The 72,089-nt window shown below is 44.2% G+C and overlaps 1 protein-coding gene across 7 annotated transcripts; it reads left to right on the forward strand.

Annotated features, from left to right (window-relative positions):
- Positions 1–2,747: 2,747 nt before the first annotated feature.
- On the forward strand, positions 2,748–42,062 carry ZNF706 (zinc finger protein 706). Of its 7 annotated transcripts, none has more exons than XR_014790025.1 (8): positions 3,107–3,253; positions 6,551–6,638; positions 6,764–6,798; positions 10,879–11,015; positions 13,391–13,495; positions 16,720–16,811; positions 18,729–19,414; positions 40,714–42,062. XR_014790025.1 is itself a non-coding variant. In XM_084849004.1 (6 exons), exons 2-5 carry the CDS (start codon positions 6,607–6,609, stop codon positions 13,484–13,486), a joined length of 300 nt encoding a protein of 99 aa, XP_084705130.1. In that variant the 5' UTR covers positions 3,107–3,253; positions 6,551–6,606; the 3' UTR covers positions 13,487–13,495; positions 13,909–16,003. The 7 variants fall into 7 exon arrangements, 5 of the variants coding, with proteins under 5 accessions (XP_084705135.1, XP_084705132.1, XP_084705130.1 ...); XR_014790024.1 differs by lacking the exon at positions 40,714–42,062 and adding an exon at positions 26,546–26,736; XM_084849004.1 differs by lacking the exons at positions 16,720–16,811; positions 18,729–19,414; positions 40,714–42,062 and adding an exon at positions 13,909–16,003.
- The last annotated feature ends 30,027 nt before the right edge of the window (positions 42,063–72,089 follow it).

Below are 72,089 nucleotides of genomic sequence, written 5' to 3' on the forward strand. Positions count from 1 at the left end.
ACCGCCTATCCAATGTAGGGCCGGAGAAGTGCAGAGGGAACAATTCGGCTAGACAGCCAATTGCGGCTGTCTAGCAGCAGGAGGGCTGAGCTGAGGAGGAGGCTGCTACATGACACATTGGATGTGTCGTACAGGCATTTCCGCCCTCCCTGCCCCGGAAAACCCCCAGCCACGCCCCTTTTTAGCAGCTCCGCACTCCTCTTGCGAGCGCAGAGGACAGAGCTGTTCCGCGCTGTCTCTGAGGCAGCGCAGAAGTGGGGGAAGGTTGGTTCTCGGGCTCTGAGGTTGGTTCCCAGGAAACCAGATATCCTATCGCCGTCTAGCCACTGTCTAGCAGCCATAGGATTGCTCCCTAAAATAAAAACAGCAGCAAACCCAACAGACCAGCTTACATACCAAAGGCCTGCTTGAATAAAAAAAGTCTTTGCCTGCTGGGAGCAAAGATGTTTTTTTTCCTCCCAGCAATGGGAAGTACAATAGAGGCCAGCCTAATTTCCACAGCACAGAATTCTACACCGTGGGAGTAGCTACCAAGAAGGCCCTCCCTTGCGTCCCCACCAAACATGCCTCCGATAGCAGTAGTCCCAAGAGAAAGGCCTGTATCCTGGTCCCAAGCCATGGAGGGCTTTATAGGTCATAACCAGCTTCTGAATTGTTCCCGGAAACAGACCAGTAGCTAGTGAAGCTGTTGTAACAGGCAGTCACATGCCTTGTAAATGATCACAGTCAACAGTCTGGCCACAGCATTCTGGACAGCTGAAGCTTCCGATTGGTTTTCAAAGGCAGCCCCACATAAAGCGTGTTACAGTAGTCCAAACAGAATGTAAACAAGGCATGTGTGACTGTGGCCAGATGAGATATCTCTAGAATCTAATTCAAAACTGAGATTCCTCAAAATGCTCAAGATGACACACAACTACGTTAACATGCCATACTCAGGCAGTTTCAAACCACTCAGGCAAAGATACTGAGGCAAAGACCAGTTCTCTCTGAGGGGATAAACCTGAATCTGGGCTGTATCACTTCAGACTGCAGGTGGGGGCTCACATGATTGAAAAACTAGCATGTCAGCAAGATGGCCTTCTACCTGATATGCCAGTATTCTAAGTGTAGGGTTGTTGTTTCTTTTAATCAAGCATTCAGTCATGGGAACCCCCGTCTGAAGTGATACAGCCCAGGCACAAGTTTAACAACTCAGTGAGACTTCAGCCTAAAAGATACTCCCTGAGAGTCTTTTAAATGAGAACAAAGAAAAAGACATACAAATTTATTCTGGCATACGCTTTCATGGACAATGTCCATGAAAGCTTTTGCCAGAATAAATTTGTTAATCTTAAGGAGCCACAAGACTCTTTGTTGCTTTTGCTGCAACACAGCTATTTCACTCATACTCACCCATCCAACTTCACAGGTAGATGAGACACAGAGCAGGGCCTCAGGCACTGATCTTAAGGGTCAGGTAGGTTCTTATGGGAGTAGACAGTTTAGAGGGCTCTAAAAGTAAGCTGCAGCGGTTTGACAGTGCAGAAGTCCCACTGAATTCAATTGGGACTTACTCCCAGCCAGGTAAGTGTCTATAGGTCCATCTGGCACCAACATTGTCATCCTTTCAGCACCAGGTTAAGACTTTCCTCTACTCCAAGGCATTTGACAGCACATGATACAGTTTTTAACCTGTCCCGGGATGTGTATTGTTGAGAATTTGAAATTGTTTTGTACGTAGATGGTTTTTATATTATGCTTTATATGGTATTTTAAGGTTTATAATCTTTTGTAAACCTCCCAGAAAGCTTTGGCTATTGGGTGGTATAGAAATCTAACAACAACAAAGGATTTCAGCCTAAATTGAGCTTGGAAGCGGCTGGCAGACAGTGCGGATGGAATAGAACTGGAGTAATATGCTCAAACCTTCTGATACTAGATAACAACCTCTATGGTTTGGCACTCTTGAGATTCTTATTCCACTCCCAAATTATTATTTTTAATGTACCCCAAAGGAGTCACTCAATATTTTATAAAATATAAAAACATAAAAACAATAACTAATATGTGAATGGCAGAGTGGAGGACAGGAAGGCCTGGCATGCTATGGTCCATGGGGTCACAGAGTTGGACACGACTTAGCGACTGAACGATGGATACACATAAATAAGTACATTCACTTGTGTATTTTACTGCATGTCTATGCTTGGAAGACACAGCCAACTCCAACTTCTCAGCCGGTATACACAATAAAATACACTTGACATTTGTCTTTTTCAAGCAGGGAAGCAGCCATGAAGAGAAAGTGAGATTGTGTATGTGCAGGAAAGATGGAGGCTTTAGGGCTGAAATTTGCCAGAGATTTCATCGTTTGATCTCTGGGTGGCTTAGTTTTCTTTGATTCTCATGTTACAGTCTTGTATGTACCACAGCAGTTTGCTTCAGAACCAGAGTCCGGCTGACCCCATACGCATCAGGGAAAGCTAAATTAGAACCCAATTTTTCTCCTCAGTAAACCAAGAGAAGGATCTTCAAACAGCCGCAGGTAGCCCTGTTTCTGTGGGTGCGAGGGATATTTGTATATCCAGACGAATAACACCCTTTACTGAGACTTATTGAGGAGAGGCGACACAAAGGCTGCCTTAGGACCAAGTACATCGGGGCTGTTCCGTCGTTCCAATGAAGGTCGTATGCGACTGTTATTGCGTGGGATTTGTTTCCCGTCCCCTGCTGGAGAGACACGGATCGCTTCCCCTCAGTCTTGCGCAACCAAAGGAACAGGGCGGGAAAACGGCAGCTGCTGACACGGCCCGGAAAGCGGGAAGGGAAGACATGGTGCAGCGGGGAGTTCGGCAGGCCCCCGGACCCGCCTCCGCCTCCGCCGCCGCCTCCATTTCCTCCCCCTTCCTGCTACGGTCAGCAAGGCCTTCTCTCCGCCACAGCCAGCCGCTCGCTCCCGCCCGCGTTATGTAATGGGCAGGCGCCGCCATTGGCCCGGCGCGGGTGCAGCCGGATAAGGCGTTGGCGGGAGCGGCCTGCCCTGGCTCGGTTCGGGGGGGGGGGGCAGAGGCGGCGCGGCGCGTGCGCGGCGGCGAAGGCGAAGGCGGCGCTGCTGCGGGCGGACGGACAAGGCAGGAAGACGGACAGGAAGCCATACGGGCTCCTCCATCCTCCTGGGCAGGCGGCGGCAGCAGCTGCCGCTGCTGGGCCGCGCGGAGCCTTCTTCGCTAGCCGCGGGCTGACGCTTCGCAGGCGAGATCCCACCGCCCGGGTAAACGAGGGGGTTTGTTGGTGCCGCCGCGAGGCCGCCGGGCCTGAGGGGCTCCGCGGTGGCGTGGGGGAGGCCGACAGCCTGCTTGGTGCGGGTTGAATCGCTTCCACCCCCGCCTTCCCTTATCCGGAGGGAAGTTTGCCTGTCAGGGGCTCGGTGTCGGGAAAAAGGGGAGAGCTTTTTTTTTTGTCGGGGCGGGATAGGCGGGCGCTTCTCCTCCCTCAGATTCCTGTGACGGGGTGTTTGGGATGCCAAGGCTCATTATGCTGGTCTCTTACGGCCCTCCCCTGTGGGGGCATTTGCCTCTTCCTCCGGCCTTCCTCCTGGGGGTGTGTTATGTGTGAGTAAGAGGTACTTCTGGCCCCCACCGAAAGCTATTGGGGATTATCATTTGGCTGCGGGGGGGAGTTTACCTGGGACTGGCTGTTGTGGGTGCTGGCTGGCGTTTCTAAAAGCCCCCCTTTTAAAATGACATTTAAAAAGACTTCACAAGTGTGCCAGAAAGATACTTTTCTGTGTAGTGTTGTGAGGTCTAAAATGTTCTTTTTAAGGATTTGACTCTTTTGTAGTGTCCCACATCTTTAGATTGCCATCTGGGTGAAGCTAATGCTGAAGATGATGTAGTTGCTTTACTGGGAGCACCTATTCACCTTGAATGGGTGTTGGGGGACGGTATAATGTTGGTCTTCACTGAGGTTCTGGGTCTTGAGGCCTTTCTCCCTTTTGAAAGAAGAGATTTCAGCCTGCTGTATTATAGAGTGGGATGGGTCGACCAGAAAGCCAGGCACATGAGGTCTTCTTCCTCCAGTTCGGATTCAAGCACTTGAGTGTGCAAAAAAAGATCACAGCTGTATTCCATGGGCCACACTTGACCCCTTACTTTTTCATGCCAACACCATTCCTGGCCCGCTTTACCTTTTGTTGTCCCATTCTTTTCCTTGCAGTCACATGGTGGGACTGAACCTGCAGTTCTCATCATCATCAGAAGCAGTTTAAAATGGGGTTGGAATGCTTGTATATATTTACCCTGACCACAGCAAGGATTAAATATAAGGGTGTATCATTGAGTTCAAAAGAAGTTGAATGGTAATTAATCTTTGTTCAGCTACATGGGTAAAAGGCAGCTGCTGGTGTCAGACCTGAGATATGAAACCTTGTTACCATTTGTTTCTCGGTCACATACACTGGCTGTTTGCAAACGTAGATATTTTCTCCTAAAAACAAGTTCTTGCACAAGGGCTGTGCTTGACAGTTTAATTAGTGTTTTACTTTTTCCCAAAAAATGGAGGGGGGGGCATTTTTAGTTTTGAATGCTTGTTTACCTTGTAGTTCTATCCTCTTCAGAAAACTGTAGCTGTTGATTTCTGCTGATGTTAAGGAGTGCCAAACAGTACACTGCCTCAAGGGTTTCTTTAAACTGCATGCCACCTGCCTTTTAATACGAGCATATGACCATTGCCCAAGAATGCATTTAATAGTCTGAGTTTTACTGCATATGCGGAACCCCACTACGTTAGGACTAGATGCATATGTTGGGTTCTGAGAATTTGTATCTGGTTGGAAACCAGAAAGAGTCTGATACCGTGTGCTGGCTATGTGTACTCCAGAGGAATTGTTGTGTGGTGTTAAGGACTATGAAATTATTTTGGGGCTTAGCAGATTGTCAACCATATCCAATCTCATGGATGCTAGGATATTTGCCATTAGAATGAACATTCTGCCCAGCCTGTTGGTTTTTTTAATTCTCAGCTGTTCCAACCAAGGTAACCATAAGCTTATTGTAGGTTGGCCTTGACAAAACAGTTTTATGAGTCTTACTTGGACACGAAAACATATTGGTATATCAGCAGCCAATGTGCAAAGCCCAATCGATCCCTACTTTATTAATTTACCCAGTGTAATAACTATGGAGAAAGATTTTTCCTTGGAACAAGTATATTTAAAGATCTCATTAAAAGAGATACTTTGATATTGTTATAGAAAACAAATGAAAAGAAAATACATGACCTTATTATTAAAACTATTATTAAAATTATGGGTATGTAAATATCTAAGGCAGAAGATTCAGAACTAAGTCATTTGTTAAAAGTAAGTACTATGGATAATAACATTAGGGAACTTTGCGGTGTGGTCTAGTTTAGTAAGGCATTATACTTTAATCTGGGAGCACTGATTTCATATGTTCACTCACTGACCTGGTTTGCATGATCAAATCAGCCCACTATTTTGAATATGGAAGGCATGGTGGGAGTGCACTGTGGCTTGTCATGTCATGCAAACCCAGATGGCGTGGGTTATGCAGTGGTTAAACAATGCTCGCATAACCCTAGAACAGTCTATAGTGCCTTAGTGTGACATGCAAACAGGCTCTCTGTGTAGCTCTGGATGAAGTAATTCTTACAGCCTCGGTTCCCGCCTGATAAGCTGAGAATAAGGATGCAATCTCATGCATGTTTAGCCAGAAAAAGTTCTACAATTCCCAGCATTCCATGTTGGTTGGGAAATGCTGGCAGTTGTAGGACTTTTTTCTGACTAAACAAGCATTGGATTGCACTCTAAGTGAACTTTCTCATAGAGTTGTTGTATGATTAAAACACACATACTGTAACAGTTATTTACATAGCAAGTATGTCCGACATGTCTGTGACTCTCTGCCTTTTTGTCTTTGCTGGCGTGTGAATGAAATGCACTCTGAAAACTGAGTGAGAGGGGAATTGTTATTATTATCATCATCATCAATTTATTAACATATCCCACCTTATTTGCTAAAAAGCCATCAAGATGGTGCACAGCAGTTTAAAACAATAAAACCTTGAAACAAGAATAAAACAGTAAAACATTAGGACATTAAAATAATTACACAATTTAAAAGGCTAGATGCAAAAGAATAACTGTGTTTCGGGAAACACGCCATTTCACCTGGAGAGAGCCCCCCGAATGCCCCTTTCTCTTGGAAACAATCATAAAGAGGTATAGCCTGTCAGTACATAGATAGAATCAGTATTTCTATACATTTCTCTGTGTTATTTCATTCCATTTTTTGCCAGCAAAAAACAAGTAAAACTTATATTTACCTGTCCCCAATTAGCTTTTCCCAAGAAATTGTCAAATTGCCTAAACATTCAGCACTCAGTACCTTAAATAAAATACTTTGGATTTTAAGAAACAGATTAATGACTTCTTCCAAAAAAAAACTAGAGGGGTTATAATATTTCTGTCTTAAATCCTTTTTTATTGATTACTAGTTTTTGGTTTCAGTTGAAATAATAGCTTTTGATATATACTTTATATACTTAGTGTAAACATGAAGACACCCCAATTAATTGGGCAGCACACAAACCACACATTGGGAAATGCCTCTTCTAAGATGTCTGCTAGAGTACAGGCAAGTATCATATAAAAATACAGTTTGTTGCTTCAGAACTATTGTTTGGAATTGTATGCAAACTTACTTCATTTAAATAATCAACTAAGACTCATACAGTTACATTTTCTTTCATTGGGTTGCAGCCATAGAAAGCAGTCTTTGAGCCTCAGAGTAAATGGTAAGATGTATATCTTTTAAAAAATAAGCAGATATAGAAAGCTTTCCCACAAAATGCACAGTAGCACATCTTTCTTTTCAAACTTGAAACAGCATATTGTGATGCTTCATTCTATGCACTTGCACAATGATACAAGCAGCAATCAAAAGCAAACCAGAACTGCGTAAAAATTATTTTTTTGAAATTCATATGTCACCTGTTAGATAATAGGGAATGAGCAAAGGCAGCAGGGTGGAAAGAAAGTTACTAGTTGCTTTTGATGGCAAACTTAGAGGCTAATGCAAATATCACTAAAGTATAGAAAGGAAGTTTGACTCCCTTGAAAGCAAAGTGGACTGATATAAATTAAGGCAGCTTTAAGGGCGCAGCCCTGGGTACTCGTAATCCCCCGAACTTGGAGGCTTACAAGTATCTTATGCAGAGAGGGAAGCACTTTGTGCCTCTTTCTCTGCATTTTAGCTAGACAGGCGATTTTACCTTTCTAGCGGAGGCTTTGGAGAGGGGGAAGGAAGGAGGCTGGGGCAGCCATAGGAAGGATCGTAGGAGTGCTACCCCAGTCCCCTCCCTTGGGACTGCTCCTTTTCCCCTGCTTCGTGCTCCATTTTATGAGCAAGGAGAAGCAGCCAGTGGGGTTCTCTCTGTGCCAGCTATGAGGGGGAGCAGGCTTTCTGGCACGGTTTGGAGCACGGTTTTCTGGCTCCAAGCTCAGAGCCCTGTTTCTAAGTTCAGAGCCAGGAAACCAAAAAATCCGATGTCCCCCAGATGCTGTTTAGGGGACATAGGATTGCTTCCAAAATGAAGTTTCCTATTTTGTAATTAATATATGTTAATAATAGGCATACATATTGATTGATTGTTATAACAATTAAAACATATTGGCTTGTTTGCAACAAAAAAGAGCCTTTATATCTAGGAATATAATCCACAACATTTGGTCATGCAGGCCACAAGCCCTTGCCCTGCTTAATTATAACTGCCTACAAACAGGGGTCAGTAATATTAATGGATTTCTGATTGTTTCTCTCTATATGTCCAAGGACACTAAGGGTTAATCACCCAATCCTCTACATTTCAGCTCAGAACTAAGTCCCATGAGACTTACTCCCAAGTAAGTGTGCATAGGATTGCATCCTTTTTAACCAAATGGTGGAACTCTGCTCTACCTTGGCAATCAACATTTATATTCCCTACCCTACGTTTGCCTTGTAATATTAATGTAACACAGAAGGATGTACTTGCAAGGGAGAAACTGCTGCCCTATGGATTTTTACCTGCAAAATCCTGCCTATCATTTTCACCTGCAATACAAAACACACACACACACACACACACACACACCACTCTCTTATAATGGTGTGGATCCACACATTCTTGGCAAACATGAGTTTGAGAAAGTGTATTTGTTGAGATGTTGCAGTTCAGCACTTGGCAAACTTAATTTTCTTTAACGTTAATTATCCATAACTTTACAAAAGTAAGAGTTATCCTTACTCTGGGTAGAACAATGTTTCTCTATGGCATGGAAAGTAAAAGATTGTTTTGGTGGATAGTCATACATATTCATAATTTCTTAATTGAATATAATGCAGAACTTTGGTAGTTTGAGAGCATAAAATGGGAGTATAAGATTACTTGTGGGTTTAGTGGCTGATTCTGTAGAGATACAGGATGGTGTCTGCTGGGTCATTCCTAGCACCTTTGATGACTTTCCAGTCCCTGGATCCAGTAGGAGGTTCTCAATAGGTGGATATTTTTCCATGTGGTTATTTCTTTTATAGAGAAAAGTAGGTTTTAACTTGGTAACTTCATTCAGAAGATCTTTCAAAACATGATTTGGAGGGTTGTGAATGAGCACTGTGCTTGCACAGTGAAAGACCTCTGTGCTTGCCTCCTCTCACACACAGCTTAATTCATTACTTCCTATTTTACTGAAACTATAGTTCATGTCTGAACAGGCAAGCTGTGGTTTGATTAAAACAGGTAGTAATTAATTAAGCCCCATGCTTGAGAGAAGGGGAAAAACCACAAGTACAGTGCTTATTCACAATGCTCCAAACCACGGTTTGAAATCATCTGAATACAGCTAGTGTGACACAGGGTCTTGGATTCAGGTTTTAAGGAATTATAAGTGTAGACTATAATATGTTTGGGTTAAATCCAGGGTTTTTTAACCACATTATTTTAAAAAATAAACTTAATATACAAATATGTAGCATAACAAATCTGATTGTTATTTCAATTTAAAAATACTTTTAACAGCTCTGCTTGAAAGAGGTAGTTTGATTCTGCATCAAGCATGTTACTGATATGTCCACACAGATAGACACTGTGGTTTAACCTGTTGAAACAACAGCTGATAGTACAGATATGCCTGTAGCATGTGTGAAGCTTTTTCTGTAATGATACCACGTCCTTGACACATACTTTCTGCTGCTTCTATCCATTCGAAGTGGATTGAAAAGTTACAGCAGATCTGTACTTTTAAACCAGGGACAGACCTGTGCAGACACCTTTTAGCAGAATCCTGAGATTGTAATTCTATTGGCTATTGTTCAATTGAATGCCCTTGCAGGTCTTTTGCTCATTTGTGTGCATCAATACACTTCTAAATTTGCTTAATCACAAATATGTTTTATGTTGATATGTAGCTAAAGTTCAGCTTATTTAGCATTCCTACACATATTTCACTGCAATACTTTCTGTCACAGGTAACCTTAGCAAGTTTTCATATTTCTCTTGTCGTATTTTCGTGTCTCCCACCATTGGGGGAGGATTTTTTTAAAAAATAAGCATCTCTCCTTCTGTTGTGTGTAGCTTTGGGGGGCGGGTCAGTCCTTGTTCACTTACTTCCAGCTACATTAGTGAGTTCTGGTATACTATCCTAAGATTGCTGGCAAATGCTTAATGTAGGCTACAATTCTTCTATGTTCAGTTGGAGTACTAAAGGTGTGGAATACCAGGGATTCAGTGAAGGATTTGTAACATTCCATTCACATTGCTATGTACTTACTCTAAGGATGGAACAAAACATTACAGCAAACATTCAGCTGCACAAAACATCATTCGCTGAATAAGACAAAGCATCATTGGCTGACAAGAGCAGGAAAATGTACAGTGGTAATGATGTCCAGATACAGTGTATGTTTGCGGGGCGGGGGGGGGGGGAGTAACTTGACGCAGGACTGCCAGTTTCAACAGCAGTCATGTGTGTCTTAGGAAAACAGCTCCACCTTCAGTTTGCTCTGTAATTCTTAACTGAGATGTCTGAATCTGAATTCTTTTCCTTAAATTAAAAATGTTCTGTTAACAGTGATCTACAGAATCTCTCCCGTGTTCTTTAGAACAGGAGTGGGGAACTGGTTTTAGGTTGGGAAATTATGCCCCATCAGGCCCTCTGTGGACTGGATGATATCAGTGGGTATCACCATACCACACTGATGTCATCAGCCCACCCATTTTGCTTTTCTGTGTGCTGAGAGAGGCATGGAGGATTCCTGGTCAACAGCTGGTTGGCCACTGTGTGAACAGAATGCTGGACTAGATTGTCCCTTGGTCTGATCCAGCATGGCTCTTCTTATGTTCTTATGAGGGCCTTGGCCAGAGCTGGGAAGAGCAGTCATTCCTCCCAGCACCAACTGAGTTCCCAGCTTTGCATGGCATGTGTTGCCCCCACAGGCACGGTGCAAACAGACTTTGCCAGAACTGTGCTTGCCTCAGGAAGAGTTGGTCCCTATAGGTATATGCAGAACGCTTATAATTTTTCTGTGTTGCGCTGGCTTTAAAAAATAAAGATCAACCTTTCCTAGCCTGGCACCCTCCAAACGTTTTGGACTTTATCTCCCATCAGCCCCAGCCAGCATGATTAATAGGCAGGAATGCTGGGAATTGTAGTCTGGAACGTCTGGAAGGCACCAGGTTGGGGAAGGCTGCTTTAGAGGATGGCCTCTAAGGCTCAATGCTAAATGCAGCTACTAGGGAGCAAATTCTTTGAACCCAGGAACACTTATTTCTAAGGAAATACACTTAGGATTGAACTGTATGTGAGTAATCTGCTATAATGACTTATGCACTTAATTTTAGATATGGCTCGTGGACAGCAGAAGATCCAGTCACAGCAGAAAAATGCCAAAAAGCAAGCTGGACAGAAAAAGAAACAAGGCCATGATCAGAAGGCTGCAGCAAAGGCTGCTTTAATATATACCTGCACCGTCTGTAGGGTAAGAGGCTCTCAAAGCAAAGTATTGTGGCAAACATTGTAAAAAGCATCCTCCTATGTGTGTGAGAAAGGGGGCACACCTCATTCATATATCATGTGGATCAGTGACACTGGTCCTGCAATTGGTATTATCAAAAAAGGATCCATTTGTTTCAATGGATTCTTTTTTGGCAGTGCAAATTGTGGTCGCTGATCCAGCATGGTACTGGGGGGAGGGGGGAGTGTTAGCTCTCCTCTGCCCCCCACACCAGGGTCCCAATCCAGAGTGGGATCCCAGCATCTGCAGGGTTCTGCTTTTCAATGCTGGCTGGGAAGAGAAGCTTCTCCTTCTGCAGCCAGCACAGAAGCTGAGGAGGAAGGGCGGGGCCAAGGAGGAGAGGCCTCAGGAGCAGAGGTTCACCATCCCTAGTGTAGAATATAATTACTCCAGATGGGGAGAGGGAATTAATAATTTGGGTTTGTCCTCCCTGTGACTTTTCACCTGTAATGCCCTAAAGGTCTTTATGGGAAGTATAAAGGAAAAAAAACCCATAGGAACATGACCTAAATATACAGCTTAATGCACCTTTTGCGCAGCAGTAGTCATAATATCAATCAACCCTGAGTGCTCATTGGAAGGACAGATACTGAAGCTGAAGCTCAAATATTTTGGCCACCTAATGCGAAGAGAAAAGTCACTGGAAAAGACCCTGATGCTGGGAAAGATGGAAGGCAAAAGGAGAAGGGGATGGCAGAGGATGAGATGGCTAGATAGCATCACCGATGCAATGAATATGAACTTGAGCTCACTCCGGGAGAGAGTGGAGGACAGGAAGGCCTGGCGTGCTATGGTCCATGGGGTCACGAAGAGTCGGACATGACTTAACGACTGAACAACAACAAAGTCATAATATCAATCACCTTCTATCTTCTTGTACCTATTTGTATGAGTACAATCCCTTCCCCCAGTGCTGGATTTCAGCTGTTGGGCATTCTGTGCTAGTAAATCAAAAAGGTTACCTAGCAACCAGTTATGCCTTGTGTCAAATGAAGATGCATGTTTATGTTTTGTGGCTTCTGCCAGTTCTGCAGCACTTGGGAAATTCCATGCCCTGTGCTAATGACAGTTGGAGGGAATAACAACATGTGTAAACACAATGTAATTAATTATCGCTAATCAGTAGGCTAAGAGGTCAAGAGGAAGGAAACTGAAGCATCCACTCTTCATGTGGCCCTGGACAAGGGACAATATTCTGCTTATAAGCTGCAGTTCACTACGAGATTCCCAAGGCAGCATACAGTTGAAACAACAGATACAAGAACATAATAATAGATAATACCAATAAAATAGCATAACAGACATCGTTTTAAAAAAAAAGATGGATTAACATGAACATCTAGAGGTAAATAATCACGCAGTTTCTGCCTGGATACACAGTTGAGTGCAGCACTTGGCAAAGCAGCTATATTGGTCAAATAGGGGGGCAAAAAAACTTAATTGCATAGGAACCTGTCTCTTTCTAGACCTTGTTTCCATACACATTCCCAACACTTGGTGAGTGTCTTGTGTGTAAATTGTATTACTTGCATAACTGACAATAGAAAGGGTAGTGTTGGGGGGCCATGTAAATGTCAGCCTGTCGAAGAATCAAATGTTAACTGCTGGATAACTGTGTGTGCATGCTTTGTACATAGTAAAAGGCCTCTTTGATAACTTGGTATAAGGACAGGTTAGATGGTTCCATATTGATTTAAACCTTCATAGAAGGAAAACTGGGCTTCCGTGATTGTAGCTCCATTATAGGTCACTTCCAATCAGTGCTGTTGCTGAAAATAACAAACAGCATACCAAATTTTGTTCAGAACTTTTGTAGAAAAGTAAAATCACACAGATGAAAGATGTACACAGGAATACAAGAAGGATTGTTACCAAATTATGCTTTAAATGTCAGGAGTATCAGGATTTCAAGAAAATTAAAAACCATTCTAAGTGATGATTTTTTCAGTCATACAAATAAACGTTTTTATTTCAGATGTATTATTTAATAATGCTTACAGCTTTGCATTTCCCAACATTCAGAAAGCTATACATTTAAAACTGAATTCACTGGTTTCAGGAAGGAATACCAGCTAAGTGAGGGAAGTGTATAAAATGGGAGTGCGGATGGGGGCACAGTTACATGAACAAACTTGTGGAAAAGATAAGAATTGTATACCGTTTGGTGAACGGGTTGAAGAAGGGATGGCAGAGAGTGAAGAGCAGTATCTCCAAAACTAGGTTGCTGCTCAGCCACAGAAGCTAAACCAATTCCGCTAACTTTGAGGATGCAGGGGGAGGAGGCTGTTCTGGGGGGTGGGATTTTGTCTTGCATAAAGCTCTTTTCTCTCCTTAATCAGACACAGATGCCAGATCCCAAGACCTTCAAACAGCACTTTGAGAGCAAGCATCCGAAGACTCCGCTCCCTCCAGAATTGGCTGACGTTCAAGCATAAAGTTCACAGGTGATTATGTCCTGCTTAAAATGTGAATTAAATGTAATATAAATCCTAAGAATGAATAGATCGAAATTTGCCTCAGATATATTTCATTTCCAATATTTATAGATGTAATGAAAATGGAGAGCTAACTTAACTGTAAAAGCAGGTGCTTGGATTAATTTTGTTTTGCTACGTGTCATAACTTTAATTCCTGTCATCAGGTTATTGCATAGCAACATGGATAGTTGCCAAATCAGCAGTATAACAGTGAGAAGCTAAATGTATAATGTTTTAACTTTGTTTTTAGGCACTTCTGTTACAAGGGTTTGGGAAGGTTAATTGAATTTTGAAATGGCATCACCCTTAATTTTTGGATGCCAATAACTAGATAAAATCATACATCAATTTAATTTAACAAAGTTACTCTTGTGTTGCAGGTGAATACATGGAACCTATTGACTCTTCTACTGTCAGACATTGCATAACAAATCTGCAGCTGCTTTTCTAACAAACTGTTGATCAGCAAAAAATGAAGGGGCTATAGAAACATTCATATTTTTATGCTGTTCCTCTTGGGCTTCATGTAAAGACAAATCTATGTAACTGTACAGTTCTGCCCTACTTGGAAATCTGAAAATTGGTTCATTCTTAAATTTTTTACAGTTGTAATTATATTGATGTTCATATTGTATAAAATAACTCATTTAATAAAATAGTACTTTGATTTTACAATATTACAGGTCAAATGCTTGTAGAAGTTCTGTTCTCAGTATCTATTTCATTTGCCTTATACAATCTTAACAAGTGGACTTCTCCCCCAGCCAAAAACTAAGCAGTGTCATTGCTCTAACACCCTTGCTATTAACAAAGTCCACACTAACTAGAAAATTATTTCTCCTTTCAATATGCTACTTGCTTTGAGCCTGATTATTTTCTAAAACCCTTAAAGTCTTTGACTGAAGAAGTGTGTTCCTTCAACTCTGTTTAGTCTGGAGTATCTGTTCTACTGGCCATTATGAAATTTCACTCTTGTACATAAAGGCACTTTTATCTTGGATTTATGCACTGGAGTCCTCTGCATTATCAGTGAATCATCATGTAGTAGAACTGAGCTTTTTTTTTTCTTTCTTTTTTTACATGATCTGAATGGTCACACTTGCTATAGCAAGATGAAATAATTGATCTCTGTTGTGAAGTTCCACTGTGTAACTTCTTAAATGCACCTACGAGAAGTCAGCCACACTGGCTACGTTAGCATGTAAAAATGACTACTGTGATTGTTTCCCTGTTTGAAAGCAAATGTTGAATAAGTCTCTTCAAAGGAAAAGGATAGCACATGAAATAGAAATGATGGCTAATTAAGCTGTGATTAATTTTTTGCTATCTAGCAGCGCTGGTTTATGTTTCTGGATTATCCAAAACATGTTTTGAACAAGTTTCTAATCTCAGGTGCAGAGTGCATAAGTTCTGTCCCAGCTTTTTTAACTCTAATTTGTGATAAGTGTCTTCCTTTAGGAGTGATTTGTAGCCCATTGGTTGGACATTGAAGGAAATATTGACCAAATTTTCCTTGCTTTGTGCCTGGGTCATTCACCTTCTAAATAGTTCTTTTAAAGTCATTCTTCAGTTAAAAGACTGCTCATGCAAGTTGCACATTCGATGCATAAAGGTAAATAGCAGTTCTGATAATCATTTTTTTACACTTCTGATAAGCCAGTTCAGTTAAGCCGCCTTTACTGTAGTCATTCTGGAATGAACCTTACCAGTTATATATCTGTCTTGCACTTGTACACCTGACATTAGAACGTAGCCCTTGGTTAATTTTGTTTCCTCACCTGATAATATCAGCCTGATCATAATATGACAACTGGGTCCCAGTAGGCAAGAAGTCTGCCTTCCAAACTATTATAGGGTGCTTAAATGTTCAAACTGAATGCTTTTATAAAGTAGTTGAATGAGACGTTTGTTCACTAATTTTACTTTAGAAGTCTGTTTTTGGAGGAAATTCCAAAAGGCTGCTTTCAGTTAAGTCCATTCCTCAACCGAATACATGTAATGTTTTATTTCAGACTGCTTAGCAGCAAATAAAAGAGAGGCTTGTTTATACATTGTTTGGGAACAATAAATCATAGGTTTTCTACTAGATGTAGAACAAGTAACCCCACATATGCAGACTTTGTGTTTTTCTAAATTGCTGTCATCAGTAGCCTGTGTCTATGCATTGAGCAAGTTAGATCTTGGTTTTATACACTATTAAAGTGGTTACAAATGGAGAATTTGTTTCTAACCAGTTAAAAACCACCAGAAAATCTCGGATGTTCAGCACACATGGGAACTAATGGGGGAGGGAGGGGGGGGACCTGAGGTGGTAGGAACCTTGAATACTTTGTGTCGATTTAAAGGGGTAGGGATGAGTGTGGAAAAACTTTCCTCTTTCCAAATCTTGTGGATGGTACCCTGTCAATTCTGGATAAAAAGACACAATTGTGCATTGTAATGTGTCTGATTAAAATCTTTTAAAAAGCAAAAGTGTAAAATGTGGTATTTCCTGCCTACTTAAAGCAAATGTCATTTTATTAAGCTTGATGCTGGCTGGGCAGCATTAGTTCTTTGTTTAATACAAGGAATGGAAATGACAGAGCAAACATTTTACTCAACTTTCCAAGCATGAGTAATTTGGGTTTGGAAACACCACGATATGGTTGGGGGGGGGGGGGATCTTGGCACAGATCTTGGTGAGCTGCCAAAAGAACTTGGCTGTGATGAGCGATGTTGGCCTCTTGGGAGTTAGCAGGACAGCATGCTTTGTATAGTTTATTAAACCACCATTCAGTTGTTCTATTATACTTGAAATGCACAGGACATAATCTGCCCCCCCCCCCCAAATCTGCACACTGATGCATTTGCTTAATCCATATAAAATTGGTCACAGTCATAGCAAAAAATCAAGGACTATTTGCACATAGATTAGCTGAAATAGTATTCTTGTGAAATACTGTGGATATCTTGCCTTTTGGAATGCTGCCTAACCTTGGAGTTGGGATGCTGGCAAGAATTTTTGTAAAATGTATCGTATTAAATTCTACAATGTTAGATACAAAACCTGTCCTAACAGAGTTCAGTGTTGGTTGCCAGTCTCAAGAATGGATTAGGCCATTTGAATTTTAAAACTTTATCGGTCATATCAAATGAAGAAAGTTTCTTTAATCCAGCTATGTGTTAACGCTAGGTGTTTTTTTATCTGCTAGGGCAATGGTACATCTGCAGTATTAGGATGAAATTGTGTGCATTGCTGCAGAGATCTTCAGGAGACGGATGCACAGGACAAGAAGATATTAACGTAATACAGTCATTCATTGGGTGGGCTAAGCTATAAACTGGTATTGCTTGAGCATGCACGAGGGTACAACTCTCCTAAAAATTACTGGAGTTAAAATTTGCAAAGGTAATTTTACTTAAAAGGCCTGCAATTGCTTCTGATCTAGAACAGTTGTCTCCCAAAGTGGTTCACATCAATAGGCGTTGCCATCAGGCTTATAAACTAAAAAGACATGACACACAAGGGAAGGGGAGAGGAAGGAAAAGGAATAGAAGGGAGGTCAATTTTTCAAGGCCAGAACAAGGTGGTGAGCTATAAGCAAGCATTTAAATGCACTTCAGGCTAGGCTGATCTTCCCTTGCTGGTGTTCTTGCTTAACTAGTTAAGTTCCATTGATTTCAAAGGGTCTATTCTAAGTATGACTAAGCCTGGATCCAACCCATCGTAAACATGTAAAACTGTAGTTATTTACATTTTAATATTAAGATACACAGTGCCCCCAGTAAGAACCTAAGAATAGCCCTGTTGGATCAGACCAAGAGGTCATCTAACCTAGTATTCTATATCTATAATGGCCAGCTGCCTACGAGATGTACAGATGCAGTAAATGAAGGCAACTATCGCCCCTCCCAACATCTACTCAGTGGCACCTGGTGTTCAGGGGTACACTTATCTGAACAGGAAGGTTCCATTTAGCAATCATGGTCTATATCGTTGATAGAAAATCACCTATTTTACAGGGTTTGCACTGGTGACTTAGTGCATGAGGGAATGATACGTGTGTGTATATATAGTATGCACTACCCAAAACATTAGCAAATGAAACACAAGTACTATGATCATTTTGTGAAATGGCCATCTGATTGTCATGCCGCAATAAAGAATAGCACTTAGGTTTGTATAGTTTAATAAATCAGCATGAGCTTTCATGGGTTACAACCCACTTCATCTGATGCTGTAAGTGGAACTCATGCTAATTTATTAAACTAACTGAACAAATAAAACAGTCTATATTTGAGCTACATGTAATCCTTGAATTTGTAAACAGAAGGCTAGTATGGTTATACTATAACATTATTTACTTAGGTTTGTGTTCAAGACTGAATGAAGTTTTCAATAATGCATGCCACAAACAAAACGGTTACAGGAAGCTCCTCGTTTAAATGATATCTGTTTTTGTGATACATCAATCATACCTTGTAGACCCAACCCACTGCTTCCAGATTATACGAGTTTGCTGACCTACAAAGAAAATAATTACAGCTTGAAGAGTTCCTTTTGAGTTGTATGTTATCTCTGATTGGGTAGCTGAACCAAATATACTGCATTGCTCCTTGAATGCAGCTCTGACAGTTTTCTTCAAGGACCAGAGCAAGCAACATAGATCCTTCCTGAACTTCTCAACTTATTTATGCAAGACATCATGCTGCGTAAACCCAGGGGATGTAGGCTCCTTCACCATGGAGAAGGGCTTTGTACTTTTAATGACTAATTCTTTGAGCTAGTGGTGGGGCACCATCACCAAATGGATTCTGAGGGCTTGTTACACTCTAATCACCAGCTGTGGCTTGTTGAAGCAGGTTTGCATTGCATGAATAGGAACCTGGCATTTTAATGAGCATTTGCAGCCAGCCAAGGCCCCCTTGGATGTAGAGCAGTGGTGGGGAACTAGTAGCCTTCCATCAGCCCCAGCCAGCATAACCAATCGTCAGGTATGATGGGAGTTGTAGCCCACCAGCTGGAGGACCACAGGTTCCCCACCCCTGAAGTAGAGTGAGGTACTGCATTAATGGCAATCCATGTGAAGTAGTTGTCTGTCATGAATTGTAGATGCACTCTGCAGTACTTATATGCTATATATTTATATGGGATGTGGTGATAAGGAAATGATCCTACAGGGAGATTTTCTTTCAGTGCAGTCTGTTGTTTCCTTCACAGGGTTGGATGCAGCAGGATACCTCTAAAGATGCAGTCAAGCAGAGGGTTCTGCTGGTGGCTGATGTGTCTAAGCAAGAGAACTAAAGGAACACAAACTTGCATAAAGGAAGTGCAAGCAGACAATATGGGATGCAAAAAAGGATTTTGATGAGCACATCACTAATAACGTTAGGACCAACAACAGGAAACCAGCCAGACCATTAGATGACAGTAGAGTTAAAGGAGTATTAAAGAGGATGAGATTACAGAGTAGCTGAATGAATTCTTTGCATTTGTCTTCACTGCAGAAGATGTAGGACAGATACCTGTGCCTGAACTGATATTTTTGTGAAGGGAGTCTGAGGAACTGAGACAATAGTGATAAGAAATGAAGTTCTAGACCTTATTAACAAACTGAAAAGAAACCACCAGCTCCAGATGGTATCTGTCTAAAAACTCAAATGTGAAAGTGGTGATCTTACAACTAATATGTGTAAGAAGACCCTAAGATTGATCTCTGTACCAGAGGACTGGAGAGTAGCCAATGTAATGCCACTTAAAAAAAAGGGATCCAGGGCGGATCCAGGAAATTATAGTTTGGTTAGCTTATTAGCTAAAATTGGTGGAAACTATTATTAAATATAAAATTATCAAGGATATGGAAAGACAAGCCCTGCTGAAAAAGAATCAACATGCCTTCAGCAAAGGTAAGTCCCATCTTTTGGAATTCTTTGGAAATGTCAATAAACATGTGAATAGGGATGATCTGTAGATGTTGTTTAGAATCATAGAATAGTAGGGTTGGAAGGGCCGTATAAGACCATTGAGTCCAACCCCCTGCTCAATGCAGGTGTCCAAGTCAAAGCATCCGTGACAGGTGGCTGTCCAGCCTTGTCTTGAATGCCTCCAGTGCGGGAGAGCCCACCACTTCCCTAGGTAATTGGTTCCATTGCCATATTGCTCTAACAGTCAGAAAGTTTTTCCTGATGTTCAGCCAGAACCTGGCTTCTTGTAACTCAAGCCCATTATTCCATGTCCTGCACTCTGGGATGATCGAGAAGAGATCCTGGCCTTCCTCTCTGTGACAACCTTTCAAGTACTTGAAGAGCGCTATCATATCTCCCCTCAGTCTTTTCAAGGCTAAACATGCCCAGTTCTTTCAGTCTCTCTTCATAGGGCTTTGTTTCCTGATCATCTTCATTGCCCTCCTCTGAACCCTCTCCAGTTTGTCTGCATCCTTCTTAAAGTGTGGTGCCCAGAACTGGACACAGTACTCCAGATAAGGCCTAACCAGTGCTGAGTAGAGGGGAACTAGTACTTCACGGGATTCGGAAGCTATACTTCTATTAATAGAGCCCAAAAGAGCATTTGCCTTTTTTGCAGCCACATCACATTATTGGCTCATATTCAGCTTGTGATCGACAACAATTCCAAGAGCCTTTTCGCTTGTAGTATTGTTGAGCCAAGTATCGACCATCTTGTAACTGTGCATTTGGTTTCTTTTTCCTAGGTGCAGAACTTGGCATTTATCCCTATTACATTTCATTCTGTTGTTTTCTGCCCAGCACTCCAGCCTATCACGATCACTTTGAATTCTGTTTCTGTCTTCCAGGGTATTAGCTATCCCGCCCAGTTTTGTGTCATCTGCAAATCTGATCAGCATTCCCTGCACCTCCTCATCCAAGTCATTAATAAAAATGTTGAAGAGCATTGGGCCCAGGACTGAGCCCCACGGTACCTCACTCATTACCTCTCCCCAGTTTGAGAAGATCCCATTGATAAGCACTCTTTGAGTCCAGTTCTGTAGCCAACTGTGGATCCACCAGATCACTGTTTCATCTAGCCCAGTTTGAGCTATTTTGCTAATCAGGATCTCATGGGGCACTTTGTCAAAAGCTTTGCCAAAGTCAAGGTATAATATGTCTACAGCATTCCCACAGTCCACAAGGGAAGTTACCTGATCAAAACATGAGGTCAGATTCATCTGGCAGGATTTCTTTTTGACAAATTCACGTTGGTTTCAAGTCATCACTGCATTGTTTTCAAGGTGCTTACAGATGGATTGCTTTATCATCTGCTCCAGAATTTTCCCAGGGATTGATGTCAGACTGACTGGTCTGTAGTTCCCAGGTTCCTCCTTTTTGCCCTTTTTGAAAATAGGGACAACATTAGCCCTCTTCCAGTCATCTGGCACTTCACCCGTCCTCCATGATTTCTCAAAGATGATAGACTGAGAGTTCTTCTGCCAGTTCCTTTATTACTCTAGGATGCAGTTCATCTGGCCCTGGAGATTTGAACTCGTTCAAAGTAATTAGGTGTTCCTTGACCATCTGCCTATCGATATCAAGCTGCAATCCTGCCCCTTCAGCCTGTACTTCGCCTTTGCCAGGGGGGTCATAGACCCCCTTTTGGGAGAAGACTGAGCCAAAGTAGGAATTGAGCACCTCTGCCTTTTCCTTGTCAGCTGTTATCATTTTGCCATCCTGATTAGTTGAACCGCCATTTCTTTCCTCTGTCTTTTACTATACACATATCTGAAGAAAGCCTTTTTATTGCTTTTAACATCCCTCGCTAACCTCAGCTTATTCTCAGCTTTAGCCTTCCTGATACCGTCCCTGGAATTCTGTGCTACCTGCCTGTACTCTTCCTTTGTAGCTTGGCCTTCCTTCCACTTCCTATATGTGTCCTTTTTTGCTTTCAGGTCATCTCTAAGCTTTTTGTGAAGCCACATTGGCTTCTTCTGTTGTCTTTCACCTTTTTTCTTGTTGGAATTGTTTGTAATTATGCCTTTAGAATTTGCTTTTTAAATACTCCCATCCATCTGGGACTCCTTTTCTCATTAGAGTCGCTTGCCATGGGACCTTACTTATCATTATTCTGAGCTTATTATAATTGGCTTTCCTAAAATCCAGGGTACGCGTTTGACTACACTCAGCTTTTGTTTCCTTTAGAACCAAGAACTCAAGTATAACATGGTCACACTCCCCAGAGTTCCTATAACTGCTACTTTATCCACTAAGTCATCTCTGTTGGTTAGGATCAAGTCAAGGATAGCCGATCCTCTAGTTCCTTCCTCTACTTTCTGTAGGAGGAAGTTATCAGCAACACAAGTCAGGAATTTCTTGGAGGGGCCAAGTTTTGCAGAATTTGTCTCCCAACAAATATCGGGGAAATTGAAGTCCCCCATTACCACTACATCATGCTTCCTTGAAACACTGGCAATTTGCTTTTCAAAAGTTTCATTCTTGTCTTCTCCTTGATTTGGTGGCCAGTAGTAGACTCCAACCACCAGGTTCCTTTTATTCTTTGCTCCATTTATTTTAAGCCAGATGCTCTCGATGGGACTACCAAGCTCATCCTCCTGTATTTCTGTGCAGAGATATGTATTTTTAACATATAGTGCAACTGTACCTCCCTTTCTGTTCCTTCTTTTTGAACAAGTTATATATTTCAATTGCTGTATTCCATCCCACCAAGTTTCAGTTACACCTATCAAGTCATAATTTCCCTCCTGTATTAAGAGTTCAAGTTCGTTCCGTTTGTTTCCCATACCCTGGGCATTAGTATATAGTCATCAAAGACGATGTGCTTTACGGTCTGGCTTTCTTCCTACATGTTTGTGAAGACTATTATTGGGTGCTATTAGAGCTGTTCTCTCTGTTGTGGTGCATAAGCCTTCCTCCATTGTTACCCCCAACTTTATGTCTCCCTCCCCCATGAGATTCAGTTTAAAGCCCTCCTGATGAAGTTCTTTATGCTGTGGCCAAACACATTCTTCCCAGCCCTTCTGAGGTGCAACCCATCCCTTGCCAGCTGTCCTTCTTCCAGAAAGTATAGCCTGTGGTCCCAGAATCCAAATCTCTCGCATCAGCACCACCTTCATCGCCAGTTATTCACCCGGAGTATTTTTCTTTCTCTTTCTATCCCTCTTCTAACTACTGGAAAGATGGATGAGAAAACTATCTGGGCCCCAAAAGTTCTTGAGTTTCCTTCCCAAAGCTTCAAAATCTGATGTGATTTCTTCATAGATCCACTTGGCGATATCATTTGTTTCCACATGGATGAGAAGAAAGGGATACCTGTCAGTGGGCTTTATGAGTGTAGGCAACCCTCCAGACACGTCTCTAATCCATCCTTCTAGGAGACAGCATACCTGGTGAGTCCATGGGTCTTTGCAACATACTTGGGTTTCAATCCCATGTAGTACGGGGTCTCCCACAACTACCACTCTTCTCTTCTTCTTCTTGTAGGCCTGGGTTTCATCGCCTCTGTTTGACTGACCTTCAGCCTCTTGCTCACTCTCATGCAGGTTCCCCTGTGGTTCTTCCTCTGCAGGCTATCCTCCAGTCTCATCCTCAAGTACCTGGAATTGGTCCCACAGCTCCACTGCTTCCACTGGTGCAGAGTGGCGTCTAGTTCTTCTTCTCCTAACTGTCACCCTTTTCCAAGGAGTGTCCTCTACTTCCTTTTTCCTCACCTCAGCAGTTTCCTCTTCTGCCTCAGCTTGCTGTTGCCCTTCTAGCTTCTGTTCTTCACTTTGGTGCTGTAGTTCCACCATTCTGTCCAAGAATTCTTCATGTTCTCTTATTCCCTGGAGGGTCGATCGACACTCACCGCTCCAGTCCTCTTACTTTTTCTTCCAACAGCGTAATCAACTTGCACTTGTTGGACATGTAGGCCATGTTGATCTCAGGCAAGAAAAACATTGCACAGACCTTGCAGGTCACCACCACTGGAGAGTCTTTTCCTTCCATAGTCTCTATTCCCTTTATGTTTCTAGGTTTCTGATTGTACTGGGATAGCCTGTGCTTTGTCCTCTATTCACTGGAGGTTAACAACAGAGTCCCACTGGTATAGAAGTGTGTGTTGCAAGAAAAAGAAATTTAAAACATTGTTAGGGAACTCCCCCTTGACCTCCCCTGCCGAACTTCTGTCTGCTCTCCCTGCTCACTTTTTCTCTGAGAGCTTACTTGCTTGTATACCCCTAGACCAGCTGGAGCAGCTTCCTCTGCTGTACTCAGTTAGGAGTGAGGAAACGGACTGAAACTCCCTGCCCATACAGCTGCTAAGAGTAATCACTTGGGCTTGCAAAAGACAAAGCCCTCATCAAAGATCCTGAGCAAACTTAGCAGTCATGAGATAAGAGGAGAGCTCCTCTTATGGACTGCTAACTAGTTAAAGTTAGGCAGAAGGCAGAGAGCAGGACTAAATGGTTAGTTCTCATAATGGAGACATATAAATATTGGGGTCCCCCAATGATCTCTGATGCTTTTTAACTTGTTCATAAATGATGTGGAGTTAGGGCTGAGCAGGGAGCTGGTCAAGTTTGCTGATGGCACAAAATTATTTAGGGTGCTTAAACAAAAAGGGATTGCAAAGAGCTCCAAAAGCACCTCTTCAAATTGGGGGACTGGGCATTAAAACAGCAAATACATTTTCATGTGATGTTAATGTAACCTTAATTTACAGTTACTTACATTGCATTTGATGGAATTTAATCACATAATGTAATTAAATGCTTTTAAAGTAAGCAATTGAATTACACGATGTAATTAAATGCATTTGATGTAATGCACGTAATGTAAACAATTGTAAAGTAGTGCACATGGGGGCAAAAAAATCTTAACTTCATTTATATGCTGAAGGAGTCTGAGCTGGTGATAACTGACTAGGAGAGATCCTGGTGGATACAGCTTATTGAAAATGTTGCCACAGTGTGCAGCTTCTGCAAAAAAGACAAATCCTACGTTGGGAATTATTAGGAAAGGAATCAAAAACAAAACTGCCAACATCACCATACAAATCTATGTTGCAAGCACACTTGCAATATTGTGTATAGTTGTGGTCACTGCACCTCAAAAAGGATATTACAGAGTTGGAAAAGTCGCAGAAAAGAGCAACAAAATGATCGTGGGGCTGACATAACTCCCCTATGAGGAAAGGCTGCAATGTTTGGGGCTTTTTAGCTTAGGGAAAAAGGCAAGTAAGGAGGCACATGATAGAGGTGTACAAAGCAATGCATGGTGTGGAGAAAGTAGATTGGGAGAAGTTTTCCTTTCATAATAATAGAAATCCAATGAATGATGGGAGATTCAGGATAAATAGAAGGAGGTTCTTCACAGCACATAGTTAAAACTATGGAATTCACTTCCACAAGATGTAAGTGATGGCCACTTATTTGGATGGCTTTAAAAAGGGATTAGAAAAATTTGGGGAGGATGTGGCTATCAGTAGCCCCCAGTCCTGATGGCTACATATTACCTTCAGTTGTTCAGGAACACAAGCAGGAGCTGTTAACTGTGCTCATGTCTTGCTTGTGGGCTTCCCATTGGCATCTGGCTGGCCACTGTGGATACAGAAAGCAGGCCTAGATAGGCCTTTGGCCTGGTCCTACACTGGTCTTCTTATGTTTTTATGTTTTGTGCTGGGGGTTATGCTGCCAGGGTAGGGTAACTTGTATGCCAGATGTGAGGAACCGGAGGCCCTCCAGTTCTTGTTTGACATTAAATCCCATCAGCCATAGCCAGCATGGCCAGTGGTCGGGGGTAATCCAACAACATCTGGACGGCTGCATGTTCTCTTCCCTTGTTACAAATGATGTTGTAGGTAGCTGGACTGTTGTTTGTGAAGTACTGATGATGGAAAGCTCTTCTGTCACTTGTCCCTCCACGTTACCTAATTTTGCAGTTTCGAACCACTATGCAAACCGAAACCGAAACTCAGTTATCCCTTGAAGTTCCTATTTCTCCAGATTTTGCAGTGCACCACTCTAGTAAAAAAAAAAAAAATGTATACAACAGGGAAAAAATGTTCAAAAATACATTCTTATTAGGAAAATTGTTTGCAAAAACTGTATATTCGGCAAAAAAAGTATACAAAAGTCCACCTATTCGGAGAAATGTGCACAAAAATGGTTATGAATTTTCACACAGACTTTTAAAAAAATTCTCAGACTTCAGGACAAGCTGAACATAAGACTAGAGAAATTCTCCAAGTTCAGGGGGAGCCAAACTTAAGACTGGAAAAATGAGAAACAGTGGGAAACTGAAATGGACAGGTTTGCCCATCCCTAGCAGCTGTGATGCTTGCTGTCCACCTCAAGTTCTTAGCTGTGCACCTCTCTGGGAGCATGACACCAACCTAGATGCTTTGAATGAGACAGCCCTTGTAACTGAGCACTGGTGTGGCGTCTCTTGCTTCATGCCACTGGAATAAACAAAGCAAAACAAAACTAGTCAGGAATGTAATCCTTGTTGAGCCCTATTTGGGCGTTGGGTCTACTTGTGTTCAAGGAATGCAGTCAAGGGCGGAGACATGTGGACCAATCTCTCCCCAGTCTCGCCCCTCCACACCCACACGTGTGCACTGAATGCAAAGAGAGTCTTTGCATCCTCAGCTGAACGTGCCTAGAATCTCCCCTCTGGCCTTCACACTGAAGACACAAAGGTTGGGAGTGGAGGGGGCAAGGCTGGGGGTGTTGGGGGTGGAGCCAAAACACATAGCCACACCCCTTCTGTGTGTTCTTTGAGAGTAGACCTAACACCTGAATAAGAGTCCATGCACTTCTGCAAGCATGTGGAAATCTATCTTTGCAGTTAACTTCTTTTCCCTTGTTAGCTAGCTATATGATCATCTGTGCCACATTATGAACTGCTGGCTGAGTGTGAATTAGATTAGCATCTTAAAAACTAACATATGAGAAATATTATGCGTTGGTTAGTGTAAGTCAAGGCCACATGCTACCTCTTTCGTTCTCTCTGTTGCAATCATGCAGAAACTTGATTTCAGGAGAAACTCTTTACTCGTACCTTTTAAAGTTTTTTCTTTTTTTTTTCAAGAGGCAGGCTGCCTTCTGATATTGCCCCGTACCTACTACCAACCTGATTTTCTGCAGCAGAACACACAAGCACAGTAGTCCTGTGGTGCCTAGGGGATCTCAGGTCTGCCTGACCAAAGCAGCACAAAAAGCAAGAAAGGGAAATCAGTGATAGAATCACTGTAGTCATCCAAAAAAAAAAAACCACAATAAGCGGCAGAAGAATGGGCACATGAGGTCCCAGTGTCTTCCTATAAGGAAGGGAGGAGATATATCAGGCTTCCAAAAGCCATGAGAGGAAAAAGAAACACATTTCGGAGGCCAATTCAAGCTGCTGGTTTTCACTTAACAAAGCCTTATCCAGCTCGGGACCTCCAGACCTGAAAGAGCACCTCTCTGTCAGGTGTTGAACCTACCTGTACCCTACAATTTACATCTGAGGCCCTCCTCAGAGAGCCTTCTCCAAGGTCAGTTCAGAGGATGGCAACAAGGGGGAGGGCCTCCTCTGTGGTGGCCCCCCAATTATGGAATGCTGTCCCCCGCAAGGCCTTCTGACACCAACATTGTCAACCTTTTAGAGCCAGGTTAAGACTTCCTTCTATTCCCAGACATTTGATGGCTTATGATGGGCTCTTTCATGCATTAGTTGAATTGTTTATGTTTGTCACTCATGTTTGAGTTGTTTAATGAGGTGTTTGTATTTTAATGGATAATTGTTGTAGCTGTTTTAAATTGTGTATTTTTAAATTCTGTTGTAAGTCACCTTGAATCTTTTTTTGAGAAAGGCATCTAAGAAATGTTGTTGTTATTATTACTATTATTATTATTCCACTTGCACAGTAACCATCCCCTAAAGAAAATCCCCATGCTGGGCCGGAAAAACAGTTACGTAGGTGGGTAACGATTAGGATAGGGGCAATACAATACATAAATAAACACACACACGTGCGCGTACACACGCACACACCTACCTACTTATGTGAAGGATCCCTAGTACAGAAGATACTCACCAGCAAGGGATGCTTGGCCAGGGGCATAAATAGACATCACTGCATTGTTTCATAAATCACATGTAAATTCCATGCAGCATATGCCAGTTTCAGTGAAACTTTCAAGCATAGTAAGAGGTTAACAAACCTACCAAAAAGTGGCTTTGGGCTCTTGGCTGGTTTGAACACAGACCATATACATACCCAAACTCATTAATCATTTAAAGTCATTTGAGAATTTTGTGGAGAGACAGGGTGCTTTGAGATGATGGGGTCCTAGCGCTAGCAATCAAAAGACATTGTGCAGCAATTCCATTTGTAGATAGATAGATAGATAGATAGATAGATAGATAGATAGATAGATAGATAGATAGATTTTCCATGGTAAGAAAAAAGGCAGAAGAAGCCATGGGAAAACACGGAAGTATTACAAGTAGAGGACGATGATGTCAGGACCCTCTGTAAAATTCTGTGACTGAGGTGTGTCAATAAAGAAAGCATCCACGGAGAGAGTAGTACTTGATTAGCGAATTGGCTGAGCATTAGGAGCTGGTCAAATTTGTATTTTGAGCTGATTAAATGTGAACAATTTAGCAGCATTGCTACTACTGATGTGCTCTACAGTTTCTAAGATGTGAAATGTAGTACTGGTAGCTAGGAATGTTGGAGAAATCTGCAACAGAATCAAATGAGTTCAGATTTTTATGAATCTGACCGACGGATTCCACAGCGGACTGGCTTTTCCCCAGTCAGGTGGATTTCGTGGCTGTGTGGTCTGTTTTTCTAACTTTCTGGAATTTTGTGCAAATTTAGTAATAGAAAAATACGCATTTTTTTAAATGGCTGGAATTGTGCATTTCCCTCATAGGCTAAAGTGTGAAAATGCACATTTTGGGGGGATTTGTGCATTTGGGGGGGATTTGTGCAAGTGCGCATTTATGCAAATTTGGGAACTAAAAAAAATCGGATTCAATCGATGAACAGACAACAGAATGAAAGTTGCCTGACAATCTGCGAAATGCAGACGGGATGGATTTTACACAATAGGTTCATCCCTACTGGCAGCCTTTAATGGAATTTCAGAGCCACTCCAGCTGTTTGTGCTGCAGAAGAAACTGGAAGCACAAATCCTTCCCTTGGTCTCCACATTTTCATGTAGTTTGAAAAGAACTTTTGCATTCCCTCCCATTCCTGTAAGGTCCACAAACTCCCTGGAACCGCTCAGACATCTCCCATTGGAAACCACCCAGTGTTATTACTATTTATTGCATTTAATATTCAAATAAAACAGCACAATACAAATTAATCTGCAATACAACTGCACACTCTACTCTGTGCTACAAACCATAGCTGGTTGCTCATACTACAGGGAAAGCTTGTGTACAGAGATTAGTTTTAAGAAGATGTCTGAGCATTCATTCATGGATAGGCAAATGTGTTAAGCTCAATTTCACTCAGGTTTTCATTTTTCCACTGCTAAGTTTCTTCTGTCCCATTTCCACATAGGATCACAAAAAGAAAATTGTCCACATGAAAATTCATACATATTTGTGTGCATTTTTCAAATTATACACGTTTTTGTCTGTAGTGTTTCAAAACTACACATTTTTGTATGCATATAAACTGCATTGCAAACTTCAGAAACATACAGATTTCGAGGTCTGTGTTGCAGTTTGCATTTAGGTTAGCTTTGTGTTTAGGTACCAAATTTACATTGAAATGTGAACCAAATTAACTTCTCACCCATCCTCAGCCCTGAACTTGACCCCCAATTCTACCTCTTCTTGCAGCTATAATTAGCAACCATTCCTGTACATTCATTTCACCATGGTGTGTAATATGACTCATAAACAAATCATGATATGGTTGATGGATGTAGCTGTTGAGAGACAGCAATAGGAAGAGATGTCCTTACTGTAGCTGAGGAACCCGTAGCAGTTTATGGCTATAATCATTCTTCTTCCTCTTGCTAGAAAACCCGGGTGATATCCAACATTGTGCAGGTGGAAGGGATCCTCACGCACTGGATCTGCCCTTTCCCTCCTCCCCACTGTAACCCCTTGTACAGGGCAGCCTTCTGATACCCTCCTGATGTGTTGGACTACAACTCCCAGTATCCCCCAGCCAGGCATCCAGTTGGGAAAAGCTGCTCCAGCGGATTTCTGAGATCTACCGAATGTTATGGGCCATCTCTTATGGGGCTGCAGTGGGACAGGGGAAGTTGTCTGAAACTGGCCAACTTTAGGGGCCACTTTTAACCCCCTGGACCCCCTGGGGATACACCACCACTGCCCTGCATGCACACATACCCCTCCTCCCCCATCCCAGCAACTTGGGTCTTGATTGCCAGGAGTGATGGGATTATTTGGTATTGCTGCCTCCTGTTAAAAAGGCAGTTAGCAGAGAAAAACAAAAGGCAGAACAGAATGTGTGTTTACCAGTCCCACATGCACTCAAAAGGCTAAAAAAGAGGCCAAACCTTCCTTTAGTGAAGGATGGAAAAGCAGCTTTACTCACAAATATTATTCCATATAGATGCAGAAACAGTGCAGGGTTTCTAAAAAGAGTTTGTTCAGTCCATTTGTGTTCTATAATACCACCAGGAGTGAGAGAGAGCAAACATGTGCGTGCCTGGCAATGGAGGAAGTTGAGGGGGGCAGTAACACAGGAAGCCACACTGTAGGCTATAGAGATCCTAAGGCTAGCTATGCCCAAATCCCCATGAACTAACTGCAAAACTGCCCCCTTCCTGTAACTTTCAGATGGGGTTGCAATATCCCCAACAGGGAGGAGGTCAAGGATAAAGCGTCTTCCTCCTCCCGGTGATCATGATCCAAGTAGCTGGGATAGTGGGGTTGGGTGGGAGGCTTTAACCTCCCTAGATTCTCAGGAGTAAGAATTGCTTTTCCCTACTTTCCCTGGTTGAAATAGGGTTGCATTTTTGGATTAACGGAAATATAACAACATTTCGGCTCTACCATTTTCAGTGATATGGACTAAAGCACCCTGCAGTAATAGGTAGGGAAACTATGTTTAATTATACAAATGGTAGGCAAGAAAGTCTGTTTTGAGCCATAGCTCAAAGAGCAAATCTGAATTCCTAGCAGCATCTCCTTTCAACACTTTTTAACTTTCTGCTTATGGGGAAGGGGATCATAAACCCATCTAATGCAATTGTTCTGTTGAATCCCTAACATGCTGCGAAAAATTAATCATGATCTAGGTTTGGGGAAAATATCTGTTTCTCCGAGTTGCAAAAGAAATCTTGTATGCTCTAAATATGCTATTGATCTTTGAATCAAAGCATACTAAAATTTCTCTGCCAAATATGCTAATAGATGCCTATGGTATTATAATGAATGGTGTACCTGTTGATCGAGGAGGCAAAACTCTCTAATTCTAACTCAGTTTGATGTCAGATCTGATATAAATTCTCACTTCTCTGGTAATTGGGATTCCCCCCCACACACACACACACGCACACAACTTCCTGGTGCTTTACAATGGAGGTGACAATCATTTAATATTTTCTGAAGGAAGGCTTCCTGGGTGTGCAGCTTTGGGAAGCTAGAAACTGGTGTGTTATGTTATCCCTGTGTGTCTCGGTCTTCCTGTGCCTGTATTACAGTAGGTGGCCCTAGATTCCTATGCTTTTTTTTTCAATTTTTTTATTGTGAATTTTAACAAAATAAATACATAAATAACAAAACCAAAAAAATTAAAAATATTAAGAATATAACAACATATTCTAAAAATCTTAGTTTCAAATATTACAATACTCTAGGGAGAAAAAAGAGAGAACGAATAGGTTACACTTAAACTTCAGTAAAAGCAGACTAGATATCCAAATATAAGTCCATTTGCAAGTTACGCCTATGTACCACTGTAATCCATTGCATTATAGGTGGTGAGCTTTTATCCTTCCAGTATTGTAATATCAGTCTTTTAGCAACCAAAAGGGCACGAAAGATTAATTTACGCTGATGGTGTGATACATTCCAAAAAGCAGGTAAGTAATTTAAGAGAACATTTACATCAGTAAACATTGAAGAGCTTTCTCATACAAAATTTATCCATATAATAAGTTTTTCCCAAAAGGAGGCAACTGTTGGGCATTTCCAAAACATATGAATGAGAGAAGCATTGACTGCATTACACCTCCAACAATTAGTTTGACAAACCTTTATTAAAGTAATGTCCAATAGACCCGAAACAATAGATTCCTATGCTAATGTGTGACTGGCTTTGAATCGTTTTTGAGCTCTCAGGTTTGCATTCACTTTTGCTGAATGGAGCTCATTGTTGGCATCTAACCATCTGGGACACTGTGTCTTACTACTCTGCAGCCCCGGGGCAGAGCGACCCCTGGACCCCAACCCTCAGCTGTGGTCCCTGAGAACTATGATGATGATGACTTATTTGCCTTTTGGCCCAAATAGAGCCCCCAAGGTGGCTTACAATGAAAAAGTGCACAAATTTAAAAACTTTTTAAAAATTAAAAGAAAATCTTCAACATTTGAAAACTTTAAAAACAATTTAAAATGTTAAAAACATTTTAAAAACTTTAAAACTGCACCGAACAGCAGAAACTGGGAGCAGGACAGAATCTAAAAAACAGAGTGTGGGGTTAAGAGATTTACACTGCAGTCCTATATCCACTTACCTGGGAGTAAGTCTCATTGAACTCAATGTGACTTACTTCTGAGTAGACATGTTCTCATGGAGGAGAATGACCCCGGCCAGGAAATTTCTCAGGGAGCAGCAAGCTGTTGGTCCCGCACAGGTCAGGGCTATGGTACCTAGGCTGCTGCCACTGCGTCTTGCCCTGGTGGCTCCTGGTGGCAGACACAAGAGGTGGTGAGAAGCACTGGCGGCTCCAATGTCAGTGGTGCAGTGAATCCATGCCAGGTTTCAGACAGAACCAGCCAGAACTCTGAAGGAGCTCTCCAAGGTGTCTGAAACCTGGAGTGGATTCACCGTTCCACTGACTTCAGAGCCACCTGCCTCCACTGGTGAGAAGGTGAACTAGTCATGGAGGGAGGGGGCCCTGGGGGGGTGCCTTGCCTAAAGGTCCTCAGAAACCTGAAACCAGCACTGGGAACCCACCACATAACGGATTTCAGGATTATAGAAGTCAGACTATGTTATTCTCAAAATAATTCCCGCTAAAGTATGATGCCCCTTTCTGTTGCTTTACTGTTGATAAATTGTTTTCATTCCTTAGTTTCAGATTCCAGTCTTCAGTGAAGAAAAATATGGTGTCAGTGGAATCCATGGGGGTATTTTGGAATGAATAGCCAAAGGATTGTATTTCAGCTTTTATGTATATGTCCCCTCTGCCTAATTTATGTCCTGCAATGAATACCTGAGAACCTGAATAGGTTCTTCTAAAAAAATTGGCTTTAAGAACTTACTCAATCATCTTTGATTTGAACTGTAGATCTAATCCTACCTTTTTCAGCCTGGTGCCCTCCAGATCCTTTAGACTACAACTCATAGCATTCTTGAACATTGGCCATGCTGGCTGGGAATGATGGGAGTTGCAGTCCAACACATCTGGAGAGCACCAGTTTGGGGAGGTTTGGTCTAGATACTTCTTCCAAGTCTGCCTGGTAGCTTAAGCCCAGCAGCAGGGCCGGAACTCCTGGTCCAAGACTGATTTCATCCAAAATATCCCCCTTGTATATCCTTTGTCCAGCCCTGCCCTTAGAATCATAGAATTGGAAGGGATCTCGGAGATCATCTAGTCCAAACCCCTGCTTCCTGCAGGCTCTGCCCTGCAAGTTGCAGCTACAGCATTCCTGACAGATAGCTTCCCCAGACGCTGGGTGACTCCGATATCAGTGGGGTGGTGAATGCGCTCAGTCAGAACTCTAAATGAGCTATCCAAGGTTCTTCAATACCTCCAGCAAGGGAGTACCACACCTACAGTCAGGGCCAGAAATATTGGAACAAGGATAACTGTTTTGGCAGTTGGCCTCTGTATACCTCCACATTGAAGCTGAAAGGAAACACACCCAGATGGGAGCGAAGTCAGGACTGTCAGCTGTAATTCAAGGGGCTTGACAAAAGTGGGGCACTAACCATTCAGGAAGGACAGCCAATGGCATACACACACCCCCATCGTTGGTGGCTCATAAGTACTGGAACGAATGGCTGATAAGCAGCTGCATGGCCAGGTGTGGCCTGTTTCCTGGGTACCCCATGACCAATCAAGCAGATAAAAGGCCTGGAGGTGGTTCTGAGTGTTATATTTGCATTTGGTAGCTGTTCACTGGAACCCCCAACATGAGGTCCAAAGAGGTGTCCATGCGAGTGAAGGAGGCCATCATTAGGCTGAGGAAACAACAAACCCATCAGAGAGACAGCAAAAACGTTGGGAGTGGCCAACACAACAGTTTGGAACATCCTGAAAAAGAAGGTATTAACTGGCAAGCTCAGCAACAGCAAAAGACCTGGAAGACCACGGAAGACAACTAAAGTGGATGACTGCAGAATGCTGCTCATGGTGAAGAGGAACCCTTTCACAACAAGAACGCTCTTGCAGAGGTAGGCATGTCATTGTCAACATCTACAGTCAAGACACGGCTTTATGAATATAAATACAGAGGCTTCACAACAAGGTGCAAACCACTGGTAACGCTCAAGAACAGAAAGGCCAGATTAGCCTTTGCCAGCAAACATCTACAAAAGCCTGCCCAGTTCTGGAATAAGATTCTTTGGACTGATGAAACCAAGATTAACTTGTACCAGAATGATGGGAAGAGAAAAGTATGGAGAAGGAAAGGAACAGCTCATGATCCAAAGCATACCCCATCATCTGTCAAACCTGGTGGAGGCAGTGTTATGGCATGGGCATGTATGGCTGCCAATGGAACCAGGTCGTTGGTGTTTCTTGATGACCTGACTGCTGATAAAAGCAGCAGGATGAATTCTGAAGTGTATAGGGCTATACTTTCTGCTCAGATTCAGCCAAATGCTGCCAAACTGATGGGACACCGCTTCATATTGCAGATGGATAATGACCCAAAACAAACAGCAAAAGCTACCCAAGAGTTTCTCAAGGCAAAGAAGTGGGATGTTCTTCAATGGCCAAGTCAGTCACCTGATATCAACCCAATAGAGCATGCTTTTCACTTACTGAAGACAAGACTGAAGGCAGAAAGACCCACAAACAAGCAGCAGCTGAAGGCAGCTGCAGTCAAGGCCTGGCAAAGCATCTCGAGGGAGGAAACTCAGCATTTGGTCATGTCCATGGGTTCCAGACTTCAGGCAGTCATTGACTGCAAAAGATTTTCATCCAGGTATTAAAGGCAGTCCTTAAGTTTGAAATGAAGTTGGTTTGTTCCATTACTAATGAGCCACTAACGATGGGGGTGGTGTATGCCACTGGCTGTACTTCCTGAATGGTTAGTGCCCCACTTTTGTCAAACCCCTTGAATTACAGCTGAAAGTCTTGACTTCACTCCCATCTGGGTGTGTTTCCTTTCAACTTCAATGTGGTGGTGTACAGAGGCCAACTGCCAAAACGGTTATCCTTGTTCCAATATTTCTGGCCCTGACAGTATGTGGCTCAGCTGACTGGTTCATCATGTGAAGCCCCTGTGAGTTATCTGGCTACCAGATACTCCTCTAGATCAGCCCACCCACATGACCACATCATACTTACATCACTCATTTATAGTACATCAACAGCCTGAAAGAAAAAGATATTCTATCTGCTGCCAAAAGCTTCTCTCCTTGGTCTCCTGGGAGTAATTCATATTCGCCTTGGGGACACCCAAAACAACACAATGACAACTGAGCATGCTCAGTGGACACAGAACACTGACTGACTCTTGCGGGGGATGGGAAAGTGGCAGGAGGAGGAATGGAATGGAATGGAGTACCTTGAAAGAGGGCATGGCTGGCTGGAACTCTTGAACAGGAGCACTCCACAGTGCAACGTTTTGCTGCAGGATCCCACTTGTCAACAAATATATTCCGATTTTGAAAAAGTAAAAAGCAAATCCAGGAGTACAAGATAAATGACCCACCAGGAAGGAGTGTGCCTGCACGTGCGTGCTTGCCCATTTTGTGGGGAAAGTCACTCACAATCAGCCTGTGCGATTGTGCCATTTACGTGTTGTCTTTACCGCGCAGGACCAGCTCGCAGATTGCCAGCTCCTACATGGCAAAATGGATTCCTAAGAGGACCCTGCAGAGAACAGGTGTCAGGAGGTGGATGACTAGCCTAGTTCTCCTAGGATTGGCTCAGGAGCACACTGGTTATGTAGGGTGGCCACTTATGCATCACCAAAAGAGAGGACAAGAGGATGATTTGCACTTAAGTTTGCATATGCTGACTTACAGGAATAGATGCATATTTAGAAATAATTACTGTACTGCAAATCAGGGATGGGTAACATGTGGCCCATGGGCCACATGAGGTGTGCCCACCCCTTGTTGATACCGTGGCTTCTGTTCACCCTGCTGCTGCTGCTGCTGCTAAATTTGCTGCTGTGGCAACCCTCCCCTTGCAATTTTGCATGAAAACAAGGAGCGCACCAGAATCTTCCCAGGTTCTGTTTCTAAGCAAGGTGTGCGCTCCCCGCACGCCTTATTTTTGTGCTGGGGGTGTGTGCTTCCACTGCCACAGCAAATTCATCAGTGGCGATTGGGGGGGGGTCCCTTAGTGGTTAAGACGCTGAACTGCAGACTGGAAGGTCGGCAGGTCAGCAGTTCGAGACCCGAGTGCTGCGTGACCGAGTGAGCTCCTGTCTTCAGTCCCAGCTTCTGCCAACCTAGCAGTTCGAAAGCAAGAAATTGCAAGTAGATAAATAGGTACCGTCTCGGCGGGAAAGGTAACAGCGTTCCGTGCACCTCGGTGTTCAGTCATGCCGGCCACATGACCATGGAAGTGTCTTCGGACAGAGCTGGCTCTTCGGCTTAGAAACGGGGATGAGCACCGCACCCTAGAGTCGGACACGACTGGTTGGGGACACCTTTACCTTTTACCCATGGCTTCCAGTGGGAAATTGGCCCCCAACTTGCAGATGTTGCCCACCCTGCTTTAAATAAGCTATATAATACATCCCACAACAGTGGATTGTGGGCAGGTGGTCTGTGTATCCGCTCAGTCTGCTGCCCAGGTGCCAAATGTCGAGAGTCAGCTTCAAGGCCCTGGGCTCTCCCTTCTCCAGACTGTCCTCTGTAAAGTAGGCCACACCTCTGGAAGGCTTCAAGACAAAGAAGCAGCTGTCAGCCTGAGGTGCTGGTAGGTGAGTGAAACACTGGTAACCTGGACGCTCTGAGAAACACCGCAAGCAGATTCCATACTCCCAGTTCCAAGCTGGAGGGTTGAACTGAGGTGGTCGGGGAGGGTGCTCCGGGAGCAGGCCACAGCAGTGCCAGCTCCAGGGTTTTGAGGGCCCTGGGGCAAGACACTCTCAGCGGGCCCCTCCCTCAGTGCGTCTCCTCCTCACCACCGCTGTCATCAGCTGCGCTGGCTCCTCCTCCTCTCTCCCATCGCAAACTCGCTGGCTTGACAGACACAGAGCCCATGAGCCAGCAGGCAGTGGCCTTCCTGCTCCTCCTCGCCACCATCACCATTGTCTGGCGCAGAGCGAGTGGCAGATAAACAAGCTGCAGCGGTGAAGAGGAGAAGCAAGTCCAGGGGCTCTTGTCAGTGGGCCCCTGCTGGGGTGTGGGGCCTCAGCAGGTGCCCAACCATGCCAACCTTTGACGCCAGCCCTGCTCCAAGGGAGGAGCAGGCTGCAGGGGAAACACCACTGCTCATTCTGGATGGGGATTCAGGGTTGTCCTGGGATCCAGAACTTTTTGCAGTAACAGCATGAATGGCAGGTGTAGCAACAGAATGAACATTCAGATAAATGCAAATCCTGGGATGAGGCATGTCCCGTTCCCCCGCCCCCCCGCCAAGCTCACCCCCTTACACCTGCAGGAACTTGTCTGAGGTTAATAAAGTCATTGCAACCAAATGATTCATGCCAGGCAATTACAGTCTTAGAGTTTGCTGCAGAGTGCTTCATTAAGCCACACCCTTTCATGAGGCTGCAAAAGTTGCCCAGCAGGTTTCAGCCTCCTTCACCACTGATGGTGCGCAGTGCATATTTTTAAAAAGCAGACACTGGTAGGAAACACACACATGCATACGCAAACAACAGGATGCTGATGGGCAATGCAACAGCTGGCAGCTTCCTGGGCCTGCTATGACACACACACGTTGCCATAACGGCATCACACAGCAGAGCCTGGGAGCAAACGCCCTGCTTGATTGTTTAATTAAGGCTTCAAAAGAAACGCCGCAAGATAATTGTTTTGCATGGTGAGAATTCTTTATCTTCGAAGAGATAACGTTCATGGGCTTGCCTTTCCCATGCTATTGTTGGAGATCTAAAGAGGCAGAAGGTCATAAAGCTTGATTCTGATCTTCTGTGCCAGCCTTCCTCAGCCTGATGTTGGACTGCAACTCCCATAATTCCCAGCCAACACAGCCATTAACAGTATGGCTTGTAGCCTCAACAGGAATTGTTTAAAAAAAAAAAGTCAGCCCTACCTGGAGATGCCAGGGATTGAACCTGGGACTTTCTGCATGCAAAGAATGTGCTCTACCACTGAGCTACAGCCCCTCCTGTCTGGATTTCCATTTCCATCTGGACACACACACACACTGCAATTGTGAGTAGAAAAAAAAATTGGCACCCATGGGAGCTTTTTTCTATCCCTAGTTGCAGTGTGGAGGGGGGCACTTTTTGTCAGGATCACAAGTGAGAACGAAACAATTAAATGTCCTCTACCTACATGCTGAGGTCCCCCTGGGAATCCCCACCACTACCACCACTCCATTTTTAGGATTAAATTTTTGAAAAACCCTGCCTTAGCTACTACAAGCCACATCATTAATGTAACAGGTGGTCAGGTCCTCAAGAGACTATTTTAGGGCACAATCCTATGGGGATAGGTGGCCACCTCCGAACCGGGAGGCGACTGCCTATCCAATGCAGGGCAGGAGAAGCACAGAGGGGATCATTCCCGCTGTGTTTCTCCTGCCCTGGGTTTGCGGCTAGACAGCCAATTTCGGCTGTCTAGCCGCAGGAAGGCAGAGCGGGGGAGGAGGCTGCCGGACAACAGGTAGGATGTGTCGTACCAGCATTTCCACCTTCCCCACCTTGGAATGCCCCCCGGAATGCCCCGATCTGGCCGCTCTGAACTCCTCTTCTGAGTGCAGAGCGTAGGGCTGTTCCCCTGCGAGGCAGCACGGAAGGGGGCAGGGAAGCTCAGTTCTCCAGGAACCAATCTTGGAGCCCGGGCTCCGAGGTCAGTTCCCAGAAAACCAGATATCCTATGGCCGTCTAGCCACAGGATATCTGTAGGCACATGCCTTATTCTGGCATGTGCCTACAGCTTTTGGTTGGATTCTTGAAGTGGACTGTGTGTTATTCAAGGGATACAGAAAGCGCAATGGGTTTCCTGGTGGATACTGGAAAATGCTTCCCAGCTGTATCAGGAAATGTGTTGCAGGATTTGTATCAAGATTTGAGGCAGATGTCGGGCTTCCTGAGGCTTAGAGTGTTTCCAGGTGATCCTGGGGGTGGGAAGATGATTGACCGTTTTCCATTTGTTACTGTCTGATTGCACCAAACATATTCAGAACAGCTGGGAAGTGAAACCAGTTATCCAGGAAGCGTGTGCAAACCCTATTCTACCCGGGATAGACGGCCAAACCAGACATTAAATCTGTATCTAGCAGCTACGTATTTTTTTCATTTTTACTCTAGGCTCAAGGAGCCCAATCTGGATCTTAAAAGCACCCCCCTCACCACCCATGCTAGGGTCCCAGTCTGGATCAGAGCCTCTGCACCTACTCTAGAGTAAAAATGGTGGCATGTAGCTGCTAGAGATAGATTTAAAGTCATGTCTGTTTTGGCCCAGAGTCATCAGGTATCCAGAAGAGTCTTAGGACTGGAATTGACCATTTCGCCCAGTGCTTAGGACAACAGTTTGGATGTATCACATCATGTCTAGAAATGCCTGCAGCTATCTTGATTGCAGAGCTTGCTTGAGCTCAAGAAGAGCCTTGCTGGATCAGACCAAAGGCCAATCTGGTCAAATGCCCAGTTTGCACTGCAGCCAACAAGATGCCTTTGGGAAGCCCACCAGCAAGGCCTAAGTGCAAGTGATCTGGCTGGGGATGGTAGAAGTTGTAGTCCAACTCATCCAGAGGGCACTAGATTGGGGATCGCTCGTACCAACAGGGATAGAAGCAAGAGTTACCAGCCAAAGGAGTGTCTATTGCAGAGGCATGTTTAGGCACATAGTGAGTGTATGGAGCGCCAACGACACACCCGCCATTAACTGGATCACCAGTAAAAGCTGTGGGCAGGTATCCCAAAGCGCACCTTTCCTTTGAAGCTATTGTGGAACACAACTCTTGCTCTGAGGTCTGCAGGAAGTTAGGTTTTGACTCATAACTCCCACATGAGTTACCCTGCTTGCCATGGCTTGTATGGCAGGAGAAGACAAAGAAATAACGATGGGTACAGCACCCGCTGTGCTGCTTGCCTTCCAAATGATCGGAGCTGACGAAGCAATAAGATTAAAACATCCAGCGTGGCATGCTTAACGTTAGCCTCATAAACCCAATTTATGGCACTGAAATCAAAGGAGCCCACATTCCAAAAAAGCTAAGCACTGGGAAATCCCACTGGAATCACTGATTCCACTGGGAAATCCCACTGGAATCACTGGCTGCTGAATGTGCTCAGCCTACCCAAATCCAAAAGTGCTTTTATCTAGGGCCTAAAGCAGATTCTGGGACTTAGACCCAGAGCTTTGCATTGTTTGGTCCAAGGTCAGTTTTGTGTAACCAGGAAGCAGGAAGGTGGACAATAGGTTACTGGCAGGCCTGTTCGTATTCTGCCACTGCATTGAGCATCTGTGGATTTTGATACTGGCTGCAAAACCCAGGATCCTACAACTTGAGAGCTAGTGTGGTTTCAGTGTGGGATTGGGAGTCGGGAGATCCGGGTTCTAGGCCCCACTTGGACATGGAAGCTCACTGGGTGACTTTGGGCCAGTCACAGACTCTCAGCCCAAACTACCCCACAGGGTGGTGGTGGTGGTTGTGAGGATAAAATAGGAGGAGGGGGAAAGGCGGGATATAAATATAATAAATAAATAATTCTTTCTTTCTCTCTAGCACATTTCTAGACCTTAAGGCTGTGAAGATAGTCTTGAAAGTGTGTGGGCAATGGCAGGTGTGATCTCCAGCATTCATGACGTGGTAGAGGAAGATGAATATGACTTCTAGCAGCCAGGAGAGAACAGGAAGCTTCAGTTACCTGGTGGATCACCTTCTCTGATATAGTCCTGTGCAATCATTAAGATCATTGGGGGAGGCCTTGCTGGTTGTACCACGACATGCATATTGGCATCTTCCAGCAACCCAGAAACAAGCCTTCTCTGTGGTGGTGCCCACCTGATATTTGGGAGGCACCAACGGTGGTGTGCTTTAGGCCCCAATTAAAGACATAAGAACATAAGAGCCATGCTCGATCAGACCAAGGGTCCATCTAGTCCAGCATTCTGTTCACACAGAGGCTGACCAGCTGTTGACCAGGAACCCACAAGCAGGTCATGAGCACAACAGCACCCTCCCACCCATATTCCCCAGCAACTGGTGTACATGGACTCACTGCCTCTGGTACTGGAGGTAGCACATAGCCATTAAGACTAGTAACCATAGCCTTTTCCTCCAGGAATTTGTCCAACCCTCTTTTAAAGCCATCCAAATTTGTGGCCATCAATCACTACATCCTGTGATAGCGAATTCCATAGTTTAATTATGTGCTGTGGGAAGAAGTACTTCTTTTTATCTGTCCTGAATCTCCCACCAGTCAGCTTCATAGGATGACCCTGGGTTTTAGTATTTTGAGAGAGGGAGAAAAATGTCTCCCTAGCCACATTCTCCACACCATGCATAATTTCATAGACCTCTATCATGTCTCCCCTTAGCCTCCTTTTTTCCAAGCTAAACAATCCCAGCTGTTGAAACCTTCTCTCATAGGGGAGATTCTCCAGCCCCTTGATCATTTTAGTTGCCCCTTTCTGCACTTTTTCCAGCTCTACAATATCTTTTTTTAGGTGTGGTGACCAGTACACAGTATTCCAAGTGTGGTTGCACCATAGATTTGTCTAGGGGCAGTATGATATTGGCAGTTTTATTCTCAATTCCTTTTCTAATTATGCCTAACATGGAGTTTGCCTTTTTTACAGCCGCTGCACACTGGGTTGACCTCTTTATTGAGCTGTCCACCACAACCCCAAGACCCTTCACTTTACTCAGACCTTACCTGATTGGTTGTGCCACCCAATTTGTTAATTATAGTTTTGTCAGTACTTGGATTCAATGTTTTTATAAATGTTTCATTTTAATGTATTTTAATGCATTTTGCACTTTAATGCATAATGCACTTAAGAGAGTTTTTACAATATGGTAACTGGTATAGAAATCTATTAAATAAAAAGAAAACAAGCAATTACACTCATCACACTTTGCCTGGGCCCCTCCTTGCATCTAGAAGAAGCAAAACTAGGCAAAAATAGCTAATGTGCAAATCCATCCTTTCCTTGGTGCAGATCATGGACTACTTTTAAGTGCAACTACAAACATCCCTAGCCACTGGGGAGGAAGTATGCTATGTATTGCTTTATTTGTGCTTCTGCCTTCTTAGGACACATCTGGACACCTCTAATTTGGGGGATTGGGGATCAGTTTTAATGGTTCCAGCCCCCAAAGAGACAGATGGGGTGCTTCAGCTCATTAGTGTAATGAGGATGAGATGACAGAGTCACCTGCCCCAGGCGCAACCAAAATATGGGCACAAAATTGGCCTCAAAGGTCATGCAATACATGTAGAGTTATTAAGCATAAAAGAACCCTGCTGGATCAGATCAAAGGAGTCTAGTCCAGCATACAGTTCCCCACAGTGGTCAAACAGATGTTTCCTAGAGGCCCACAAAGAAGTGTTGAATGTTTCCCATTCAGCTTGGAATACTTTGCCATGTTTCTAACGTGATGGATGAAAAGCAGATATCGGAGGCTTAGTTGGGAGGCTTAGTTAGGGCAGCTGGCCAGACAGGGTGGTTGGGGAATGCTAGGAGTCGTAAGACTTTGCTCTGTCTAAACATGCATTAAATTGCACTCAGAGTGCTTAGAGAATTAGAGACAGACATGTGACTCTCTGTCTAGTTATCACTGATTAGATCAGGGGTAAGTGGCCTCCAGAACTTTTGGACTATGACTCCCATCAGCCCCAACCAGCTTTCTTTCATGTCCTTTAGATGGCTGGTGAAGATGATATTGTTCCACTGAGTTTTTAATAGTTAATGCCACGCTCTCTTTTTATTGCTAATCCCCAGATTTAAAAATGTTTTAGGCTTTTTTATTTGCATGTATTTTATCCTTTGTATTGTTTTTATTATACATCACCTCAAGAGCTCAATGAAAAAAATCCATAATTTTATTTATTTGTTATTACATTTATTTCCCACCGTTTTTCCTCTCGTAAGGAACTCAAATGGCTCACAAAGTCCTCCTCCTCTCCATATTATCCTTACAACAACCCTGTGAGGTAGGTTAGGCTGAGAGTCAGTGACTGGCTGAAAGTCACCCAGTGAGCTTCATGGCTGAGTAGAGACTAGAACTTGGATCTTGAGTTCCAGTCCAACACTCTAACCACCACACCACACTGCCTCTAATTAAATGTATGTATTTACTTGTTGGTTACTCACGAACACAGTTTGTGGAGAAAAATCAAAACTACCAAAGGTTAAACTTAACTAACTGGGTTTACAGAGACATTCAAAGTGTTACATCTTTTATCTTTACAAAACTTCTTTAAATACAATGTTCTTGGTGTAAACTCCAGGGCAGCCACTGTCGCGTCCTTGTTCTGGTCCATCGACAACTTGAATCTTTAAGTTTGCCAATGAGTGCACATGAGTCATGGCAATGCAGATCCCTTCATGATTTGTTTACAGGCTGTATGTTACTGGCATACCATTGTACTTTGGCCTGCACCATTGTTTATAAAGGTGTACAGAGACCTTTAAATGTTATTTTGTTAAAATTAACAGCTAGAGACTTTCTTTGTGAGCAGTAACTAAACTTTGACTGGGTTACTTTTAACTGTAGGTGTCTCTTAATCCTTTCATGATTTGTTTACAGGCTGTATGTTACTGGCATATCATTGTACTTTGGTCTGCACCTCTGTTTATAAAAGTGTACTGAGACTTTTTTTGTGTTAATTTTTTTTATTTTGCTCCAATTTGCAATTAATTATGTTTAATTATACTTGACTTTTTATATTAAAAATAAAACTTTATAGTGCATTGTTATAGAAGATAGCCTAATTCTTAAAAGAAGAAGAAGAAGCTTTATAGACATAAATAAACTCTCAACTCTGAATTACAGTGAAAACCATTGTTATTTGTGAAATCTGCATGTCAAGAGCTTTCCAATGAAGCATGTTTCATGAGAATTGGTCAATGGGAAGGCAGTCAAAAAGGGATGACCAACAAACTCCTGACTTTGAATTTATATATATATATATATATATATATATATAGCCCAAATTGATATTCTGCTTCCCACAAATATATCAAAGTGGTGAATATAAAATGCAATGGCATCAAAACATAATAAATAAATATACATGTTATGCTCACTTCAGAGTTTCTGTTGAACCTGCATCCCATGGTGAGTGATCCATCCCTTTGTCTATATCTCCAAAGCAGCATGATGAAGCTCCCTTGTGGAAGCTGCGGATCCACTCAGGCTTTGGATGGGAGAGCCCCATGCATGCCACCGTGAATTCCACAATGGAAGAAAGGCAGGATATAAATGCCGTGGAGGCTTGGAGAGCTCCCTTAGAGTTCTGACTGGTTCTGACTGAAACCTGGAGTGGATTCACTGCCCCACTGACATCAGAGCCACCAGCCTCCACTGTATAAATGCACTAAATAAATAGTTTTAAAACACTTTTTATCATAAAGATCAGGGATGCAGAATCTCAGAACCTCCTGGAGCCCCAATCCAGCCCTCCGAGTTTGCCACATCCCCTTCCCCTGACTGCACGCCCTTTCCCCTAACTAACAATTGTCGGTTGATTTCCTGGCTTTTCTGCACATTTTCCCCATTCTGAAAAATTCAAATGCCTCTCATAAGGGGTAGGCACGGCAAGTAAGAACTTTAAGCTAAAATATGCTGGCATTTTTGGCCCCACCCTTTTTGCCTTTGACCCTGACCACCGCTGGAACGCAGCCCCCCAAGACCTTCACCAAAATGGAATCCGGCTCTCAGGATGAAAGAGGTTCCTACATCCCAGTATAGATCATCCTCATCCAATTATGAGTAGCCACACCCCAGTGCCATATTTATGGCAGCCACTGTTGAAGGACCGGCTACCCACAGAGCTATGAGAGAACTGTCCACACAGTAAGAGTTCTGCAGGCAGGCCTATGCATGTTTGCTCAGACTCCCACTGGCCTTGCTGGCTAGGGACGACGGGGTTTGTAGTCTAACTCATCTGGAAGACACCAGAAGACTGTGTAGGATCTTAGTGCAGGGTGGCAGGATTGTGGACGGGAGAGGTTTCAATCTTTCACCAAGGGCACCACAAGCCCAAAGGCCAAACCTAGGAGGGAGAACGCCTTATGGGGATGACTCATCAGAACCTGACAGGACGTTCCAGAGATTAAAAGAATGGTGCGGGCGTCAATTGTCTGGGAGCCACTGACTCAAACTGTGAGGAAAGCCTTTTCGTTCTCGACTGTTCCTCCTGGAGCGGTGTCGTGCTGCCCTCTTATATTATGTCCAACCATGTAACTGCATTGGGCCAGCTAGCACGAAAGTGGAAGGAACATTTCCTCAAATCACTTCTGACAGCCGATTCAAGTAGGCCAGTAATTCCTAAAAGGCAGGTATTTTTATATGGTTCATGTAGGCCACCTCTTCTAATTCATGCAGACAAGGAATTTCATAATGTAAATGCTCGACTTAAAATGTACTGTATTTTTCATAAGACCAGCATTGCAGAATGGGGGGGGGGGGAGAGAGAGAGAGAGAGAGAGAGAGAGAGAGAGAGAGAGACTTTCATTCCTTCCTCCTCATAATATTAGTGATGTTTGCGAGCTTAGCAGGCAAAGAATGGGGGCGGGGAGCAGAATCAAATTCAAAACACTTAAGTACCTGATCCTAACTTAGGGTGGCCATGTGGCCTACATGGCAGATGATAAAAGCTTTCCTCTGTTTGAAAGCCTGTCCAGCCCAAGTCCAATTTAAAGACAAAGAGCGCCAGTGTGGTGTAGTGCTGAGAGTGCTGGACTGGGAATCGGGAGATCTGGGTTCTAGTCCCCACTCGGCCATGGAAGCTCACTGGGTGACTTTGGGCCAGTCACAGACTCTCAGCCCAACCCACCTCACAGGGTTGTTGTTGTGAGGATAAAATGGAGGAAGGAGGAGGATCATGTACGCTGCCTTGAGTTCCTTGGAGGAAAAAAGGCGGGATATAAATGCAATAAATAAATAAATAATAAAGAAAGAAAGAACCCTAAGAACAGAGAGCAGATGTTTCCAGTGGAGGATGGTGGCTCCGATGTCAGTGGGGTAGTGAATCCACTCTGGGTTTCAGTCAGAACCAATCAGAACTCTGAAGAACCTATCTAAGGTGCCCCGATGACAGCGGGGCACTGAACCCACTCCGAGTTTCAGTCAGAACTCTAAAGGATATCCAAGGTGCTTAGAATAGCTCTGTTAGAGTTCTGACTGAAACCTGGAGAGGATTCACTGCCTCACTGACATCGGAGCCTCCACTGACAGTGACTGGTGGCTACTCCATAGAGAAGAGAGGATCACCTCTAGTACAGTTTCTGCATTTTCACACCTTCAAACCCACCTCCTCCCATAGTTGCTGAAACAGTGTGGCTTATTTCATGCTTTCTTTCACACTGCCCTGGAATAACCCCCTTGCTGAACAAATGCCAGGATCCACCTTAATTTTGGAGCTATTAAAAAGTGTTAGAAATCCCACTTCTTCTATGAAAGATTGCACCCCTGAAGCCTGCTGGCTGCTTGTTCATATGAGGTACCATTCCGTGACCTGGATTTCTCCACTCTGATCTCTCCTGAACACACTAATGGTTCCATTCCTTGCTCCCCGTCCCCCACTACCATCCCTATTCCCCATCCCCAGGCACCGTGAAGCTCTTGCCTTCCTGATCAAACACCACTTTGCTTCTGGCTGTTCACCTGGAGATAGGAGCAGGCAAAGGGAAGATCAGGGCCTGCTCACTGACTGCCTCTCACAAGGCCAACTGACTAGGAATGTAGGAGAGTTTTATTTATGTTCACAAATCATCCAAAAATGTCACATTTGCAATCCCAATTGTTTCAAGAAATGTTTGCAAATTCATGTAAATTGCCCTACCTCTTTTAAAATGCGCATTTTTCAAAAATGCATATTTGTACGCTTTAGCCAATAGAGGGAAGTGCACACTTTAAAAAAATATGCACAGAAATGCACATTTTTTACATTCGAAATGTGTACCTTCCCCATTCAAACGAGCCAAAAAGCAGATTGAAAACGAAAATGGGAGTGAGGCAAAACAAGCTTGGAAGTGCATTGTGAAGAATTTTGCTGAGCTCGAAAATCTCTTGTTCTTCTTCCATCCCTACAACTGACATCAGCTGCCCCGTGAGAAGGAACATCAGAGATCCCCTGATCCAGGGGAGCTGGTTGCATTGCTGAGTTTTGTTTTTTAAGCATGCGGCTCTTGCTGTGCCTGTTGTGTTTTATAAATATTGCAAGCCACTTCGAGGACCCTGCTTGAAAAGTGGGATATACCCTTACTTACCTACTTCCCTGCATACTTAATCTCTTTGGCTCTTGATGCTCATTATCCCTGATTCCCCACTGGATTCTCAGAAGGTCCAGGACAAACCAAGCAAAGTGTATCTTCACACGATGTGGGGCGGCCACCTACACATGTCCAAAAAAGAGAACATGAATCACAAAAGAGAGGACAAAAGAAGGCATCAATTTGTCTAAGATTTGCATGTGCTAATTGATATGTATAGATGCACATTTAGAAAGACAGCGGACACTTAGAAAGAGGCCAACTGTTGGCAGTGATGCCAGCATTAAATATAAATGCTGCTCTGCTGCTTACGGCATCATTTACCAAAATAACATTAGTGTGGACTTGCGCATCCAGCCATGGATGAAGTGAGATGCTGTATGCTTCTCACTAGCCCCTGTGAATGCAGAGCTTCAGAGATAAAAGAGCCTTCCTGACTGAGCTTTCACTTCCCTGCACAGTTGTGTGGCTAATTTCAATGTCACTTGCAACACTTGCAACAGAAGCCTGATGCAGAAGTTTAAGGCTGCGCACAGTGAGGAGGGCCAAGTGTCTGCCCGCCAGTCCTGCCACTCTGGCACACCCCTGGTGGCAAGGCGTGCCTGCCCAGACATCTGCGCATTGGACTGTTTGCATAGGGGCCTATACAACTAGAAGATGAATCCATGTACGTCCCCAGTCATGGTGTACACATTGCAGTGTTGGGACCTGCATGTCAGGGCCCTATTTAAGTGTGACAGTCCAGTCCTCATGCCCTCGTCAAGTATTTGTGCTGGGCAAGAGACTTCTTTGTTCACATCTCCCTTATGGGCCAGCTCAAACCGCTACTCAGCGCATGGTCAAATATATCCCTTACAAACTGCAGGCAGAAAGTTAACCAAGGATTGGTTGTGTCAGTGGAAGCTGGTCGCTCTGATTGTGGTGAGGCAGTGGATCCATTTTGGGTTGTAGTCAGACCCAGCCAGAACTCTAAAGGAGCTATCCACGGTGATGAATTCTATCCTCAAAATAGGTTAAGCACCCTGGATAGCTCCTTCTGGCTGGTTTTGACTGACACCCATTCACCACCCCACTGAAATTGGAGCCACCAGCTTCCACTGGGTTGGGTGACCCACACACACCAGTGTCTGCTGAAGGTGGAGGCCCCACCAGTGTGTATCTAGCTGGCCACTTATGCATCTCCAAAGAGGAGGCCAAAAGAGGACACATATTAGTGTAAAATTTGCATTAGCTCATTTATATGTATAGATACAAATTCAGAAAAAATTACTATAATAGAAATAGAAATATACATCTCACCATAGTGTGATGTTTGTGACTGCTCAATCTGCCATCCAGGTGCTTCCTGTTGATGGGCAGTTTCAGTGCTCTCCCTTCTTGGTGTTCTTTATCTTTAAACCGGACTTGGACTGGACAGCCCTTTAAATAAAGGACATCTTTAAATAGAGGACTGTCCCCTGTAAAGTGGGACACATGGCCACCTTATGTGTATGTGTGTGCACCTGTGATTGTTGCTCCAGTGTTAAGCACACATCACTCCAGTATCCACTCCTTTTTTTGCAGCTTGCCAAAGTTTTCTTTGAATCCAGGCATGCGATCTGTACCATATGGATCTTGTTTCATTTCTGGACAGAGACATTAATCCATGAACTGTCTTCACATTTTTAAAAAAGCAATTGGCCAGTTCTCCTCGTTTTAAGACACTGGGGAAATTAATGCGACCTGATGGTTGGCTGACAGAAGGCCGTTGTTCTTGATCGAAAAGGACCATTGGAGACAACTGACTAAAAAACTCAGCTTCTAGACAGTGGTAAAAACCAGGATGCAATGATATCATTGACTGCTCATCACTAGATGACAAATGCATTTTTTTCCCCTTTCAGCTGACTGAACCATCGTGAGATCAGCAGAATGCCACATTATGGCAAGGAGTGGAAGTTGGTAGCTCTGATTTCAGTGGGGCTGTGATTCCCTTCTGGGTTTCAGTCAGAGGGTAGTATCCAATGTTAGTTCTATTTAGAATAGACCCATTGAAATTAATGGGATTTAAGTTAGTCATGGCCTAACTTAAGTCCCATTCATTTCAGTGGGTTTACTCTAAGTAGGACTAACATTGGCTACTACCCAGAACCCTAATTTTGGGGATGGGCTCAGCACCCTGGATAGCTCCTTTAGAGGTCTGGCTGGTTCTAACTGAAACCCAGAATGGAATCGTAGCCCCACCAAAATCAGAGCCACCAGCCTCCACTGATGGGAAGCCATCAAAGATACTAGCCCAAAGTTTGTTGCAAAGCTGTCTAGCTGCTGCTGCACAATAAAACCACTAATTTTCCTACCTAGATATGTATTATTTACTTATTGAGAGCATTTAGATCCCACCCTTCAGTCTGAGAACTAAAAGCTAGCATAAATCAGCGGAGTGATGATTAGAAGCAGAAAGGCAGGATGAAAACGTCACAGAAACGTAGGAAACTGCCTTCTGCCGACTCAGAACACTGATATTTTCACCACTGACTGGCAGCAGCTCTCCAGGGTTTTCAGGCAGGAGTCTTTCCCAACCCTACCTGGAGATACCAAGGATTGAACCTGGGACCTTCTACCTGCAAAGATGTGGTTCACCACTGAGCTGCAGCCCTTCCCATCATTAGTGATTAAACAGTTAGCCAGCTTTACAAGCAGCATTGTCTTACCCTGGCGGATAAAAGGCCATCAGGCAAGGCACAGAGCCATGCAGAGGCAAGTGGGAAGCAGCAGGGGGTGGCAAATGGAGACAGACAGCCATGCTAGAGGTAGCAAAGGTCAAGTAAGGCAGCAGGAGGCAAGACAGCATGGCCACTTATGCACTGCCAGGAAATAGGGTGCCATCTTGTTCTTTGCCTCAAGCGGCAAAATGTCTTGGCCTGGGCCTACTTTACCATCACCTGCCATCAAATACTTTTAGCTGGAGCATCAGGGAATGAACTGGGGACTAGGTGGCCATGTGTCCTAATTTACAGAGAACAGTCCTCTGTTTGAAGAGCTGTTAGAGGACAGCCCTCTGTATGAAAGTGTCCCCTATTTGAACGGCTGCCTGGTCCAAGCCTGGTTGAAACATAAAGAACTCCAAGAAAGGAGAGCCTTGAAGTGGCCCATCAACAGTTAGCAGCACCTGAACAGCAGACAAACCAAATCTGGCCCTCTTGTTGCTCAGTAGCCTCTACAGATGCCTTTTGTGAGGGAAACCAAATCTGGCCCTTTTGTTTCTCTGTAGCCACTACAGATGCCTTTTGTCTAGGGGGAGGGATCTATTTTTTTCCCCAGGGGAGGGAGCAGGAGTGGTTGGGGCCACATGCAGTCTGAAGTCTGCACCCCTGGTGTAAGGGATTTCCAATGAGACTGCAATCGTTTTGCTCATGGAAAGCTAGCACCCTTGGAGTTAGTATTGTAGCCCTTGTGTACTACCCAGCCTTTCAAGAAAGCAAAAAATAAAAATGTGATTTTCCCCCACCTGTGATTCGCTGTTCAAAAGGGATAGAAAAAGTAATATTTTCAGCAACGTGGCCTGAGCTGGCAGTCTGTTTTTGGTGAGCAAATTTGCCCAGATGGCATTAACTTGGCCAGAAGAGCATATTCATTTCAAAATTTTGCTTGCTGAGCTACCCCAATGGTACCACCTGAACCAGATAGCTTCGCCCCACACCATGGCAGGGTGAGCCTGTCTGCTTGACAGTATGTCTCATAGAAACATTCCAGCTCGTGGGACAAACAGTGACGCTAGCGAGACCAGCTACAACGCTCATTCAGTTGGGGCCCAAAGATCATGATGCATTTTCTCTTCTCTGTGGCATGCACACTGATGGGCAGCCAGGGAAGAATCTATCTTTGGCCTGACAGACAGCAAAACTAGAGCACACATCAAGGGAAATGTGAAAGCGTTTCTTGGCTAGATGTACTGCATTCGCAATAAGGACATTCTGTGTGGGAACATCGCCTCCCATATAAACTGCCCCATTGATGGAGATCTTGCCCCAGGGCCCCTCTTGATGTGCAGAAAGAACTTGTGGGCTCCAAGCAGGACATCCTTAGTGGTGGCACCACAGCTTTTGGATCCATTGGTTTTCTGCTTTAGCTGTGGCTTGATATTATAGAGGTGGGGAACCTCAGGCATGGGAACCAAATCTGGCCCTCCTGGAATCCCAACCCAGCCCCCCAGGGTTCAAGAATGGCCTCACCTCCCTTCTGACCACTGATTGTCAGATGTTTTCCAGGCTTTTGTGCAGTTTCCTTCCCCCACCCATTTTTGTATTTCAGCCCCACCACTCTGCCTCCTGCCATGCTTACCCTTGGAATGCAGCCCCCCAAAACATCTCCAAAATGGAATTCAGCCCTTGGGTTGAAAGAGGTCCAGCACCCCTGATGGAGCTCACTGTATGGTCTACACCAGCCTCTCCCCCTTGACTGTGCTGGCTGGGGGTGCTGGGAATCTCTAGCCCAACACATCTGGAGCTCACCGAGTTGGGGAAGGCCGGAAGAGGCAGTTGTCCGGGTACCCAGGTCCCAAGCCATGTAGGGCCTCAGTGGTAAGAATGAGCACAGCCCAGTCTGACAGCAGCTCTCCCAGGGTGTCAGGCAGGAGTGTGCCCCAGCCCTTTCGAGAGATGACAGGGACTGGACCTGGGCCTTCTGCATACAAAGCCATGAGCTTTGCCACAGAGCTACAGCTGCTGTCCACCTCTTCCCAGATAGGTTCATTTCCTATCCGTGTAGGCGGGAGCCAAGCTGTGCTCCCGAAAGACCGAGCTTCTGTATGCTGCCGACAGAACCGCATCTGTGTGTTAACACAAAGCACGTCTGTCTCGCTTCTTATGGCACAAAAGCAGTCTACTAGCAGCAGGAGCAGCTCCCTATTGCTTTTCTCCCATGGCTAGTGTTTCCAGAAATACCACAGGGTCTGGTTAACAGGAAAAAGATGCCTTCAACATTGGATACTTTTTCCATACAAAGAGAAGGGTGTGTGTGTGTGTGTGTGTGTGTGTGTGTGTGTGTAGTGTGAACATTCTTGTCTGTATCTGGAGCTTTTTCCCTCCTTCTTTCTGTGTTTTAATTCTAAAGTGGAATCAAAATGGCTATGAAATAAAGGCATATCTGTAATGTTCTAATTTGAAACACGCAGAGAGAGAGAGAAAAGAACTTCATCCCTGGAGCAACTGCATAAACACGACCAAGGTCCCTCCGCACAAGGAGGGGTCGTAACTCCGTACACATCGCTCAGAAAGCCGTTGCACAGAAATGCCAGGGAAAAGATCTGGAAGGGATGGTCCCTATGTGGGATTTTTTTTAACTCCGCAGCAGCACTAAGCTAGGTTTGTTACCATGGCAACAGGAAAACCACATGACATCCACACTGCACAGCAAGAGATGCAAGAAAACGTAAAAAGTCCATGCAGCGGGCAGACTTTGGGTGTCAGATGGCGTCCTGATCCGCTTGCACATATTTTCAGTGATGTGGGGACTGGTTTTCCAAGTGCAAAACACACACACATAGGGGCAGTATAAATCAGAGTGTTCTTCTTCGGGATATACACAAGCAGTGACTGGCAAAGAGCTGAGATCCTGCCTGTGCAGTTTTTTAAGGGAAAAACTGCGCTGCATATAGACAGGCAGGGCAGGTTTCACACCAAATGCTATACATGTATACTGGACACTCAGGAATCAATTTCCAGGTTGTCCAGAATTGTGTCATGATGCAGCCCTAAGGACTGGTGAATTCTGAATGGTCCTTTATATATATTCTGGACTGTTATTAGCATGCCAGGGAAGAAAACTCTGTTTTACGTCTTCCTTTTGCCTTCTCTCCCCAGCTCATTAGTATTACATGTCAGGGATAAACAGGTTCTTGCTGGTTGCCCTATAGTAGACAACTGCGTCAAGAGTAGGCATGGTTGGGCACATGCAAAGGGCACAGACTCCAGCAGGGGCCCACTGACAAGAGCCCCCTGGACTTGCTCCTCCTCTTCACCATGATAACCTGCTTGTTCACTTGCCTCTCCTCACCTGCCTCTCACTCTCACCTGCCTCCCAAGCAATGGTGGTGGTGAAAAGGAGAAGCAGTAGATGCTAGTGCCTACCTGTTCACTGGCTCTCCGTCAGTCAAGCAGGCAGGTGGCAGCAATGATGAGAAAGAGGATGGGCAGCAATAGCGGCTGGCAACAACAGTGGTGAGGAGGGTGACTTCTCACCACCACTGAGGGCCCATTGAGTGTGTCTTGCTTAGCAGACCCCAAAAACCTGGAGCAGGCACTGGTTGACAAGCTCATACTTGCAGCCAAATTGTGTGTATCCACATGGTCCTTTGAACGTCCCAAATGCCTTTATTTGTTTGGCCACATCTCACTTTGGCCTGTGGGCATGATCAATTAAGGGTGACATTTCTGAGGAATATAAAGAGGTTCTACTTCAATGGGGCTTCTGTGTTTGGGTACAGAAGAATGCTGGACAGGTCCAGAGTTCTAGGTTGCCCTGGTTTCTCAGGCAAGGGAGACCAAACTTCAGCACTCACTCTGAGTTGCTTCAGTACTTTAAAAAGTAGAAATGCAAATTAAGGATAATGAAATGGGGGAAGAAAGATGATGCGCCTTCCTTCTTTCGGTCTTGGTTGCATTTTCCCAGTTGCAGTGGTCCGTATCTTGCCATCTGGTCCTCTGATCATGGCTCATCCATTTCGTGTTTGTTTTGGCCCTGGGTCTGGAAGAATGGCTCAGCCCTGCCCTGCCTTAAAATGCAGATTCATCTGAGGCCATGTGGATCTCTGCTTTCCAACCTCCCCAACCTGGTGCCTTCCAGATGTGCTGGACTATAAGTCCCAGCATGCACACACCCTGCCAGCATAGTCAATGGTTAGGAATCCTGGGAGTTTAGCCCAACACATCTGGCTAGCTTAGAGTCCACTTCCCGCTTCTTTTGCATCCTTGGCCACAGCTCTGCCTGAAACCTACCTGGTCTGTTCCCCCTGATTCTAGACCCCCTCACACAGCTGAAGCAAAGCAGGTTGCTAGGCTCTCTAACTACAGCATGAGAGAGGAGCCTCTACCTTGGGATCACACAGTACTGTAACCAAATCTGAACTCAAGTGTCACTCCAGCCATCACTAAAATGCAGTAGCCACTGGAGAGAAAGAAGTCACCCTTTGAAGAGCATCTGGCAGTCCTATGTGCTGCTTTCAGAGAAGCAGTATGAAAAAGTATCATTACCTCTCTTTTGCGTTACTGAAGTCAGAAGGATAATCAGCTGAAAATTAGTCAGGACACCAACACTAACATTCCTATTCTTGGAAAACGTGTCAGAGAATTTTTTACACTTCAGGGCAATTCTTATAGGAGCAAATTGAAGACGAGTGAAATGTACCATGTTCTTGAGCTTTTAAAAAGGAACCAACAGGTTGATAGAGCAGAACATCTTCAATAAGCTGCATGAACCATTCTTATAGGATGTCATAAGAGAATTCTCATCACATATGAAAAGATATCTGGGTTCTTTTCAAGAGTCGCAAATACTCCAAGACTCTGCCATGATCAGAAAAATGGATGGTAATTCAGAATATACGAGGGTATCCATGAATCTGAAAAGCAAGGGAAGGATAGGAGATGGGGCATTCACTTATTGTGTCCAAAACTAAGGAGTGGCTAGGACAAATGTCCATCCTTCGGGGAACCTTAATGAGTCAGCCAATGAGATATGATGAATGGAATATTATTCTAGTAGTATAGCTGCTGCTGTGAAGGCAAATCACACAGGTATTGCTCTGTGTGGTTCAGGCTATAGTCCTATGTATTGTATACTTACATGAAAGTACCCCATGGAGGTTAGTGGGACTTACTTCTGTGTATACATGCATAGGATTTTGGTGTCAGCCATTTGCTTTCAGCGGTGCTCAAGAGGTTCAGGTCAATGTGAACCATACCGTGAAAAATCTTCAGAGGGATGAGTGGCCTCGCCAGTGTGGTTAAAATTGGTCAAAACAACACCTAAACATTTTCTCCCCCTGGATATTTTAAACAGCCTGAAGCCTTCCTTCATAAGCCACCATAACAAAAACAACCACAATTGTTTAAGGCTTGGTAACAAAGCTGGACCTCTGACCTACTCAGATACATTATAGCCTCTCAGAGGTCACACAAAGTATTTAAACATTGCAAAACATACACACACAAGTGAAAATACAGTGTTTCTTCACACTGCCTCTTCATACAAGCAGCTAACCACCTGGAGTGATGCCTACATAGGCAGGTTCTACACATGAGGTGGTAGAAGCCTAACATGGTAAGATGGGCTCCACCAAACTGCAGGTGGGAGATACCATTTTTTTATTCTTACCTCATGTAAAAGGGTAAAGCTCCCCACAAGGCCATGGTTCTTTCCCCTGACCGCTGATCATTTAGTGGTTTTTCAGCTTTTGTACAGTTTCCCCCCACCCCCAGGGCCAGCCCTACCATGAGGCAGAGTGAGGCAGTCACTTCAGGCAACAGATTTGGGATGTCATAAAAGGAAAGAAAATTGTTAGTTATTTACTTAGTTCTTGTATTTCTACTGCTAGGGATGGGGAGTCATGCTTATGGGATTTTCTGCCTCATGTACCAAAATAACTTGTCTGGCTTTGGATATTATGCACCTTGATTTTATTTTGGGGTGGGGGGCACCATTTACTGCTCTGCTTCTGGCAGCAAAATGACTTGGGCCAGCTTGGCCCACTCCCTATTCTAAAAAGTTGAAATGCCTCTTCAAAGATTTAGTTACTGGCAGTAAGAGGTTTATGGTAAAATACGCTGGTGTTTGGGGGCCTTTGGCCCTGTCCCTTTTTGTCTTCAACCCCACCCATCAGTGGAATGTAGAGATTGCTTGCAGTGAAGGCGGTTCAACACTCCTGTTCTACAGATTGTCTGGGTACTAATCACAAAAACAAATGTCAATCAATTAGCTTTAAAGTTTGGTTTGGTTTTCAATTTCCAGTTCGATGTCATTCATTCTAGATAAAAATCAGCAGATCATAGCTTTGCTTTCGGGCAGCATTACCAAGCAGTATAAGCACTACAAATCAGAGCTGTGCAGAAATGGTTTCTTGAAATTCTCCATCCTGTTTGTGGGCAGAAAAGGGGGGGGGGATTTCACTGAATTTCTCCAGGGGGAGGAGAAACAGTTTCTCCAACAGTTTCTCATAGGCAGGGCTCACTATTGGCAGGAGTTGTCACACAGCATCTTTCTTTTTTCCTAAGGGCTTCTGGTTTTTTGCATGCTGTTGCGTGTGGCAACAGCATTGGCTTTGTTGGGAATCTGGCCTTCATTTTGCTTTCTCCACAATGAGAAATGGGGGCAGTGTTATGTCTAGCTCCAAGGAAGAGGTGGAGCCGGTACTGTGCCAAAATTGTCCTCCAATTTCCTGAAAGTTTTCTTCCACAGTGAAAGAGGCTTCCAGTAGAAGCTGGTGGCTCAGATTTCGGTAGGGCTGTGATTCCATCCTGGGTTTCAGTCAGAACCAGCTAGAACTCTCAAGGAGCTATCCAAGATGCTGAACCTATTTTGGGGATAGGTTCATTAGAGTCTGGATCACTCCTTGAGAGTTCTGGCTGGTTCTGACTGAAACCCAGAGTGGATTTACAGCCCCACCAAAATCAGAGCCACCAGCCTTCACTGGAGGCTTCTATTTCTCTGCTTCATTTTCAGGGTGTTTAAAATTTATTTTGTGATGTTTTTGAGCTTGTCTAATCACTGCAAGATGGCCAAGGGTGCTGTGTGTGTTTTTTCTTTCTATTACACAAATCTGCATTGCTCTGCAGCCTCCCAGGCTGCCTGCACTTCCTGATCTGGAAAAGAAAAGAAAAACCTTATGGGAAGAATTACCTCACAGTGTCTTCCCCTGGGCTTCAATTGAGGCGTGGGAAGCCAAGGAGGCTGCAGCTTGCCTGAGAGATGATTGTTCAGTGAAAGACAGGACACTCACACACACTCCTCAGCCACCTTGTCAGTAAAGTAAGCACAAGAAACCCAGACCTAACCCATGAAAATTTCTTGGCATTTTCTTCCCCTTTGAATTTCTTTTTGGAAGCATGTTCTTTTCTTTCAAATTGAATGAGAATGGTAGGGAAAGTGGGGAAGAAATGTGCAGCACAGCACTGCTGCAAATGCTATAAACACTGTGGACACCATAAATCATATTTTAAAAGAAAGTTATACATTGATGGTGGCACCAAAGGTGCTCTTTGTTCAAGGTGCTATTTCTCCTGCATCTGGTCCTGCATCTAGCAATCTACCAGGAGATCTAGACCCCTGGATTAAGCTCAGCGGAGGCTGGTGGCTCCGATGTCAGTGGGTCGGTGAATCTGCTCCAGATTACAGTCAGAACTCTAAAGAAGCTACCCACGGTGCAAAGCCTCCACTGATTAAGGCATAGGTTCGCTTTCTTCGCAGCAACATGTACAACACTGCTATGACGCCATCTCATCGTAGTACAGTGTTAAAGCTTTACCCTCTGTTGCAGTTGACAGCTTTTTGACATTTACCTTGCCCTAACTTTATGCCCTAGTTCTTAGCAAAGCCTCTCTCCATTTTTTCCCATTGAACAGATCCTCACTCTTTAAAAAAAAAAAAGAAAAAAGCTTTGCCATAGTAACCCAGAATCCGCAGCAACAGCAAAAAATATGATGACCTGCATAGACTCTGCAAATTAGAACATGTACAAATACATGTTCGCTTTTTCATGGTTTGCTGTGTGTCTGCTCATCTTGGGGAGGGGCAAACAGTTTTCAGGGTGGTGACACCTCCCTGCTGGACCACCAGAAATCCATGCAGATATTAACAGGCCCAAACCAGGAAGCAAGAAACCAATATAGAAGTATGCTGTGTTCCTCCTTTTAAAAAATGCACACACATCCTTAATTCTTTTAATTCAGGACTGTAGTGACTTCATCTAACTTGGTAAACCGCATTCTCATAAATATTTTGGTGTGTGTGTGTGTGTGTGTGTGTGTGTTTTATTGGAATCATAAAGTTTCACAGTCTGAGTAAGACTAATTGGTCTCCTTAATATTTCAGTCACCCTTCCCCGATGTTTATAGTCTTATCTGTCAGAATGGACTGGCAGAAAGTACTTTGGAGCAGTCTTCCCCAACCTGGCACCTTCCAGTTGTGTTGGGCTACAACAATTCCCATCATCCCTAGCTGCATTCTATCTGCAGTGAGCCTGCATGCAGAAAATCCGTATGTGTGGTTGGGGACCCTGCAGAAAGCACCATCTCTGACCACACATACGTGCCATGGTGTGTACAATTTGTATACACAAGGCATGTTGCAGATGTCCATTTATGCACATATACATCAGGGCTGCTGTTCACTGACCCACCTGATGCCACAATCCCACCCACCTGCCCCTGCCCCCAAATTTTGTTGCTCAGACCTGGTTTAGATACAGGATATTTTATCCCAGGAACCACTTTATATCTTGCATGTGTTGTTCTGTTGTTGTTGTTGTTGTTGCTATGAAGGTCGGGATTCCCTCTGTTTGCAGGCTACAGTTCAGTTCCATATTTCCTTACTCATTCTAAGATTATGACGCTATTATTATAGCCAATGAATTGGAGGAACATGAATCTGTAGGAATGAGGTCCCTATTAAAAGACAACAAGTTCCTTGAGTGCAGCTGCAGAACCTTCCACAACAGATGGTGTCAGGTTAAGGTTGCTTTGTTCTTGGTTTTGCGGGTGTTTCTTTTCACTGACTGTTTACAAGATGCCGGATTGTTTTGTCTTCGGCTGTGCGGACTGTGAAAATGTCTCAAGGATCCCTTACAAATAATACTGAGCATGTGATATGAAGCTGCCTTGACTGAGTCAGACCATTGGGACCCCTCTAGCCCTGTTCCTCTGACTGACAGCAGCTCTTCAAGGTAGGGAGGAGGGAGAAATTAGCTCAGTTCACATTTTAATGGAAACGTACCTAATTTCTCACTTCCAAACCATTATGCATACAGAAATTCAGCTATCCCACAATAGCTGTCCTTCAAAAATTGCACCTCTCCGAATTTTGCAATGGGGTTCTCCAGTCAAAAAATACATTATGAGTATATTGAGGGGAAACAAATACAAAAATGTGCACATTCGTGAAAATAACATTAAAATGCATTATATTTGGGTAAGCCAAAGGTGTGAATATTAGGCAAAATTGTGTACAAAAATGCAAGTATTAGGGAAAATGTGCATAGAAATGCATATGAATGGTCATGCAAACTTTTAGAAATATATATCTACATTTGGGACAAACTGAATTTAAGACTGGAAAAATTAGAAACTGAGAGAAACCCAAGTTGACATCCCTACTCCAAGTTTTCCAGTAGAAATCTCTCCCAGGTACTCTACTTGAGACCCCCTTAGCTGGGCCCTTCTGTCTGCAAAGCATGGGCTCTGCTGGGGAACTATGCCCCCCTTTTTTTCTCCTGGAAAGAAGCCTGAGGGTGCTTCTTTTCCTAGTGCTCTAGCATGCAGTTCAAAGCTGCTCCTGCTGCTCTTCTTCAAGGGGCGGATTTGAGGTTTCAGCTGCTGGTATTTGCACTCATTCTTCATCTTCTGGGGGGGTGGGAGGGGAGACTCCACCTCTGAACTTCATAGCAGCATGCAGTAAGCATGAACTATTGTCCTTATTATTGACCAGGTAAGGCCAATCCCTTTACTTATCTTGCTGGCATTTCTCTGTTGACCAGCAGTTTGTCAGTAACAAGATCATTTCGGCAATCCTCATCAAATCAATTCCTAAATAAATAACTTCACAAAACCATGGAATGCTGCAGTCATCAACTGCCTGATTTCTATTGATTTTTCAGTGAAAACTAGGACGGTCCCAACCATCCTTGAGAGTGCTTCAAACCCCAGCTTTGCTCCCTTTGAGCCAATGACTCCCTACAACTAATAAAACTGTGTAACGCACATCAGGAATGGAGAAAAGGGTAGTGGCTGGTTCCCCCACTTCCCATGCATTGTTTTCCAGATGGTGAGCCAGATTCCCATTAGCGGATGGAACCTGGAAGTAAGTCACCAGATGTCACTACCAAATAATGTGGCAGTGTGTCACAGCTGAGCAGAGCCCGCATCAAAGGTAGACATACTTGGGTACCTTCTGAGGGCCCACACTGCAGCAGGGGGCCCCTGACAAGAGCCCCCTGGAATTGCCCCTTCTTTTCACCGTTGTAACCTGCTTGTTCACCTGCCTCTTGCTCTGGCCCAGACAATGGCGGTGGGGAGGAGGAGGCGTGGCAGCCGATGCTGCTGCCTACTTGTTCCCTGTCTGTCAAGCAAGCAAGTGGGAGCAATGATGAGAAAGAGCATTAGGAGCAACAGAAGCTGGTGACAATGGGGGTAGGAAGATAGACTCACTGAGGGAGGGGCCCATTCAGAGTGTCTTGCCCCAAAACTTGGAAACAGAACTGCAGCTGAGGTTGAGGGCCAACCGTCATGTTCTGAAAATTCTCATGATACAGCCCACCCATGACTGCACCACTTTAGAATTCAGGGGTGAGGTGGGGGAGGGTCACAGAAACTATTAAAGACCAGAAGGATTTCTGTAGGGCAGAGGTGAGCCCTCCTGATGTTTTGGATTACAATGCCCATCTTCCCTCACCATTGGCCTTGCTGACTAGGGCTGATGGGAGTTGTGGGCTAAAACATCAGGAAGGCTACAAGTTGTCCATCCCTGCTGTAGGAAATGGAAGTCTTGCCCAAATGAGATCGAAAAGGAACACAGACTTTGGCAAATGAAATGCAGACAGACAATAAGGGCTGGGGCGGGGGAGAACTTGAGGAGCATATCATTAAAAACATTAAGACCAACAATTAAAATAAATATTTCAATATATTAGAAGCTGGAAACTGGCTAGGGAAGCGGTTAGATGCTTGGATGACAAGAGAGTTAAAGGTGTGGTAAAGGTGGATGAGAAAATTGTAGAGAAGTTGAATTAATTATTTGCATCTGTCTTCTCTGCAAGGCAGATAGCCGTGCCTGAACTGATACTTTCAGGAAGGGAGTCTGAAGAGTGGTGACAAGAGATGACGTTCTTATTGATGAGAACTGCCAATATCCTAATGCTTATATATAAATCTAAGGTGCAATCACACTTGTAATACTGTGTACGGTTCTAGCCACTGAATCTGAAAAGGGTATTATAGAGCTTAAAAATGTGCAGATAAGGGCAACCAAAATGATAAGTAACTCCCCTACAAGGAAACATTGCAATGTTTGTGGTTTTTTAGTTTAGAAAAAAAAGTGAGAAAGGGAGGGGATGATATAGGTTTATAAAGTGATGCCTGGTATGGAGAAAGTGGATAGAGAGACTTTTTTCTTCTACTCTCATAGTACTAGAAGCCAGAATCATCCAGTGAAGATAAATGGTGGGAGGTTCAGAAGAGAGAAAAGAAAGTACTTCTTCGCACAGTGCATGCTTAAAGTATGGAAATTGCTGCTACAAGATATGGGACAGCCACCAACTTGGATGGCTTTAGAAAGGGATTAGAAAAATTCATGGAGGAGCAGGCTAGTCGCTCCCTGCGTCTGCATCGAGCATCTAGCAAGCCCTGTTCCCGCACTTTCTCACTGCTAGGATTACTATCTATCTCAGGAATGCCGACAGGAAGAATTTCTGCCAGCTGCTGTGCCTGTGAGGGATGAGTTGGCTCCTCTCCCACGGATAGCTGACCCTCCTCAGAATCAGAACTGCTCTGGGGTTCTATCGGCTCAGTTTCCACCCTGACAGTTAGAAGCAACCTCCGCCATGCTGCATGCTGGCTTCAGACAACATGGCAACCCATGTTGTGGTGCAGGTAATTACCCAAATGGTGGGCAGGCATGGGGGTGGGGCCTATGTGTTGTTGTTTTCCTGACTGTACAGATCAGCTTCATCTCACTGCCAGGTCAGCCAGCCAGCCCCAAATCAGTGCCCTCCAGATATTTTGGACTTCCACTCTCATCTGTCCCAACTAGCATGGCCAGTGGTCAGGAATGCTAGGAGCTGTAGTCATAGAATCATAGAATCGTAGAACAGTAGGGTTGGAAGGAGCCTGTAAGACCATCGAGTCCAACTATTGAGTCCAAAACATCCAGAGGACACCAGGCTAAAGAAGGCTGAGCTGAGCAAATTACTGGATTTTTTCAGTATAAAGCCAGAGGATCACACTTTTGAGGTGCTTGGAACATCCTGCCATCTGGTTGTCTCCACTGTCCACCATCAGCCTAAGGGGAAACCATTTATTCAGTTCGCATCTCATAAGAGCATGACTCACAATAATGTGTGTGGATGCGGGGAGAGAGAGGAAGAGAATTATTCTAGAAATGTAACTATATTCATCTGTTGTGGGGGGGGGGGGTTCCAGTCATGCAGGACCTAAAAGACTAACATGTTTTTGTGGTCGAAGCTTTTATGAGCTACAGTGTACTTAAGATTCATGAAGATAGTATGGAAGAGAAAGAGGGAGAATCATGCAGGCAAGAGTGCAACTAAGTGAATGAATGAATCATTCCTCATGCAGCCCTCGGCTTACAACTGATAGCCGATTCACCTGAGCGTTTTCTACTTGTTAACGTCAACAGCAGTTGCCTTTCTTGGCATGCTGACTACACTCTATTCACCATGGGTTGGGTCCAGACTTAGTCATACTTAGAGGAGACCCACTGAAACCAATGTGACTTAAGATAGTCATGATCAACTTAAGTCTCATTGATTTCAATGGGTCTACTCTAAGTATGTCTACGTCTGGACCCAATCCCATGTGTTCGGACCATGGAGCAACCTATGTATCAGCATACCCGGGTGCAACCCACTTTTCAATGTTTATTCAAGACATAACAGAGTTGTTACACAAATGCATGTTGGATCATTTACACAATCAGTTCAAAATGCCAAAATCACTGGAGAAATTCAGTTCTATTTTCCTTCAGTGCATTAAAAACACACACACAGCAGTCACTTCATACTGCCCAATGCAAGCACTCAGAAATGTCCTAGGAATATGCTGATAGCACTTTAAAAAATGAAACAAAACTCAGTTCAAACCGGTCTTCCATCCCATTCATTCTCAAAGTTGTGACAGTGATGCTTTTGGCTCCATGTGGTAAAGGTTTCCAGTAGAGAAGCACAGAATCTCCCCAGCAACTGAATTCCCATCAGAGGTGTCTCTCGCACGTGGTTCTGAATTTAAATGCTTTCTGCATCCATTAGACTGCGTGATCACACACACACCAGCTTGACAGAGGGGACCGATGAGTGAGGAGAGTGTCATTCACTCCTGCCTCTTCTGAAGGCCTTCCCTTCCTCAGAACCAGCTCTGAATTCATTTCCAGCTTTTGCAGCAAAGAGGAAGCCCACGCAACAGCAGGATGGGTCGCCCACCATGTGGAATGGCTCTTTATTACTGCATATGTCATGCCAGGGGGTGCCACATAATTCCCTTTCCCTCCCTCTCTCCCTCCCAATGCAGTTATGTATGCACTGCACGTTAAGTGCTTGTTTGCTTATGTCTCTGGGAGGAGCATCCTGACTGACAGTCTGAGGAAATGCAGGGTTGTTTTTTCTCCTCCTCCTCCTCCTCCTCCTCCAGCTGCTGTTATTAAGTTGAAGGAGGGATTTGTCAGGGCTTTTGAACCTATCTGGACTAATATGCTTAGGGCACCATTGTCCATGGCATTTATTAATTCGTATTTATGTTGTTGTGCAAGCCCTGGGAGGGCCCGCTCAGGCTGAGGACATTGCCATTTGGTGTTTTATGGTGAAAGCAAAGGAGTCACGAAGCCTGCCAGGGGCAGCCACCGTATCTGTCCAAAGAAATAAATTTTCCTCTTATTGTGTTATAAATCCTGGTATTCAGGGATTTATGTCTGGCTGTTGGGCGTTTGCTTCATGCAGAAATTTACTTACACAGACCTGGCTGGGAGCTATTTTGAGTTAGTCCTCTGTTGTTGTTTTCCCTCCAGAGGAGCCATTTCTGCCAGCAGCATGTTCCTTCAGAGCAGAGGTCATGTTAAGCTCACCTCCTGCTTTGGCCGCTCTCCATTTGCACTCCAAGACCTGGTGAAGCTTTCTTGAAATAAGACTGATACTGAAGAGGGGACTCCTTGGAACTAGGAACTCAGCCAAAATGGAAGAAGAGATCTGCAGTGGCTCAAGGAGGAAGTGGTGTGGGGACAGCCTGCACATCTCATCGGGCTTGCTAAGACTCAAACTATCTGTTTGTTTGTTTGTTTGTTTATTTATTTATTTATATCTGACATTTTTCTTCCTCTTGTAAGGAACCCAAGGTGGTTTACATGGTTCTCCTCCTTCTCTCCATTGTATTCTCACAACAACCCTGTGATGTAGGTTGTAGCCTGAGAGTCAGTGAGTGACCCGAAGTCACCCAGTGAGCTTCATGCCAAGTGGTGACTAGAACTTGGATCTCCTGTGTCCCAGTCAAACACTCTGACCGCTACACCGCACTGACTCTCACCACTTTGGCCCTGAAAAGCATCATCTCGGTCTGCAGTTTAAATCAGCTAGCCCACTGGCATGACTGCGAACTTCATAGCTTCTTCTTTGGTGCTGTCTATGCCTGCCTGCTTGCCAGCCTGCTTGCTTGCTTGGAGCATTCAGGGGTGGGGAGGTGGAGAGACAAGGAAGATGTATAAGTGCATGTGATGCACACACAGAATTTAAAATCAGGTAGTGGAAGGAGATGAGATGGCAACAGCAGATTGGTATGTGCATGCTGTAGTTCATGCTAAGCAATGGCAGCAGCCTAGCCCTGCCCCAGCTACCTACCAAGCTAAATTCCGAGCTGCCCAGGCCAAGGCAGCCAATGGGGCTACACAGCATGGGGCAGCAGTGGCAATAGGAACCTGGCACCATCCCAGAGCAGACCACTCTGATGCAATGGGCATGGTAAGGTGGAGGCAGCCTGAGCTGCAGAACCTGCCAGGTTAGTTGGGGATGGAGTCCAAAGACACAGTGTGTTAGAATGAAAGCGGGGGGGGGGGGAGAGAGAGAGAGAGATTGGAATGGCAGGTGGATATGCATGTGAATATGAAAAACTGTGAGAGAGGGAACAGCAGCTTTCCCTTGCGGGTTGATGGAAGTTGTACCCACACCCTACTGGATGGTACCAGGTTGGGGATGACTGGGGTAGAGTATGTGGTGAGTATTTGGTGAGTTGTTGTGAATGTGAGTGGGCTGGATGTTTTCGTCCACGTGGCACCTTCCCCCATTGAGGAGGACATGGCATGGCCAAAGCAGCCCTCGCCAAAGCTGGCACACCAGCATAAGCTGGGCAAGGGACCTCCTGGCTGCCGCCAGCACCTGAGCATCCAGGTGCAAATCTGAGTCCAGGAGCACCCCCAGGCTGCAAACCTGATTCTCAAAGGGGAGTGCTACCCCCTCCGAAATAGTCTGAATCCCCATCCCAGAGTCTATCCCCTTCCTGGCTAGGAGCACCTCTGCCTTGTCTGGATTAAGCTTCAGTGTCTTAGCCCAGCCCATTCTCACCTCCAGGCACCAATTCAAACATCCACACCTTCCTTGGTATTTAGCAAAATGGAGGAAAACAGCAATGTGATGACACTTGTCTTATTCATCAATGTGATGAATAAGAGCTTATTGATGACAACTCACTCTAAATTCCCTAATCATCCCTCCTAGCAGTTCCAGGTAGATGTTAACCAGCATGGCAGACAAAATTGACCTCTGAAGAGGATTTCTTTTGTCTTCAGTAGAAATGCAGTATGAATACAGCATGGCCCTGAACCTTCCAGTGTGCAGCAGAGGATTCTGACAAAGACATGGCACAGGCTACTTCTTCAGGGGTATGACAGTCAGTGCCTTACTGATGGCCCTCCTGACCAGGGAACACAGCCCTGCCATTCTCTGGCTCAGAGGATGAGTCCTGAGCAGAAACTCCATCTCCCCAGCCTTGCCGAAGTCTCAGGCTACAAAATCAGGTGATGGCCCTTTAACAGTCCAATCAGTTCTTCCAGGAAGGACAGAGCTGACCACATTGCAGGTCTTGTCAGACTTCAGTTGGCTTTAGCTCCCTGCTGAGACAATGTCTTCCCATGTTCTAGCAGGAGATAGTTCCAGTCAGCAGTACTCACTTGGAGCTAGCCAAGGTCCTATTTTCTTCCTGCCTTGATCTGACTGCCATCAGATGCTACCAGCTTCCCCTGCAAGCCTCAGGAACCACAGAATGTGACATAAATTTCATTTTATTTACTGTCAGCAACCAACCTGAGTCCTTCATCTGGGGTGCAATAAGATTTGCCTTAAAATTCCTAGAATCAATATCAGGTAGATTTGTAAGAATTAGATGTTAAGATATACAGAGTGGCTTGGACCCACAGGTGCCCTTCCACTAATGGAAAGCCTCTTTAACTCTCAGAAGGGTTGTTGCAACCATGCAGAAGAGCAATGTGTGAGAAGAGATGCCAAATCCAGAGACGTTCTTCCGTTTGCACAAGTCTTTGCATGAGCTTTTTTCAAGACCTCTCAGTGGCCCACTAGAGCTTATATTCTACAGCAGGGGTGAAGAACTTACAGCCCTCCACATGTAGATGAACTCCCATCATCCATTGCCACTAGCTAGGTTGGATGGAGCTGATAGGAACTGGAGTCCAACAATATCTAGAGAGGGCCATCGGTTCCCCAGCCCTGTTCTGCAGCTTGCTTCTTCCTGTATCGCTATCGCCCACCATGTTTCACATAATGTAATACAAGCCTTAATATATTCTTAAATTGCACTATGTGAAAGTCTTGCATAAGAGTTTATGGAACAACACCCATACATTTCTTCCTCTGTTCACCAAGCCTGCCCAAAGGGAAGATAACTGGGACAATTTGCCCTGGAGCCTCACAGAGCAAGCCCCCACCCCCACCTCCGCTCCTGTGCATACCATTGGTCCCAGCTGGTGTTGCCAAGAGGCAACAGTTCTTTGGGGGATTCAGAATGTAGTAAAGACACTAATGGGTGAAGGAAAGGTTTTATTAAGCAAGAGCAAATTAGTGAAGCAGAAGATCAAAGCAGAACACTGCAACAGAATGATTGCAGTGAGCAACGGCAGAGCAAGATCATAAGCTTCTGCCCCTTCATTCGCTGGGAAGCCTCTTAGAGTCAGCAACGAGCAGACCCCGCTAGGCCTGTATGCAGCACTTTTCTGGATCGGCCTGCATCGAGGTTCTGAATTGGGAGGGTCCCAGGGAACCATATACTGTCCCATCCATCACTGCTATTCTGGACATTGTCCAATGACTTCAAGAATTGTTGGCAGTAAGCCAACATAGATGATTCTGATCCCAGCTACTCTGCTAACAACAAGTGGCCAACCTTGAGATCTTGCCAGAGGCTTATCTATGAGCCTTGAGCTGTACAGACTCAGACAGATCGTTGGACCTGGGAACTAATGGGAAGAGAAGCATAGCTAACCACTAAAAGCAACAACTGGAAGTATAGACATCAGAAGGAGCACCAACTCCTCGAAATAACAATGATCTTCCGCATTTCCACTATACTGCCCCAGCCCTGCCCCATTGCTCACCTGAGCCCCACACACTCATGGGTCCTTTTAGGGGGCTGTGGCAGGTCTTCTAACATCACATCTGCCGCAGGCCCTAAACAACCCTTCCCCAACCTGGTGCCCTCCAGATGTGTTGGACCACGACGCCCAGAATTCCCAGCCAGCAGGAATTCTGGGAGTTGCAGTCCAACACATCTGGAGGATGCCAGGTTGAGGAAGGCTGGGCAGCCCCACTGTTCATGGTTCTTTACATCCAAGCCAACATACCTAATCTCAATTGGATGAGACAATGAAATATTATATTCTTATTGTTCTGCTGGATACATTTAAGAAGACAATTTACTCCAACCAAATTTCAGTGAAACACACAATCCCCCTGATTTTAGACAGGGACCCGGAAAGAGGAACTCTTGTTCATCATGTCCACGCTCATCCCACCTTCACCACTAGCATTTTTGTACTGTATTGTGTGCAAAATGTTTTTGAGCAAAGGCAATGAGAGAAATATCTGTGTACAACTTGGAAAGTGCGTGAAGCCTCTCTGAAACCACTTTTCAGCTCTTGTAATAACTCTCTCCACCCGTAAGCACTTTAAAGTACCAGCAGTGCAATGGGGAATGATTTTAGCCTATACTGAATTCTTCAATTGACATCAATGGGGCCTAAAAGTGCTTAGCTTTGGCTGGAATGGACAGATGGGGCTTCTCCACATCAGGTTTTTTATCCTGCAACTTTACCAGGGCTTCTGCTTGTGGGATTTTTGTAGGATTAAGATGGGTTCCTTCACACACATTTCCTGGGTTTTTTCCTGGAGGATTGGCTTTATCTGCAAGTTCTATATGTTTCATTATGCAGCCACTAGATGGTGCTGTTGTTACAGCACCACTTCCTCTTTACATGACAAATTCAAACCGCTTCAAACCACTGCTTTTTATTACCTCATTTTTTCTTTTTCAAATAAAGCCGCAGAAATTATCAAAAAGCATAGAAGACGCACTGGAATTTGATGATGCCATGAAAAGGACCAGCAAACTTCCATGAGTTACCCAGTCTCAATTGTAGGATAAAAGCCCCATGTGGAGAAGCCCTCAGAGAGAGGGGCTTTTAGCCTGATCTGTTTAGTAGCAGAAAGGTTAAGAAAAAAGTAAGTATAGATGAGATCACACATGTACTTGTCATTGGATGACTGGAATACATGAAGCATCCATTCTAAATCAAATATCACATACAGAACTTTTATATCATCTCAAACACAGTACATCTTAATGGAGAAAGCTCTCATTTTTGGCTACAAATCACAGAGTGATAAGTCATCAAGGGAAGAGACACTGAATGATACGCATGCTAGTATGAATCAGCTCCCAAACTCTATCTCTAGGTGTAGCCAGTGTAAACAGCAAGGGAACAAACCTGCACACAGTATATACAATGACTCATGGGGAGGGGGGGGACTTGGGTAGAAACATTCGGGGCTTACAAAATGCAGTGGCATGCATGGAAAAGAAATGCTCCCAGTGATCAGTAGTGGTAGGGGATTTTATCCAAAAGAAATCGGTGGAGATTGTGCATTAGACATACAAAGAAAAAGCAAAAAGATTGTTGCAGAGGTGCTATCTGGGTGTGTGACACATCAGTATGTCTTTGACCCTGACAAAGACATGTCTTCAAGTTAAATCTTCAAGCACACCAGTCAAGCTGTTCTTAAGCTTCTGGCTCCACTGCTGAATGTACTCCATGCGAGTGCCCTTGAACTCACGCATCCACAGGAGAAAGAGGCATGTGAATCAGAGTTACAGACCCATTTACAAGTAACAAAATGTTGCTGCGTGGAATGCTCCCATGCAGGGTTTCATCCAGCCAGCCATGGTCTTTTCTAGGATATTCCATTTCACCTACTCACCCCAGTTTTCCATCCCATGCCAACTGAGCATGCTTGATTTCTCATGGAGCTCTTTTGGGGGTTTCCCTCCTGTTAGGATTTTTTTCTAAAGGTTTTTTGTACTTCTTCCAACCTTGGGATTCCTCTGTGTCTGCTGATACCTTCCAGTTGTGCATGGGTTGTGCCATTTGCCTACATAAGGATCCACACATGAAGAATGAGTTTGCTATTAGCATATACAGTATGATTACAATCATTTTGATCACAGCAACTTCAGAACAGGCTGTTGTGATGACAGGAATTACATATACCTGGGCACTTGTTGATCTCTGTTTTACTCTATGTTTCCTCCATGTAAGTGTGGGCAAACTAAAGCCCAAGGACATTCACATGTAGAATGTTCAGTGTCACTTTGCACATGTGAAACACTCATTTCAGTAGGGGACTGTGTATAGGAAGCTACCTATGAGCTTTTCTACACAAGGCTGTTAATTAGCTATTAATCCACTGCATCTGCTTCTGGTTTCGTCACAGAACTGAAATCTGAGCATTTCCTTTCCTGCTTTTCCACTACATAACCTCTAGGTGGCACTGTGGTGTAGTGAAATAGTGCAAATACACAAGTGAAAAGGTGTTTTCTTTTGCTTTTACAATTAAATTCTGCATTTTCCCTGTTCCAAAAAAAACTATCTGAAAGTGCTCTTTAGACACAGAAGCGAAGCTGGGTGGTCATGACATCATCAGAAGAACCCATAAACAGCCATGAGTAGGGAATGATGAGTGCACAATAAATGCCTTGTGTAGAAGAGCTCTTATACACAATCAGACTGTTTGTCTAAGAGTGTTGTCTACTCTGATTGGCAGTGGCTCTTCAGGGTTTGTCAAGCCAGGGGCCTATCATTGTCTCAGGCCTATGGATAGGTCATGCAGAGGGAACATGCAAATCTTCTCCTCCCGGTGCAGCAAGAAGCACAAGTTCCATATGCATGCACCTCATAAGACACAAGGCTGTCTACACTTTGTGGGTGGATGTGATTTCCAACCAGATTTCTATGTGTTCCAGGTATCTTCCACATGGCCAGCAATCAAAACAGAATGGAAAGATCCCTGCTCAGATTAGAATTGTCCTTGCAATCAACCTGAATTCCCCTCATTCATTGGAGAGTCAGACATGGTAACCAAAACTCCAAACAGGAAACCCCAGAACTATTTAGATGGCCATTACATCACTTTAAACCCGTGTTTCCAAAGATGGGACTTCAAATGCATTAAATGTGGCCACAGGAGGTGAAATGAATTACTTTCTGGTTTAAAAATACAGATGGAAGCTAGTTGCCTTTAAAGTTCATGTCTAATCATATGCATTTGGCAAAAGAAGGATTTCTTTTAATGTTGTGCAAATTGTTAAAGTGAAGCATTTGTCTCCCTCAAGCTATAATAATATAAGTCTTGTACAAGTCATCTACAATTGACTATTTTTTTGCCAAACTGTTTTTTACCCGGCCAGTTCTTTTGCAGAATTACATTCTTGTGCTTTCTGAACTACATTGTATAAATGGTTCCCCCTGCCCAATTAAATTATGTAGCCTGCTAAGATATGAATTCTTTCCCAGGTTCTATTTTAAGGATACTGCACTCTGGAAGGGGGGTAGGGACAAAATGGATATAGATTTTATTTTTATTTTAAGCTGGCAAAGTAACAGTACAATTTGTTGGATCACAGTGATCTTTTGTTAGAAGGAAAACAAAGAGGGATCATTAAGGCAGAACCTTTGGACGCATTTGTTAAACATACAGAAAATAGTTCCATACACATTACTAGGAAATGCATTGTCAGTAAATAATCAATATTCCTTTTGCAGAAATGCTATTCTTTTTGTCTTAGTCAGGCCAGTTCTGAGGATTTGCATTCTCCATGAGGTTAGCCCTTTTTGAAGATGTCCAACAGGAAACAAGAATAGTGATCCCAATCCCTATCCTTAGCTGTGTACGAGGGGAGTGAGGATCATGAAGAATGTAAAATTTCCCACTATAGCTCCTATACCAGTGTTGGACTAAAATTCTCTGGCTGGATAAAGCAGATTGAATCTAGAGAGTTAAGAGCTTGACAAACTTCACTGTGTTGTAAACAGAAAGTCCTAGCTAAGCGGTCAGAAGTATAAAAAGAAAGGAAAGGTTCCTCCTGTGCAAGCACCAGGTCATTACTGACCCCTAGAGGGACGCCGCTTACGCTG

Source organism: Heloderma suspectum, chromosome 4 (genome assembly GCF_057233095.1).
Source record: "Heloderma suspectum isolate Gila_16-S chromosome 4, 16-S_ref, whole genome shotgun sequence".
Lineage (NCBI taxonomy): Eukaryota > Metazoa > Chordata > Lepidosauria > Squamata > Helodermatidae > Heloderma > Heloderma suspectum.

Bases quoted from the DNA above. Each gene is read 5' to 3' on its own strand.
- ZNF706 (XM_084849004.1), top strand. From the start codon at position 6,607: ATGCCTCTTCTAAGATGTCTGCTAGAGTACAG. The intron at 6,639-6,763 runs GCAAGTATCATA...ATTGGGTTGCAG, and splicing joins AGATGTCTGCTAGAGTACAG to CCATAGAAAGCAGTCTTTGA. The intron at 11,016-13,390 runs GTAAGAGGCTCT...CTCCTTAATCAG, and splicing joins ATACCTGCACCGTCTGTAGG to ACACAGATGCCAGATCCCAA.